Consider the following 72,089-nt stretch of genomic DNA (forward strand, 5'->3'; position numbering starts at 1 on the left):
TTACTCTCTGAGTCATGTCATTTTCTGACTGATATGCTTTGGTCAGAATGAGAAGATGGAGACAAGACTGGACTTTAAATTTTCAAAACAAATAGCAAAAAACAGTGGTAAAAATATAACAGCAGAATGTGGAATCTGAAAAAAAAAGAGGAAGGTTTATAGGCATTATGCTGAAAGTGGGGCAAAATGAAGAGACTGAGTGTAGGGCCAAATATGAAATCTGTTGATCAGAATATACCTGGGTTGCAGTATCTGCGAATGGGAATATTAAAGAAAAATAGAGGTTGTGGCAATCAAGAAGTCAAATGGAACAAGCACTGTAGGAATTCTCTGAGGTTGGCTCTAAGATTTAATCTACACCAGATGGCAATTTACCCATTAAATATTTTTTTGTGACTAACTTCTTTTGACATTAGTTGAGTGAATTGTATAATTGGTTTGCGAAGCAGTGTTCTTTTCCATTTCAACAATAATTCATCTGTTTTCCCCTACTCTCCTATTAAATGAGATAATAATTTCAAGGTATATACAAACTTTTGAGGCAGTGAATACTTTTTTTCCTAGATTTATTTATTTCATAAATGAATATTTCTTTAAGTTATAAGATCACTTTTATAGATAATAGTGAATAGACCCCATGTAAATACTATGCAGTTTCTTAAAGAAGTGTTTGATTAAAGTGACAGATAAAGTCATAGGAAGTTCTTTTAAAGCAGGAGACCTTCTTTGGAATATCATTAATTTGAGATCCTGGAGCTTGGCCAGTGTGTGAGTGACGTGAGTTCAGCCTTGTGGTATAGAATTTGAAAGTCAGTTATGAATTATGAGAATTGTCACTCGAGTCTGTGTGAAGAGACCACCAAACAGGCTTTGTGTGAGCAGCAAGGCTGTTAATTTCACCTGGGTGCAGGCGGGCTGAGTCCAAAAAGAGACTCAGCAAAGGGAGATAAGGGTGGGGCCGTTGTATAAGATTTGGGTAGGTAAAGGAAAATTACAGTCAAAGGGGGGTTCTCTGGCGGGCAGGGGTGGGGGTCACAAGGTGCTCAGTTGGGGAGCTTTTGAGCCAGGATGAGCCAGCAGAAGGAATTTCACAAGGTAATGTCATCAGTTAAGGCAGGGACCGGCCATTTTCACTTCTTTTGTGGTGGAATGTCATCAGTTAAGGCAGGAGCCAGTCATTTTCACTTCTTTTGTGATTCTTCACTTGCTTTGGGCCATCTGGGCGTATATGTGCAGGTCACAGGGGATACGATGGCTTAGCTTGGGCTCAGAGGCCTGACAAGAATGATGATGGGTATTGGCATGGGAGGTAAAAGGCCAGGAAAAGGCTTGTTTTGAATGAATGTACTGATGGACTTGTGTAAGTTGAATGCAGATGGAAAGCTAGTTTCACTTTGTCATTGAATCATACGTTGTTCTCAGAAACTAGTGGCTCATTCTCTAATTGACTAAACCAGGTACCCAGAGGAAACATGGATTGTTGAAAATATACAAGTGTTATCTTGAGACCTTGTAAACAGCCCAGGGAGTATTGGTAAGTCCAATAAGTTAAACAACAATGGTGTTTTCAGTACCATCCTGAGGTCCTTCTTGCTACATTAAAAACCCGGATTTGAAGAGGGTCTTTGCTGCCACCAAAACAAGTCCTTTTAAAAAAGTAATGAAATATCACAGGCCTTAATTCTAGGATTGTCAATCAGAATGCTAAGCATTCTGATTTCCATGGACAGTTCATGGCACAAGAGTAGAATATACGTTTTAATGAAATTGTCCACACTGTGGTGTGCCTGTTGAAGATAAACAAAACCAGATGTTAGTTACAATGGTGAAAACAGACGTTATTCATAACTACTGAGAGGGAAAGAGCAGAGTTGCATTCCGATTTGCGTAGAAGTGATGGTGCATTTTCATGAGAGAATGAGGGAGCGGAGGGGGAGCAAGCAGGCACTCAAGCAGTGTCAGGGAAGTGAAAAATTACAAAGGTTGGTCAGTGTAAATGTAATTAGTCTAGCTGTGTCTGTTAGCTGGCAATGATCACAGTTAAGATTCTATCCTCCCACAGGGACTGGGAGGTAGAGACCCTATCCTTCCTTGGAAATGTAATCATTATTACATTTTAAAGTAATGGCTTTCAGGTCCTTGGGAAAGACACTTCTGAGTTGTGGGAGAGGCATATGCATCTCAAAAGGACAGAGACGTATTCACAGTGTTAAGCTATGTTTAGCAAAGGATCTAAATAAGCAGGTCAGGTGCCTATTCATCCAGGGTTCCCTAAAACAAACAGTAAATTCTTTTGACAGCCCTGAGCTTTTCGAGGCAGGAATTTAAAAGAAAGCTGGGTGGTTACAGAGACACAACGAATGATCTTACGGTGATAGAAGCCCTGCTAAAGTTTAGTCAATTCTCTTAGAGCAGAGTTTTAGATGAAGTTATTATGAGCTGACAGTTCTTGCAGTTCTCAACCCAGGGTCAATTTACATCCTGCAAATCAAGGAAGTTTCTTGGAGGCCCCAGAATCTGAGGCCTCCTTAGAGTGTTACCTCAAAACTGGGCATTATAAAAAAAAATGTATGTAATTGTTCTATGTATTGTATCATCTGAGTTGAAGATTCTACTTGGTGTGGGCATGGAGGACCACAGGTGGTAAGATACTGGACATGGAATACTCATTTTTCCAAGTGGAACATTAAGGTCCTCATCTTTATCAGAAGCCATGGTTCTCATCTAGTTGCATGTTTTATGTAATTATATCCTGTGGAAAGAGAGGAATTTAGTGTTCAGAATATTTCTGCTAGATCATGGACTCTTGGAAATATATGCCCAGAGTAACAGAGGACACGCAGGAAATGACACTAACAATTATAGGGAGCCAGACTGTCCATGCATTGTGCCTAGAGCCTCTGGACTTTCACTGGAGTAATTTGGCATTTTATCTATTAATCAAGGAGGATATTTAAAGTTTCTGGAGATGCCAGAATCTACCAAGATACATTAAACAATTTGAACAAGTATTTTCCATAGTTATGTACAAGATTTAGTTTTTTTTGGTTTTTTGTTTGTTTGTTTTTTATACTTTAAGTTTTAAGGCACATGTGCACGATGTGCAGGTTTGTTACATATGTATACATGTGCCATGTTGGTGTGCTGCACCTATTAAGTCGTCATTTACACAAGATTTAGTTTAGAAATGAACATGACATTTAAAAAATGGACATCATAGTAAAGCTACTTTGTATTTCCATCACAAAGGAACCAGCTCATTTTTTCTTCTTATAATATTTCTGGCCTTACAGTCTAGTAATTTGCTTTAGAATTTTCTAGAAAACTGACAGAGCTAGCTAAATTATAGACACTGAATTTTTTTTTTCCTTCTCTTGAGGTAGCAAAGTTGAACTTGCTTGGTTGTATTAAATCTTTGTTGGATAGGAAACTAGTTACCAGCCGGGCACGGTGGCTCATGCCTGTAATCCCAACCCTTTGGGAGGCTGAGGTGGGCGGATCACAAAGTCAGGAGTTCGATACCAGCCTGGCCAACATGGCAAAACTCCATCTCTACTAAAAATACAAAGATTAGCCAGGCGTGGTGGTGGGCACCTGTAATCCCAGCTCCTCAGGAGGCTGAGGCAAGAGAATCACTTGAACCCGGAAGGTGGAGGTTGCAGTGAGCTGAGATTGTGCCGTTGCACTCCAGGCTGGGCAACAAGAACAAGACTCCAACTCAAAACAAAAACAAAAACAAAAAACCAGCTATCACAGCAATTATGTAAGGCGTACTTCTTTTAGTATGTCTCTTGTTGATGCTTCATGGCCCTTCAAGCCTTCTTCCATCATAGCACTTACCACAGTAAATTATAATAATAATACACTACCCCGTCTCCCTCCCTAAACTGTAAGCAACTTGAAGACACAAGTTGATCACCTTTACCTAGCACCCAGAATAGTGCCTATTGGTTATATTAAATCTTTGTTGGATAGAAAATTAGTTACTGGATGGGCGCGGTGGCTCACACCTGTAATCCCAGCACTTTGGGTGGCCGAGGTGGGCAGATCACGATGTCAGGAGTTTGAGACCAGCTTGGCCAACATGGCAAAACCTCGACTCTACTAAAAATACAAAAATTAGCCAGCCATGGTGACAGGCACCTGTAATCCCAGTCACAGGGGAGGCTGAGGAACACACTGGAAACACACTGGGCCCGTACAAAAACAGCCTTTTAAGTAAATGTCCTGGTTGAGTAAAAGGAAATGAATAAGCTACTATTTCTCCATAGGCAACCATATGTTATCCATTTATTTCTGAAACTATATGTGAGGATTGTCTTGCATGAACCTAGGTTCTATGCAAAATCTCAAAAGTGATATTATAAACTGTTAACTGAATCTCAGCCCAGATGAGGCAGATGGCTCCGTTGCTTGGCCGTTTTTATGTTTTTCAGAGTCTTCCGAAGAGCTTGCCAAAAATTCTGCAAGGAATTATTCCAATGGCCTTTAGATAATTTTTTTTCTTCACCAAGACCCTTGTGCCATCATATATATCTCATAAGACAAATAATAAAGAGTAGTACCTGTGACTATTAAAAAATTTAATTCCTTATTTTTTTTTGAAGTATAGTGGGGACTGGGCCATAAGATATTCTATCAACTTACTCTCAATAACTTACAACAACCCAAGGATTTTCTAGTGTAGGTATGTAAGGGCGGGGGTAGAGAAGTGTTGATAAATGTAAGAAGGAAAGAATCATAGTGGAAGTTTTTGATATTTGAAGTCCTAAATATCTACTGTGAAGTGTTTATAAGTTTTACCAGGTTAGCAGCCATATTGTGTGAGTAGCATTCTCAATGAAATGTAGTCCTCTCAGAGCAAAGGATGTTGGACTCTCCTCAAAATCACCTATTTTTTTTTTCTGAATAATGTTTGGTCTGGAAAAGACACAGTATATATAGCTATATGTCAAAACGAGTTTTCTTTTGCCCAACAGAGCTGAGAACATGTCATATTTAAGATATCCTAAAGTAAGGTGCAGCCCTCCCATGCAAGCCGGAGTGAAGGGATGTCTAGCAGATTCTGGTTCCAATATACCTTTTCTAAAGATTTAACCACCTTACTGTGACCTGCAACTTTGCCTTTTTATTGTCTCAAGAGATGTTGCTTGATAACTTTGTAAAATCCTATGTGGACTTCCAGACCTAGCTCCAATTCTGTCTCCTTCGTAAACCCTTCTCTAGCAGCTTAGACTTTCCATCGCTGTTACAATTCAATCCTAAATCATCCTTTAATATGTCAGTGTCGATTGAATGTAATATTGTGCACAAGCAGGCTTTACACCTCGTACAATTCAAGGTGAATTTTATTAATAGAATATATACAGTCTACTCTTCAGCAAGTTGGTGAGCTTGTACTCCTCAATATCTGCTACTTGAAAATTCCTCCAAGTAATATTAAGTGTTTTACAGGGGTCAAAAACCCACTCCATAAGTTCAACAGACTTGTTTTTATCACAAGATTTATCAGATTCTTTAATATGCCCCTGAACATTATGAATATATAAGATGCGGGCCTGATAAATCTACATCTAGATTTGTCTATCTACTGCCATCTAATTCATAAACCTCCTTGGCCACATAATGCTTTTTAATGTGTTTTTTTTTCCTTTGGCAGAACACTTGAAGACATTATTTTTCTATGGAGCATATTTGGTAAATATTAAGGACTTTTTGAGTACATTGAACATATTAACTATCATTTCACTTGATGTAAATCAAGTACACAATTAAGTTCAAGGTTAATTTGGGTACTAAAGAGACAGAGATAACATTTACTGAGTCCTGAATATGGACAGTGTACTATATTAAGGACTGCATACATGTTGTCCTGGTTAATCTGTACAAGATTCCTCTGTTATTTTGGGGATTTACTCATTACACGGTTGAGGAACTAAATTCAAAGTGTAATGTTTCTGAGGTCAAACAACTGAGAGTTGTCAAAGTTTGCGTATAATCTTGGGTTACTCTACAGTTTATGAAATGTGCAGTGAACCCCCTATTTATTTCTGTTGCACAACCATACATATTTTGTATATTTTATATGACTAACATGAGAAAGGCTTGTTAGTTAACCCACTTAAGAAAGTTAACATGAGAAACCCTCCAACAGGAATTTGATAATTACTGTGTTTTTTTTTTTTTTTTTTTTTTTTTTTTTGAGACGGAGTCTCGCTCTGTCGCCCAGGCTGGAGTGTAGGGGCACGATCTCGGCTCACTGCAAGCTCCGCCTCCCAGCTTCATGCCATTCTCCTGCCTCAGCCTCCCGAGTAGCTGGGACTACAGGCACCCGCCACCACGATCGGCTAATTTTTTGTATTTTTAGTAGAGACAGGGTTTCACCATGTTAGCCAGGATGGTCTCGATCTCCTGACCTCGTGATCCACCCACCTCGGCTTCCCGAAGTGCTGGGATTACAGGTGTGAGCCACCACTCCCGGCGATAATTACTGTTAAAACTATCAATTTTGCTGTAAAAGAACTCATATCACTGCATTATTTCTCCATTTCAATATTTAGAGGCAATAAAAAAACAATTCCAAGGGATTAATGATCATATGAAGTTAACTGTCCTCAACTCTACCTTAGTCGATCAATTCCTTATATGTGTCATTAATTCCTTTGTAATACTACATGATTGAATTGCTATATCTTGAACAACCCTTTGATTTTGTTGCACAGTTACAGTAGAATGTGTCATTATTATATCATTTTTGGTGTCCACATTTGTTGTAGAATTAGAAGATGCTAACTCATGAGCTCAATTAGTCTTAATAACAGTAGATATTTAAAGAACAAGTTACGGTTCATATTTGGGGTATCACATCATTCTAAGATTTTTTTTCTAAGCCTTTCTAACACAGAAAAAAATATCTTAGGGATCTATTGGAATGGTCAGGTGACATTAATGTTTTCCTTATAAACTATAAAACTCTTTTCTTACGTGAATAGTAAAGAGGCTTATTCCTATCCCCAAATGGTAGTGTGACAGAATACTGTGGTAAACTTTAATATAAATTTATGTTTACCTATCCAAAATCTTTTTCAGCAAAGGAGAGATGCCCTTTGAGACTTGGTCCTATGGCTAACCATATCTGATTTGTGGTCATTTATCTTTCTGCAAATTATCTGAAGGTGTCAGAAAAGGTTTATGGTATTTTATATACTCAGCAGATAAGGTAGCAGGGAAAATATCAAGTTCATCCATTCCTGGAAGCTGATGAGCTGAGGAACAAACATACTAATCCTGTAAAAATTAAAGTCTGATGAACACTTTCTTGCTTATCTTTGAGAAAATCAATAAATAAAGCAGTGTGTTAAGTGAATGTCTTATTTGACCTAGACAGTTGATTATCTTTTTTCATTCTAAATTGTCAGCTTAACTTTTTCATCACAACAAATATCACAAAGCATAGAATCACTATGATGTCTTTTCTAATTTCCCATGGGTGAGGTATATTTTTATTAAGAAATATTTTAATGTTAATATAACCCAGTTCATTGATGTTTGTTAAAAAGCACTAAGTGATACTATCTTCCATTTGCTTTCTGTTTCATTGTTTATATAACCTTTAACATTTAATATGAGAAGGCTGGTAGAAAAACATCTATTCTGTTAGGTCTTTAATTTCATTTTGCAATCTGCCACTTACTGTTCCCTTTGATACTGTTCTTTCTTATGTAAAATGTATTCTATTGCTTATCTAACAATAGGACTGTCACTCTTAATGTGACTTGCCTTCTTGCTTGCTTTGCAGTTTGTGGTGGACAAATAGGCTGATTTTGAGGTACTTAGATTGAAGGATGACTTCAATGTAAAGATAAGAAAGTTAAAAAAAAAGAATTCTAACAAAACTGGTGCAAATGAGACACTCGTTTAAAATATGCTATTTAATTAAAATAATTAAAACCAGTATGATTTGAGAGTTTTTGGTCCGTGGTGCCCTATCCCTGTCAAAGGTGTGGCCAGCAGTCTATAATGTGGTCTGTCATTATCACAGTTTTTCAATCCACTAGTCAGATTGAGGCAGTGGAGATTTCAGGCAGTGAATATTGTCGTTCTTCCTAATGATCCTAAAGATCCTAAAGGTTGTGCTTAGGCACATCCATACTCAGAATTTCAACTGAATGTAGAATAAAGGTAAACCCTGGGGATAGAATACTGGCATAAACTATGCAGGCAAAATGTAGTGTCATTTAGGGCGTGCACAGGTTAATCTTGCCCAAAAGGTAGAAGTGATACACTAGGAAACTGAGGCAAACTTTTTATAATTGGTATCTCATGACAGAGGAAGGGATAGTTTTTGGTGATTACCCCAGAGTGCAAGACTAATTCTGACTGATGAAGAAGAGGCTTCTTCATCACCTCTTATTAGATACATGTGATGAAAACCCATGCTGATGCTAAATGGAGTTTGCATGCCTGTTCAGATGAGAGATCTACTACTTTTAACTGTGCAACTTCAGGCAAGTTACATAACTTCTCCATTTTTCATTAGCAAATTAGTAGATCTAATCTACTTCACCAGGTATAGTGAAATATAATTGGATGAGTACATGTAAAACTCTTTGAATGTGCTGAAAGTAGATACATCTTTTTTTCTTTTATTATTACATTATTATTCCATTCATTTCGGACTCTTGCTGGAAGGAGAAGACAGCACAACAAAGACTTTTTGTCGGTATAAATTAGTGCTAAACAAAAGAAGTAATAGATAAACAGCTTTTTCTGTGAGGAACAGAATAAAAAAGGTGTTTCTGTTTGATTCTGAACTCAAAAATTGGTAGATTAATTTGACTAACTTGAGCCATGACTTAATTCTGTTCATGGTAGCAGTAAAGCTTCTGCTCTATCTGCTCCCATACTTCATAAACCCCTTTACAGAATCTTACTAGTAGCCTTTCTCTTGACTCCAAGGTGTTACAATCTGGGGTGATTTCAAATTTTCGAGTATGTTTTAGTTTACCTTTCTGACCTCCTTAGCTCCAATTACTGACATTTTAACATTTGAGCTCCACTTTAGCATTTGTCTTAGGTTTCTCTAGAGGGATGGAACTAATAGGAGGTACATCCATGGATATTTACGAATATTAAAGGGAGTTCATTAGAGAGAATTGGCTCACATGATTACCAAGGTGAAGCCCCTCGAGAGGCTGCCGGCAAGCTAGAGAATACTGTTAATATGGCTCCCAGGTAGGGTGGTGGCATGACTCAGTCCAAGTCTGAAAGCCTCAAAACCAGGGAAGCTGATAGTGTGGCTCCAGTCTGGGGCCAAAGGCCTGAGAACTCCCGGGATATGTGTATGTGGGGGCGGGGTGGTGATGGTGTTCCTTTGGTGAAAGTCCCAGTCCAATGGCCACAGAACCTGGTGTCTGATGTCTGATGTCCAAAAGCAGGAGGAGGAAACGGTGTACTGCTCCAGGAAAGGGAGAGAGAGAGAGAGAGAGAGAAGGGAGCAAGCAAACTGAATGCCTCTTTTTTCCATCTAGTTTTTTTCTAGTGACACCATCAGCTGACTGGATGGTGCCTGCCCACATTGCAGGCAGATCTTCCTCTCCCATTTCACTGACTCACGTGTAAATCTCTTCTGGAAACACCCTCACAGACACACCCAGAAACAATACTTCACCAGCCATCTCAACATCCCTCAATCCAGTCAGGTTGACATCTCATATTAACCATCATTGTCACATCTTTGTTCTTGTCATCATGAACTTCCCCCAAACTGAAATCTTACGTTAAATATCTGAGTTGAGATGTCTCATATTCTCCCAGTTTTCCTTCGCTTTTACCAGTTTACCTTGTCCTTGACCTCAGTGAGAACCGTCCTTTCTTCCATTCTGCAAAGTCACTGTTTTGAAAATTAAATTTGTAATTGACAACATTGTATATATTTATTTAGTAAAACACGTTACTTTTAAATAGGTACGCATTGTGGAATGGCTGAATCAAGCTAATTAGCATATACATTATTAACTCACCTACCTAGTTTTCTCTGTGATAACACTCAAAATCTACTCTCTTCACAATTTTCATGAATACAATGCATTGTTGTTAACTATAGTCACCATGTTATACAATAGATCTCTTGAACTTATTCCTTGGAGTCTTTTTTTAATTTTGTATCATATGGCCGTAACTCTTTTTGCCTCAGCCTCTGGTAACTAACCACTATTCAACTCTCTTCTTCTATTAGTTCAGCCTTTTGTACACACTGCATATAAGTGAGATCAATCTGTATTTATCCTTCTGTGCCTTGATCATTCCACTTAATATAATTTTCTTTAGGTTCATTCATGTTACAAATGACAGGATTTTTTCTTTTCTTTTCTTTTTAGGCTGAATAGTATTCCACCGTGTTTATGTACCACATTTTCTTTATTCACTCATCTGATAATGAACACTTAGGTTGTATCCATATCTCAGCAATTATGAAAAATCCTGCAATGAACATGGAAGCAAACAGACATCTCTTTGACATATTTATGTAATTTCCTTTGAATATATGAATATACCCAGTAGTGGTATTGCTAGATCGTATATTAGTTCTTTTTAATTTTTTGAAGAAACTCCATACTGCTTTACAAAATGACTGTATAAATTTACATTCCTCCCAACAGTGTGCAAAGATTCTCTTTTCTCCACATCCTCTTTAGCACTTGTCATCTTTTGTCTTTTTGATAATAGCCATTTTAAAGTACATGAAGTGATATCGTATTGTGGTTTAATTTGAATTTCTTTGATCATTAGTGATGGTGTGCATTTTTAAATAGAACTGTTGACCATTTTGATGTCTTCTTTTGAGAACTATTTCATTCCTTTGCCCATTTATTAATCAGTTTATTTGTTTACTTTTAGTTCCGCATGTATCTTGGATATAAACCCCTTATAAGATATCTGGTTTGCAAATATTTTCTCCCATTCTGCAGGTTGTTTCTTTAGTCGGTATTGTTTTCTTGGATGTGCAGAAGCTTTAAGCCTGACTTAATCCCATTTTTCATTTTTGCTTTCATTGCCTGTGCATTTGGGTTTATATCCAAAAAAGAATATTGCCCAGACCAGTATAATGGAGATTTTCCTTTGTGTTTTCTTCCAGTAAGTTTACAGTTTCAGCCCCAGCGTTTAGGTCCTTAATCCATTTTGAGTTATTTCTGTACATGACATGAGATAAGGGTCCAGTTTCATTATTCTTCCTATGGATATTGAGTTGTCCCACCATCATTTATTGAAGAGACTGCCCTTTCTCCATTTTGTGTTCTTGACACCTTTGTTAAAAATCAATTGACTGTAAATGTGTTGGTTTCTTTCTGGCTCTTTATTCCGTTTCCTTGGTCTATGTGTTTGTTTGTATACCAGTACCATGCTGTTTTGATTGCTATAGCTTTGTGGTATATTTTGAAGTCAGGTAGTGTGGTGTTTCCAGCTTTGTTCTTTCAAGATTGCTTTGGCTATTCTGGATCTTTTGTGGCTCTGTAGAAATGGTAGGATTGTTTTTATATATCTGTGAAAAATGTCATTGGAATTTTGGCAGGGATTATATTGAATCTGTAGATCACTTTGAGTAATATGGATATTTTAACAATATTAACTCAATCCATGAACATGGAATATCTTTCTATTTACTTGTGTTTTCTTTCATTTATTTTACTATTGTTTGAGAGTTTTCAATGTACAGATCTTGCACCTTTTAGTTAAATTTATATCTAGATTTTTTTCTGGCTGTTCTAACAATTTTTTTTTCTAATATCTTTTTTGGTTAATTCCTTGTTAGTATATAGAAATGCTACTGATTTTTGTATATTGATTTTATATCATTCAACTTTATTGCATTTTCTTATCAGTTCTAAGAATTTTTGGTGGAGTCTTTAAGGTTTTCTATACATAAAATCATGTCATCAGCAACCAGGGACAATTTAACATCTTCCTTTATAATGTGGATGTCTTTCATAACACTTCTGGCTTTATTTCCTTTTGCCTTCTAATTCTTCTGTCATATCTGCCTGGAAAACTCCAACATGAGATGGTGCTCACATTCAGTCTTTTTTTCTTTTTCACACAGGAGCTCCAGGGGAAGGCCAAATAAAATCTTCTAATCAGTGAAGTTCATGCCCTTACATATTCCTGTTGCCCACTTCCATCTGTGCACTTAATACTTTCTGGTAATTTTCTGTAGTAATTATTTCAAATTGTCTCTTGTCTTTCTACTCCCTATCCCATAATGTACCTCCACCCTATTACACCTTTACATGTAAACAATGTAATTCTGAAGAGATAATTTTTATACAGAAAATTAGTGTTGTGTGTGTACATATATAGAGTTAATATATAAAATATATATCATATATTTATAAATTGTAAATATATAAAATATATATAAAATTATTCAGAAACATGGAAGGTACATACGTGTCATATAAATATTCAATATTTTTATTATTGTACTCATCAGCAGGTGAAACCACCTCAACGTTTTATCACTCTGTCTCCATCTAACATCACGTTTCCTGTCTTTTCCTACTCACAAAAGGAAATGTAGAATAAAACGTTTGTCTAAGATGATCTCTTTTGTATTCTGGACACACTTCTATCTCTTCACGTAAATTAATTGATTTTTCATTTTGTTTCCAATCTTGCCTTTGCAATCGCTCTTCCCCATCAGTATTTCAACATATTTTGATCTCTCATAATCCTCTCTTCAAACGTAAGCCTTTGGTCATATGGTGAGTTTTCTTCCATTTCAAAGGCTCTAAAGGAGACAAGATTTGTTAAGACCTTTTTGACATTTGTGTTTCTACTTTCTCTTTCCCCATAAATATTTTCAATCTCTGTAATCTGGTTTGTGCTCTAACACCTGACAAAACTGCTGGGGCAAATATTATCCATGTTCATTTTCTTATAAAATTCTATGGGTACCTTTTATTTTTCCAACTTCTGACAATTTTATCCTTCAGAAAATTCATTTTCTAAAGGCATCACAATCTCCTTTTTTTGCACACGGCTCCTCAGCAGCACATTGATGATGTCATTTATTGGTGCCACTTACTCTGTTTCTCCCAGATGTTGATGATCCCCTTAATTTTCATCTCCATATGTGTAGTTTTATTCACATCTGTTTGTAAGAACTATTTATGTATTCTTTTTGCTCTGTTATTTCTTTCTTTGAGTTTGTTCTAGACTGGTATAGGTAACTATAACTGCATGTATATCACATTCAAAATATGAACCCTGAACTCAAAATGTCTTATCATGTCTTACTCTCCCATCTAAAATGTATCTACTTCTGTAATTACTATATTAGGAGCATGACCAACTTTAGACAAGTCCAAAATTTACTAGTCTACCTTGACTACTCCTCCTTTCCTACCTCCCCAAATCCAGTCAATTTATTCAATGAATTTTTTAACAAAGCCTCAAAAATCTCTATCATATTTACCTCATTCTCCATTACTATGGCCAATACACTCTCCAAGACTTCAGTCTTTATTTGCCACACACCATTACTCTACAATACTCTTTTTGAAATACAAACATGACAATAGCTTAAGCTTATGTCAAGCCTCTGTGTGAAACACCAGTACGTGGTAAGAATTCAAGTAGTTTATTTGAATTGCATTTATTTGCACTAAGTTTTTCTTACCTCATGTTTAAATCTTCAAATATATTGGTGGAAATAAAATAGCCAAGCATACAAAGTAATTGAATTGTTAGTAAATTGCCATTACTTATAAAATTACATTTTTGAGCTCGAATGGACTTATAATACAATGACATATGTTCCCAGAAGCTAAAACTAAATCATCTCATTTATTAAACACAATAAAATCATTGTACACGTTGGTCTAATGTTATATTCTAGATGGTAAATTTGATAATTTATAATAAAAAAAGGAAATTTTAGTTATCTAATTTGGCAATTTTCTTATTGTCAATACTTATTTAAAATATTGGGATTTGTAGAACTGATACACTAAAATTTGACAATTTGAAAATAACTTTTCCAAGTTTACTGGAAAATGTGAAGACTTGATTATATATAACAGCCTCTTCCAAGAGAAATAAGGCATTTCTTACTAGAGCATTATTTTTATTCTTTCTTTAGTTGGAATTGTAGCTAACCAATATATACTATTTAATAAATGATAGTTGAATGAATATTTGGCTCCTAAAGCTTTGCTGTGGGCTGCACTAAAATAAATATATATATATATATATATATTAAGATGGCTGTCTAAATGTCCCTGAATTATTTCTTGCCTACTTCTACCACACTTTTGTGTATGACCATGTATTGTAGTTAATCCATGCATGCAATTTATTTGTTGATGTTGTACTGAAAAGTTTTTTGAGATAGACTAAAACATTTGAACATTATGTTCTAATAAATTTATTTGCACAAACATCAGTTTGGGGGAGGGCATAATTTTTTAAAAAAACACAATGCTGTGCTTAGCAGTATTTAAGCTTATTTGCTGTTGCCTTTTGTGATGACAAAATATACTGCCTAAGAACTGTATTTCAAGACGGACATAGTGCAGATCAGAACTTTTTCATACCATTTGAAGTGAATTGGTTTTTCTTTAGTACACTTATGAAGACTAATTTATATAAAGCTGACTAGTGTAAAGGAGATCTGGAGATAGTTAAATTTTTATAGCTCAGAAATGGCAACTACTTCTTTATATAGACAGCACAAATGTATTTAACTTGATTAATTCTTTTATTTATTACTTTTTAAACTTTTATTTTAGATTCAGGGGTACATATGCAGGTTTCCTATACAGGTAAATTGGGTGTTAAAGGGGTTTGGGGTTCATTACCTAGGTAATAAGCATAAGACCTAACAGGTAGTTTTTCCAGTCTTAACCATCTTCCACCCTCCAACCTCAAGTAGATCCCAGTGTCTGTTGTTCCCTTTTTGTGTTCCTATGTTTACTCAATGTTTAGCTTCTATTGTAAGTGAGAACATGCACTACTTGGTTTTCTGTTCCTGCATTAGTTTGCTTAGGATCACGGTTTCCAGCTCCATCCACATTGCTGCAAGGGTCACAGTCTCATTCTTTTTTATGGCTGCATAATATTCCATGGTATATATGTATCTCATTTTCTTTATTCAGTCTACCATTGATGTGCATTTAAGTGAATTCCATGTCTTTGCTATTGTGAATAGTGCTGCAGTGAACATATGTGTGCATGTTTCTACCATAAGTGGTAGAATAATTTATATTCCTTTGGGTATATACCCAATAATGGGATTGCTGGGTCAAATGGTAATTCTATTTTAAGTTCTTGCAGAAATTTCCAAATTGCTTTCCACAGTGGTTGAACTAGTTTACATTTCCACCAGCAGTGCATAGGCATTTCCTTCTCTCCACAACCTTGCAGCATCTGTAATTTTTTTGACTTTTTAATAGTGGCCATTCTGACTGGTATGAGGTGGCATCTCATTGTGGTTTTGGTTTGCATTTCTCTAATGATAGCGATGTTGAGCATTTTTTCATATGCTTGTTGGCTATGTGTATGTCTTCTTTTGAAAAATGTCTGTTCATGTAATTTTCCCATCTTTAATGAAGTTGTTTTTACTTGAAAATTTGTTTCTTATAGATGCTAGATATTAGACCTTTGTCAAATGCATAGTTTGCAAATACTTTCTCACATTCTATAGGTTGTCAATATAATTTCTTTATGGTTTCTTTGTGCAGAAGCTTTTTAGCTTAATTAGGTCTCATTTGTTAATTTTTGCTAGTAGAAGTGTTGCACTGTGACTGTCATGAGACCTAGGCACTATTAACCAGGTAGTCTCCTTTTTCTTAAAACATTATAAACTAATATTTTGCAATTGTATTGGTAAAGAAATGAAAATAATCTGGGCTCTAATTATTATTATATCTTCATTAGTATTGTACTATTCATTTTCCCTTCTGATCTTAAATTAAAATTAAGTCATTTCTGTGGGCCCCATATAATTATCGTAGGCTCTAGTCACTATGCCTATAGTACATAATATACCAGCCCAGGTCAGAATTAACAACTTTTGTTTTGAACTTCCTTATTGCCACTGCAGGGGCCAAGGGAAAACTTTCCTTTTACCTTCTAAAGGTTCACAGAAAAAACAATTGATAAAAGGCAGATTAATAGGAGAAATGCCATGTACATTTATTAATGTGCACAGGAGAGAACTGATACTGGTAGGCTAGGGGAGGTCCCGGAATGCCAGTGGGACCTCGACCCCAGCCAGTGTCCAGTATGTTGACACTGTCACAAGAAGAAATTTAAGGATGAGTTGGAAAATAGTGAAACTATTGAGATTTATTCCAAAGCGAAAGTACACACTCAAAAAAGGGGAGAGCAGGCATACTCAAGAGAAGGAGCCTCAAGGGCTCTGGGGCTTCTACCTTTATGGGTTTATTTAACCAAAGGGTGGCATATTCATGAAGATTCCTGGAAAAAGATGGAGATTTCTCAGAACTGTGGTGTGTCTCGCTTTTACACCAAATGTGGGTATTCTTGAACTGTCATGGTGCTGAAGGGTGTATAATATTTTAAGGAGCATATAATGAGGTCCTAGGCGAAATCTGGATCAAATCTAGGATCTCTCATCATGTTGGGTCCAGTTGGTCTTAGCCAGCTTGGCCCAGACCCTGGTTTTCAGGACCTTAGTGGCCCCTAGCTTATGCAGCTACTTCAATAATTTCCTTTTTGCTAGTCATGAAAATTTGCTGTCTTGAATTTTCTATTCTCCTGTGACCACCCTGTCACAGGGTAATTATTCCTGTAGTATTCCTGTCTCGTCCCTTACCACCCCACAAAGGTTTCCATTTCTTATTCTTAAGGGTTGGTTGATGAGGGAGGAGGTCAGTCTTCTGTATCTATTTTCTGCTGATTAGGAGTGAGGGCCCTGCCTAGCAAGAGCATAGAAATCTCTGGCTGCCTATTCTAAGGGTCAAAAGGGTGGGTCATTGGAAGAATCTGAACCCAAGGCAAGGATTGGTTGGAATCCTTGCATTGCCATCATTTTGACATGGAACCATTGAAACCTCAAAGATAAAAACTTTACGTGGAGGTTAAACAAGCCAAGACTAAAGATTAGGAGTAATAAGGTAGCCATTAAATGTCCCAGGAAAGGTAGATCAAACCATCTGGGATTCTTTCAAAGGATACCTACTAAGTATGACCTGGGAAGTATCCTTTGATAGAATCCCAGATGGTTTGAACAGTGGTGTTATTGAAATTATGTAGCCAGGTAGCTTGCTGATAAATCCTTTGAACTTCCAGTTCAACTAATCCTGAATTGTTAATATAAGAACAGCTGTTGTTTGTTACTGTGCAAACCCCTCCATGTTCAGCTAGACAATAAAGACTCATGTTGTTTCCCTGACCATTCAAGCATTTCATTCTCTGGTTCTGTTAGGGCATCATACAATGGCTCAGCCAAATACTGAGACCCAAATCCTGCAAAATCCAGGAAAGTTCTGAGTTGCTTTGTGGAGGTAGCCACCTTTCATTCAATGGAGGAAGGCTGGTTTCCTGGGCTTAGCATGTACTCCTTTTTTTTTTTTTTTTTTTTTTTTTTTGTTTGAGATTGAGTCTTGGTCTGTCGTCTCCGCAGTGATTCTCCTGCCTCAGTCTCCCGAGTAGCCGGGATTACAGGCATGTGCCATCACGCCCAGCTAATTTTTGTATTTTTAGTAGAGATAGGGTTTCACCATGTTGTCCAGGATGGCCTCTATCTCCTGATCTCATGATCTGGCTGCCTCGGCCTCCCAAAGTGCTAGGATTACAGGTGTGAGCCACCAGGCCCAGCCTAGATATCTTACTTCTGGTTTAGAAATCTGGTCCTTGGATGGAGAGACTTGATACACTCTTTCTCTCAGAAAGTTTAGGAGTTGAATGGAATTCTTATCTGAGTACCCGTTAGAGGAACTGCATAGAAGGATGTCATCCATGTATTGGACTATGACTCCCCTTTCTAGCTCTAGCTCCCTTAATTCTCATGACAATGTTTTTCTGTACAATCGAGGGCTATCCCTAAAGCCCAGAGTCAGTACTGTCCAGGTGTACTGCTGGGTAATATTAGTTCCACTATTAGTCCACTAAAAGCAAACAAATACTAAGAGTCAAGGTACAAAAGGACACAAAAAAGCATCATTAACATCTAACACCTTAAACCAATTGGTGTCTCACCGTATTTGGGTTAAGTATTGCATAAGGATTTGGCACTATAGGATGTAAAGTCATTACGGCCTCATTAATAGCTCATAAGTCTTAAACTATTAGGCTAGTGCAAAAGTAATTGCAGTTTTTACCATGACTTTTATAGCAGAAACTACAATTACTTTTGTACCAACTTAATAGTTTATATTCTCCATTTGATTTTTGGATAGGGGGGACAGGAGTATTACCAAGAGACTGACACAGAATCAGAAATCCATGTTTTAAAAACTTTTCAATTAGAGGTTGGAGTCCTCACCTGGCTTCTGGTTTGAGGGAATATTGATGCTTGTGTGGGAAAGTATTTTTGTCTTTTAAAGAGATGACCACTGGCTTAGCATGTATTGCTTTGCCAGGGATTTCTTGATCCCACACTTGTGGGTCTGCTTGACACCTTATTTTGGGAGGCTCTCTTGTTTTTCTGAGGCTGGGTTAGAATAAAACAAGGATTGCCAATAAAGAGGTTTCCCCAGGGCCTGATAAATATCGAAGGGTGGCTAGGAGGTCCTGTTGTAAAAGGGAGCGGGACACCCAGTAAAACTAGAAGCTCATGAGTTACCACATAGTTTTCTAGCCTTCAGCACAGAGGCAAAATGAAGTTTTTGGTTTTGGGGTGCCATTAATACCAATGACAGTACAGCTTCTGGAGAATAAGGGCCCAGAGTGTCCTTTAGGACACAGTAACTAGCTCTTGTATAGATTTAAGAAATTAATATTCTTACCTGCCACGTCAGGAGTCACCCAGGGCTCCTCAGTTGTGATGACTATGTCTTTAGTGGGAGCCACCAGGAACCTTAGACTTCATCAGTCCTCAGTTATGGCCATTGTGGCTTGCAGTGTCCTCTTCCCCCTTTGGGACTGAGGGCAATACCTTTTCTAATGGTCCCCTTGCTTGCAGTGAGGAGAGTGGGTGAGCTCCCCTGGCGGGGAGAGTTCTTGCTCCAATGTCCTGGCTTTCCACATTTGAAGCAGCAATTATTACCTGCAGGTTTGCTGTTACGCCTGTTTGGTCTGTGGGTGAGACGTCCCCCTCGGTGACCCTGAGATTGCAGGCCACTGCTTATAGTGACTGTTGTCATTTGGGCCGGCTGTTTATCCCACTGTTTGGCATGTGAGGTTCTTGCAGCCTTTTCAGCCCCATCTGTATTATTGAATACTCTGAAAACTACATCAAGCATTTTATAAATATATGTTTGGAATCACAAAGCCAATTTCTGTAATTTTCTTCTGACTTTCAGGCACTGACTGGCTAATAAAGTGTGTGCTTAGTAAAATTTGGCCAACATCAATACCGGGGTCAATATTAGTATAATCTCTTAGGGCCTCCACAAGGCACTCATGGAATAAAGCTGGGTTTTCATCCTTTCCTTGAGTTATTTACCTTATTTTATCAAAGTTCACATGCTCAGTGGAGCATTTTTTTCATCCCTACACTAAACGAGTCCATATGATTTCTTGTTCTTAGATCAGCTTGGCCCTGTTGATAGTTCCAATTAGGGTCATTGTTAGGCACAGATGTGGCCCCACACAGCCTATTGTTCAGGGTCCCCGGCTGACAAATGTCAGCAGAAGCCTGTGCCTACACCAAAATACCCTGCTTTGCTTCACAGTTGCAATACTTGTACAAGATAATATGCATATCTCCCCAAGTTAACTCAAATGAGAGTAAGAGTGCCTGAAATTTCTCCGTTTAGTCGGGTCATCTGAAAATTGGCCCAACCTCTGTCTACATTGTGCTGAGTCAGACTCTGAAAAAGGCATATGTGCTAAAATGGTCCTAGCATCCCCACTGGCCACCTCCCTAAATAGGCATAACTTAAAATGACCAGGAAGGTAGAAAATGCTGCTGCAGGTGACCCCAGCAGGGCTCTGTTCCCTTGGTAGGCAAGGGTATATAGGTTGGCACGGAAGTGGACTAGCAGGACTCTCGGCACTGGAGATGGTGGAACTAGCAAAAGAATGGGGACTTGAAGTGAAGGTGAGTAAGAGAGAGGAGCTGAGGGTGCTGGAATTAAGTCTGGGTTAAGAGGTGGGAGAAGGCTCTGGAGAGGTACATTTCCCAAGAGGGGATACTCTAGGATAACTGTTTCTTGGTTTCCCTAAAGGGGTATGAGCATAACAAAGGCAGCAATTCCCAGGAAGATCAGAATTCTGAAAAAATGCCATGAAGGCCTGTACACATGGTATTTCACTCCATTTTTTTCTGATGTATACAAAAAAGTTCTAATTGTAAGACTGTATTAAATTTTAGGGCCCTGTTCATTGGCCATTAAACCCCAGAGAGTTGCCCATGACCTTGACTTGTCTTTGGGTCAACCTGAAAAATAAGGGGGAAATAACAGGATGCTTCTCTCATGGAGGCACTGGTCCTGGCATTTTTTTGTCCAGGTGCATGAGCATGGCCCTTACAATTGGCCCACTCCATGGCCAGACCAGAGAGACATGTGTCCCTGTTTCTTTGGCTGATTGCCTTGGCATCCAGGCATTTCCTGGATCCCCAGTGTTGCCCAGGTATCCATGGCCTCTGGGGCTTTGAAAATAGGCCTTCAGGGTTGAGTGGGATGAATCGTGAGCCTATTTTGAAAGGGGCAAGCATGCCGATATGTGTCTGAATGTTTATCATCAAGTAAAACTTGAGATTAGAGATGATTCAGCATGGCCAATAAACAAGGACCTTGAAGAGACTCCTTTAGAACCATAGACTAAGTTTGGCATTCCAGAGGACAATATCTAAGTGGCCTATCTTGCTGGGTTCAAAGAGTTTACTAAGCTTTTGTGTGAAATATGAGAAAGAAGCATGAGAAGAGAAAATCACAAAAGCAGGGTTTAAAGAGAGATAGGAAAGATACAACAGTTCCCAACCAGGATCAGTGTCTTGGCAGAGTTGGTCCCTTAGGAAAATGAAAGACGTTTCCCAGGAGAAAGTGATAGTGCTCCTTGAAAGCTGTCTAGCCACTGCACGGTATGGGACTTTACCCTACCATCCTCATTAGCCTTCCCTCAGGGAGGACTCTGGCATTTCAGAAACCTTCCCACTTTTGCTTGTTGCCTGTAAGTGTAAACTGGGTTTTCCAGCTGGAAGGAGCAGAGGTGCTATGGCTGAGGGGAGTCATGCTGTAGTTTGTTTCTAGGAACAAGGAAGAAAGTAGGAGTAACTCTAGAGAGTGAGAATACTCTGACTCAGATTGGAGTGAGACTTACCAACTGCCAGTGGTTCTAAAATGGGGGTGACAATGCTCCTGGCTGGATCATGATAGAGAGATACCAGTGGGCTAGGGAGATCCCAAAATGTGATGAGACCTCAATTACAGCGGACTGGTGTCAAGGCTCTTGACACTGTAGCAGGAAGCAATTCAAGGATGAGTGGGAATATCTTGAAAGTATGGACATTTATTGCAAAGCAAAAGTACACACTTAAAAATGGAAAGTGCGGGCTTTCTCTATTGAAGGAGTCATGCACAAAGGGGTTTGGGGGCTTCTACCTATCTTCTGCCTACCATGTCACACTTGATAGGTATCCTGTGATAGAATTCCAGGGGTTTGAACAGTGGGGTTATTGAAATTATGTAACCACGTAGCATGTTAGTAAATATTTGGTTTTCTGTTCCTGCATTAGTATTTGGTTTGTGGATTTCTTTAGCCAAAGAGTAAAATATTTGTGAAGATTCCTAGAAAAAGGTATCTGTGGAACTGTGGTGCTACTAATTTCTTCACCAAATATGGATGTTCCCAGAAGTGTCATGGCACTGGTGGGTGTGCAGTTTAGCATGTTAATGAGCAAATAATGATGTCCTAGGGGAAACATAAGTCAAATCCAAATTTATTTTGGATCCAGTGGGTCTTAGCCAGTTCGGCCCAAACCCTGGTTTTCTGGGTCTTAACAGCTGCTAGCTTATGCAGCTATTTCAACACTTTCTTTTTTGCTAGTTGTGTAAAACTGCTGTCTGAAATTTTCTATTCTAATGTGACCTCCTTGTATTATTCCTGTCTCAGAACCAGTAATTACCCAGAGCAATTACCCCAAAAAACCAGAGCAATTACCCCAGACCCCAGTAAGATACAGAAGCTTACATATCATCTTGAGGTTACAGAGAGAATGCGGGCTTGGATCCTGTCAAAACAGATGATAGTAGCAAAGCAGGTTATGGGCTAGGGAGTAGAGGAGGCCTGGCTAGCAAAGGTGGTCTTGTTACATAGATGAAACCTCACAGGTAGCAGCCCTCAGAGAAAGTAGATGGTGAATGTGTCTTTCAGATCTTTAGAGATAATATAGTTTAGCTGTGTCCCCACCCAAATCTCAAATTGTATCTCCCAGAATACCCCTGTGTTGTGGGAGGGACATAATGGGAGGTAATTGAATCATGGGGCCCAGTCTTTCCCTTGCTATTCTTGTGATAGTGAATAAGTCTCATGAGATCTGAAGGGTTTATCAGGGGTTTCTGCTTTTGCTCCTTCCTCATTTTCTCTTGCCACCACCATGTGAGAAGTGCCTTTCACCTCCTGCTATGATTCTAAGGCCTCCCCAACCATGTGGAACTGTAAGTCCAATTAAACCTCTTTTTTTCTCAGTCTTGGGTATGTGTGTATCAACAGCATGTAAACAGAATAATACAGTAAACTGGTACCAGAAGTGGGGTGTTGCTGAAAAGATATCTGAAAATGTGGAAGCATCTTTGGAACTGGGTAACAGGCAGAGGTTGGAACAGTTCGGAGGGCTCGGAAGAAGACAGAAAAATGTGGGCTAGTTTGGACCTTCCTAGAGACTTGTTTAATGGCTTTGCCCAAAAGGCTGATAGCAATATGGACAACAAAATCCAGGCTAAGGTGGTCTCAGATGGAGATGAGGAACTTGTTGCGAACTGGAGCAAAGGTGATTTTTGTTATGTTTTAGCAAAGAGACTGGGGGTATTTTGCCCCGGCCCTAGAGAGTTGTGGAACTTTGAACTTGAGAGCGATGATTTAGGGTATCTGGAGGAAGAGATTTCTAAGCAGCAAAGCATTCAAGAGGTGACTTGGGTTCCATTAAAGGCACTCAGTTTTATAAAGGAAACAGAGCATAAAAGTTTGGAAAATTTGCAGCCTGACTATGTAATAGAAAAGAAAAACTCAATTTCTGGGGAAAAATTCATGCCAGCTGCAGAAATTTGCATAAGTAGCAAGGAGCCTAATGTTAATCCCCAAAACCATGAGGAAAATGCCTCCAGGCCATGTCAGAGACATTCACAGCAGCCCCTTCCATCGCAGGTCCAGAGGCCCTGGGGAAAAACTGGTCTCGTGGGCCAGGCCCAGGGTGCCTGTGCTGTGTGTAGCCTAGGGACTTCATCCCTTGTGTCCCAGCCACTCCAGCCATGGCCAAAAGGGGCCAATGTAGAGCTTGGGCTGTGGCTTCAGAGGGTGGAAGCCCCAGGCCTTGGCAGCTTCCATGTGGTGTTGAGCCTGTGGGTACACAGAATTCAAGAACTGAGGGTTGGGAACCTCTGTCTAGATTTCAGAAGATGTATGGAAATACCTGGATGCCCAGGCAAAAGATTGTGGCAGCGGGGAGGCGCTCATGGAGAACCTCTTCTAGGGCAGTGCGGAAGGGAAATGTGGGGTCAGAGCCCCCACACAGAGCCCCTACTGGGGCACTGCCTAGTGGAGCTATGAGAAGAGGCCTGCCATCCTCCAGACACCAGAATGGTAGATGCACCAACAGCTTCCACCCTGTGCCTGGAAAAGCTGCAGACACTCAACACCAGCCCATGAAAGCTGTTGGGAGGCTGTACCCTGCAAAGCCACAGGAGCAGAGCTGTCCAAGACCATGGGAACCCACCTCTTTCATCAGTGTGACCTGCATGTGAGACTTGGAGTCAAAGGAGATAATTTTGGAGCTTTTTTTTTTGAGATGGAGTTTCGCTCTTGTTGCCCAGGCTGGAGTGCAGTGGCATGATCTCGGCTCATTGCAACCTCCGCCTCACGGGTTCAAGAGATTCTCCTGCCTCAGCCTCCAGAGTAGCTGGGAATACAGGTGCATGCCACTATGCCTGGCTAATTTTTGTATTTTTAATAGAGACTGTGTTTCACCACGTTGGCCAAGATGTTCTCGATCTCCTGACCTTGAGATCTGCCTGCCTCACCTCCCAACATTTTGGAGCTTCAAAATGTGACTGCACTGCTGGATTTCAGACTTGCATGGGCCCTGCAACCCCTTTGTTTTGGCTAATCTCTTCCATTCGGAATGGCTATATTTACCCAATACCTGTACCTCCATGTATCTAGGAAGTAACTAGCTTGCTTTTGATTTGACAGGCTTATAGGTGGAGGGGACTTGCCTTGTCTTAGATGAAACTTTGGACTGTGGACTTTTGGATTAATGCTGAAATGAGTTAAGACTTTGGAGTATTCTTGGGAAGGCATGATTGGTTTTGAAAGGTGAGGACATGAGATTTGGAGGGGCCAGAGGCAGAATTATATAGTTTGGCTGTGTCCCCACCCAAATCTCAACTTGATTCATATCTCCCAGATTTCCTTGATGTTGTGGGAGGGACCCAGGGGGAGGTAATTGAATCATGGGGGCCGGTCCTTCCTGTGCTAGTCTCATCATAGTGAATATGTCTCACAAGATCTGATGGGTTTATCAGGGGTTTCTGCTTTTGCTTCTTCCCCATTTTCTCTTGCTGCCACCATGTAGGAAGTGCCTTTCACCTCCCGCCATGATTCTGAGGCCTCCACAGCCATGTATAAGTCCAACTAATCCTCTTTTTCCTCCCAGTCTCGGGTATGTCTGTCTTGCTCAACAGCATGTAAACAGAAATAGTAGAAGAGGTGTCAAACTCTCAGTTAATCTTTCCTAGGTTGGACAAGGAAATGCCTCGAGAAAGTCTGGCTGCATCAATGTAGATTCTCTAGAGATGCAAACATCCCCCCAACCAAAAAAAAACCCCTGGCTTTTTAGCTCTTCTTACATAACAAGCTATTCTAAGTAGCCATCTTAAACTATGTGAAGGAAATCTATTTTGCAAAAAAATATTTTTGTTTCCTTCACCACTTTTCATCCACCTGCCTGAAGAGTTGGTTCAGCACTGAATTTTGAATAACACAAAGCAGCAATTCATCCTTGTTTATTGGTTACTCCTTTTAAGTAATAACTATTTAAAGATTTTGAGGTCATAAAGTCAGTGAGTGGATAGAAATAAATACTACTTCTGTGGTAGTAAGTAATAGGCAAACAGTCTAGCAAAACATGCCTCTCCATTAACACTTTGGTTGAAAATTAACAGACACTATTTTTTTTTTTTTGAGACGGAGTTTTGCTCTTGTTGCCCAGGCTGGAATGCAAAGGTGCAATCTCGGCTCACTGCAACCTCCGTCTCCTAGGTTCAAGTGATTCTCCTGCCTCAGCCTCCCAAGTAGCTGGGATTACAGGCATGTGCCACGATGCCTGGCTAATTTTGTATTTTATGTAGAGACGTGGTTTAGCCATGTTGGTCAGTCTGGTCTCAAACTCCCAACCTCAGGTGATCTGCGTGTCTTGGCCTCCCAAAGTGCTGGGATTACAGGCGTGAGCCACTGCGCCCGGCCACATTCTTTATGAAGGGGTAAAGGAGTTATGTCTTAGTAAAAATATTTTAATCTGTTTTTTATAATAAATATCCTATCAAGCATTCAAATGCCACTGGTTGATTTGGTGTTATAATACTACGAACAATCCCAATGTGTTATTGAAATTATGATACAAAGGAATTATAGAAGTTAACATTATTAGATTTGTTGGCCCAAAATATATAGCTTAAAGATCTGTTAGCTCTTTCCTCATTAATTCATTGGTATTGATAATCTTTGGATATCATAGAAAAATATAAAATATACCAGAAAAATATGAAATATATTGATCTTTCCATACTTCAGATGCTTGCTGTCAGATAATTTACAACCGAACGGAAAAAAAGATGCTAAATTTTCATTAATACAAAATGACAGTTTTTAAAGATATAACATAAAGTTTGATTGAAATTTTCAGTGGACATATCAGTGCATATATAGATGTACATGTTCATGTAAATATTTAGAAACCACCAAAATAGTCTGTACTTTCCAAAGGAAAAACATTATGTTTCAGAAAAATTTGCACTGATATAATTGCAAATGTACTATTGAATTCCACAGTGAGAATCAACAACTGACTGATTCATTCAGCTATGCATTTGCAACAGCTTTGAGATGAAAATGTGATGAATTTTAACAGTAAATTGTGAAGCCTAAAGTGTTTATAGCAGTCCTACAGCTAAGTAGCATCATATTTCAGCTGATTTTATTTGTAATACCCACTGAGCCTGAGCAACATTAAAAAGTCTAGTTTTTTCAGGAGACATTGCTATTTATAATTGGTTTCTCACATTGTCCCTCTGCTGAAGAAATGAGTATTTACTTTACCTTCAAGTATTCCTGTAAGTCTACTGACAAGAATTTTATATATGAAAGGAGAAGCATTGTAGAAAGAGGGTGAGTCTTGAGTTTAGACAATACTGAGCTTGCATGCTGTCTCAGCCAGGATTCAACTATAGGTAGACTGTTTTCAAAACGCATGCTCTCAGCAGCTATGCTATGTGGTGTCTTAGAAACTGAGTCCATCTTCCCCTCCCTGTACCCTGCAAAGAATAAATGGAGAGAGAAGGAACTTCTGGGCACATTTAAGTTATTGTTGCTAGAGTTTGGTAATGTGTCTCACGTTTTCCCTATGTATACCTCATTAATTCTCATGTACATGCACATACATACACTGACACACAAGGTAGAGGAAAAGAGTATCTGTTTTTGGCAAAGGGACTTCCGTACACCACATGCAGGAATGTATTGATCAAGGTTGAAATTATTAGCTTCTGTAACAGTTTTCAAATCTCAGTGGCTTGATGTAAGAAATGTTTATTTCTCACTCACTTAAAAAAAGTCACTGGGAGTTAGGTTTTCCTGGTTTCCCTTTAACCTTTAAAGGAATGTCATGGTCATTCTGTCTTTAACTTCTTATAGCTAGAGGCACTGAAAGCTGTATTCTTCCTATACCTGAAGCAAAGCATGACAAATTAGAAAATATAAAGAGTTTTAGTCCTGATTTTCCAAAACGTTTGGGATTTTAAATGTTTCTGCCTATAGGTCCAGGATCTACTGTCTACTATGGTATGCCTTCTAGGTACCCAGGGACCATGCAGTGTACAAAGGTGGTGAGTAGGGGGAGTTGGCAATAGGAGCTGTCAGCCCACCCAAGGAGGAGTATTAACTGATATTGCTAATGTATGGTGATCATAAAATCAGATTGAATTTCAGTTTTGTTATTCTTTTTATTTAATAAAATAATTTATGAAATTATATACCTTTTTGTTGTCTGTACCCAGAGCAGATACCTCCCCAGTCGTCCTCTTGGTATGCACTGGAGACACTCTAAACCCAGTATGTACTATTTGTACAATGGAAACCACATTTGAAGAACTGGATGTTAGATTTGGATTCTCCATCTAGTACTCAAGTTTACTACTAGGCTTGAAGATCCATCCCTAATCCTAGCTTGCTGTGCAGGGGCGGAAGGGTCCTGAGTGGTTTCAATTTGATTCCCAGTTAGTATTTAGCAAAAGCTTTTTTAAATCATTTTTTGTTTGTTTGTTTCTAAAACTAAACTAAAAGCAAAGCAAAACAAAAAGTTCTGTAGGTTATATCTGCCTTTCTTTCTTGAGCTCTACGTTTATCCACGTTAACAAGAGCTAACGCTTTGATATACTTGACCAGGTTATCTGGAAGCTTGATGTTTGTCCTGTTTAATTTAGAATATGTTCAATTCCAGGATGTCATAAACTGCTGTGTTTTGTCTAAAAGATTAATATGTTATCTCCCACCACCATTACCTCCTGTTGAACGGAACCACAACTAAATGCACCTTACTTTTAAAAATGAGTTCTACATATCCTGGTTTTCTTTCCTGTTTTTGACTTTCTGAAGTTGCTTCAGTTTTCCAGACTCTACTTGCAGCCAACCTCATGTCTAGTCCTCCTCAGTAATAAATGAGATGCAGATATTTCTAATTAAGACATAAACATAAGATAAATATTCTCTTTATGCCATACATAAAGCTATCAAGAAAAGTAACTCAGCCATATCTAGATTTGAAAACTGTAACCTGGCCTACCTAGCACAGGGCCTCACAACTGTAATCCTAGAACTTTGGGAGGCTGAGTTGGGGGAGGATCGCTTGAGGCCAGGAGTTTGATATCAGCCTGAGCAACATAGGGAGGGCTTGTCTCTACAGAAGAAAATAGAAAGATTAGCTAAATGTGGTGACACACACCTGACCATCTTCTGGGAGGCTGAGGCAGTAGGATCACTTGATTCCAGCAGTTCAGGGTTATAGTGAGCTGTGATCACACCACTGTACTCCAGCCTAGGCAACAAAGAGAGGACCGTGTCTCTAAGAAAAAACATAAATGAAATTTAAAAAAAAATCCTCTGAGTTCTTTAAAAGCATTTTTCTTAGGATATTATCTCTTTCAAGGAACAAGTTAGAATAATGAAAAATTTTAAGATCATGTCTAATATGGCAGGAAAAATACATACATGGATATTATGTACTACCTATCTTGTATCAGCCTTTTTGAAAAGTTTCTTTTTGATGTAGGAAAGGAATGATTATCTGTATTGGTGAGAAATATTATTCTTTGAAAAATAAAATTTTCAGAGAATCTAGACATTGGCTTCTCCCAGTAGTTGAAATTTCATTCCTCATGAAACATTCCACTAACGCTTTTAATTTTCCTTTTACGTCTTGAGACATAGAAGTAGAAATTCTCAAAAGTCTGTTTTCTCGAGAAAACAAAAGGAGAACAAGGACTGCTTTTAATCATCCAAAGGTAAAACAAATTCCAATGTAACACTGATCAACTGTACTTTGTGATGACTCAAACCTTTAGTAAGAATTGGAAAAATAGAGAATCTGACAGTGTTCAAATGACAACAAAATTGCTGGTCAAAGAGTAAAAAACTGTGATCAGATAGCAACTATTCAAGTTGACTACATATTAGACAGTATAGTTAGAATGACGGGGAATAGATAGAAGACCCCTATGCCTTTAGGCTAAACAAATGTTATGGGAGAATTCTGCTTGAATTATTTTTATTATGAAGTTATGTTACTCTTTTCCCGCCCTGTTCTCACAATCCAAAGAACCATCTGATTATTTTGCTGTTCTAAAAAGCAAAATACCTTTGCTTACATAATAACAGTATGGCCAGCAGGGAAGCATGAGAGTTAACAATTCATTTTGTTTTAAGGGATCAAATAAAACAACTATTTTATTTATTTATTTTAAGTTCAGGGGTACAAGTCCAGGTTTATTACATAGGGAAACTTATATCATGAGGGTTTGTAGTACGGATTATTTCATGACCCAGGTATTAAGCCCAGAACTCACTGGTTATTTTTCTTGATCCTCTCCCTCCTCCCAACCTCCACCCTCCAATAAGCCCCAGTGTGTGTTGTTCCCCTCTGTGTGTCCATGTGTTCTCATCCTTTAGCTCCTACTTGTCAGTGAGAACATTTGGTATTTGGTTTTTTATTCCTGTATTAGTTTGCTTAGGATAATGGCCTCCAGATCCATCCATGTCCCTGCAGAGGATAAGATCTCATTCTTTTTTATGGCTGCATAGTATTCCATGGTGTATATGTAACATATTTTCTTTATCAGAGTTAGATCCCTTGACTCTCAAGATACCTTATTTCTATTCAAACTAATTTTTCAATAATTCACAACAGAGAGACTGAATACACATGTAAACACTGGCCAGGCCATTCATGGCACTAGAACTCTGACTCACATAAGAAACTCAGCAAGTCAAATCATAGCCTCTGCAGCAGTCAAGAACCATCACCTTCCCAGTTTTTATCCCACAGTGCAACTAAGGACTAACCAGAAAGAAAACAAGTATGCTCCCCAAATAAACATAAGGTGTTCTGTTTATCTCTAGTCCACCTCCAGTTTCCATATGCTGACAATCTCCCATCAGATGTTAACTGAAACCTACCCTTTTTAAATTATAACACTTCCATTTTCCTTGATAGCATTTAAATTCTGCCAAACACAAGTGTTATAACTAGCCTGAATAACTGGCTTCTGTGTGTTCCCACTTAGGTGGACTTTATTTCCTCACACCGTATATTCTTCCTTTTGGCCAGGTTGGTCTCTTTACCATGCCGCAGATTGAGAAGCTTGCACCACAGGCTCGGACTCCTTATTTACTCTCTTCCTACAATGTCAAGTGCCCTCCAGTCCTTTCTGCTTAGCCCAATTCTATCCACCCATCAAGCTCTTCCTCATGTTCCAACTCTGCTTTGAACATATTTTTCATAATCCAGTAACTCCAAGATCTACACTTCTTATCTGACCTTTTGTGGCCCTAAATGTCTGCATTAAACTCACCAAATATTTGGTGTCTATTTTTCTTTAACCAGCAGAGTCACATTTATGTGCTCTCTGATAATGTAAACCACCAATTCAGAGAGGTACCATATAGGACTGCATTGGGAAGTGAGTGATACAGTTCAAATGCCATATTGAAAAAAACATGAGAATAACAGTGTCTTTGGAGCTCATGATAGTTTTATTCTTGCTTATAGGAATTTGCTACATGTAGAAAAGTTTGCCTTTTCTAACTCTCCACAAGGGTCTATGATGTTGAGAGCGAAGAACAGAAACCCTTGAGAAGAAATGTTTATAATGTGTTATGAATACGTGGGAGATATATACGTGTGTCTCGTGTGTGTGTGTGTGCATGTGGGTGTGTGGTGTTTGCCTTCAGAGTGAATATAAATAATGAGAAAATCAATCCTTAACACACACACACACACACACACACACACACACACTTTTCCTTTCATTTATTCTAAAAGTTAAAAATTGCGATTAGCACAAAGATCTTGGTTTTACTTTTCTGGGCTAACATTTGGTCCTTAGATGGTTCAGTTTATCATTAGGAAGTCTCCAATTCTCATTCAGCTGAGGAACTCAAGGTATATAATATTTTCCTTCTTTTTATGTGGAAAAACTATAAATTTGATAAGTATTAAAAATATACCTTAAAGGCCTTAAGACCCCATGGAATTTTTCATTACTTTATGTAGGATGATTTATCCTGTTAAAAATACATGTGTTAATTATGGGTTCATGGATTTTCAGATTGCATACATGTTAATTAGCTATAGACATTGCTGTATATTTTATGTTCAAATCATCTCAGTTTTGGTCAGTGGAAGTTTGCTTTAGATTTCTTCTTATGTCCTTTTGCCATGACTTGAATAGTCTTTGAAAGTTTCTTGGTTTCTGGAGCAACAGGTTGTACCAAGCTCTCCTTCATGTTCTTCTGCCTCAAATATGAAATAAGGAGAATAAATATTATCTGAAGAACTCTGGAGATTCTTGGTAAAATATTTGAGAAAAAAATGGCATCTAGGCTCTGGGGAATACTGTGGAATAACAGTATTTGAGACATTTCAGTGGAAAAAAAAACTAGAGGAAACGTGTTATTATTTTGACTCTTGTAAAGTCATATTGATCATTTCTATTTAGTATCAACAAAATAAGTTTTTCTATTTAAATGTTAGATAATATAATTGTTTCTCTTTCCATTTTTTATTCTGAAAGCAGTGGTTGCTAACAAACTGTATAATTATATTTCTTCTTCAATTAAAATGCCAACATTAGTTTCAAAACAAGGCATTTATACCAAAATATAACTACAGAATAGAATTTATCCCTTTCTGTGTACTTCCTTGTTTTTAAATAGTGTTTAACACATTGGATGTTTATTCAAATTATTTTATTCTATATTAGAGGCTAGATAAGTGTCTGGTGGATAGTTTGGTTTACTTTCACTTGATTCCAGTTATTTCTCTTCTGAGGCATTGACCTTCCACAGCTCTGATCCTAGAAACTAGAGTCTCTCAGTCCCTCATTTTTTCTTAGTGGAGATAGCCCCTGGGTTAGAGAAGAAGGTTCACTCTACCTGTCCACTGTAAGACTTGGATAACTCTCATTTTCCCACATCTAACAATCTTCAATGAGATCTCTGTCTCTTTCTTTGTACATATATATGTGTGTGCAAGAGAAAGAGTGTGAGAGAGAGATTTATGAATGAATTAATATATTCTGCTTCCTATTATTTTTAGTAATATAAATATTTTTGCTATTTATTAATTTTATCTCTAACAGATCATATCTTAATATTACAGCCTTAAAATATGTATTGTTCTTTTGTGAGCTAAAATTCTTTATTATATACAACAATCCTTTTTCAGTTTAAAAAATTATCCCGTCCGTTATTATAACAACGATTATAATATACAAATCTAATTAATTTCAATAACATTCTTGACCTAATACCAGTTATAGCTTTACCTTTCTGCAGGGAATCAAGCTGGTATCCAGTATCTTAGAATTCCATATTATTAATAAAGAGCATATTAATGAAGGCTCTTTAAATTTTGCCTGAACTAATTTTTTTCTCTCATGGGTCAAAATTCAGTTTTTCATCCTTATTATTGGTATTTCCACATAAATTATGGGCAAGTCTGCTGTAAAAATTGAGTTTCTCAGACATCATTTACTAAGTATAGACATCTATAACCTTATTAATTCATGGGTTTAAAAATGATTCAAGCAAATAAAAACCGTTGTAAAATACAACCATAACATAAATTAGGTTCGACTAATTTTGAAATATATTAACAGAGAAATACTAAACCAAACCAGAAAAAAAAGGTGGAAACTCTTGTAGAGTCATGTGATTTTTGGATTATGCCCTGTAAAACCATTTTCCACATGATGCCCGTGTTTGCAGTTATAACATATTGAAATTGCAATTCTGTGTTTTTCATCACATTTACATGTAGCTTTAGAAATTTAGTATTAGTGAAGAAAATAAAATTTGTATATGGAATTCAATATTTCACATTTTGCAATAAACTCATAACTACAGATCAAAAACAAACAGAATATTGGCATAAGGTAAAGTGATAAAATGTCTATTATCATAGAATTATTTAGTTAAACCATTATTTAAATATGAAGGACATTGATTAAGATAACTCCAGGCCGGGCGTAGTGGCTCACACCTGTAATCCCAGCACATTGGGAGGCTGATGTGGGTGGATCATTTGATGCCAGGAGTTCATAACCAGTCTGGCCAACGTGGTGAAACCCCAACTCAACTAAAAATACAAAAATTAGCTGGGTATGATGGTGCACGCCTGTAATCCCAGCTACTCAGGAGGCTGAGGCAGGAGTTTTACTTGAACCTGCTAGGCAGAGGTAGCAGTGAGCTGATATCATGACACTGCAGTCCAGCCTGGGCAACAGTGAGACTCTGTTTCCCACCTGCACTCAAAAGAAGATAACTCCAAATTAGAATTAATGTTTAGGAAAAAAGTGGTTAAGAACTTGTTTTTATTAATGGGGACAGAGGTTCTAAACTCAACCCCTCATTATTTCAGAATCAGAGAGCTGCCACTTTGTTTTTCTAAGAACCTAGACTCAGGCCTAAATCTCTTATTATTTCTTTGACCTGTAGCTTCTTTCTGTCAAATCAAATGTTATTTTTAAAATTTAACTTAAAATCTATTAGAAAAACATTTTTTGAACATAATTTAATTCATGTGTATTTTTCTTTTATATACAGAAATGTAGTGTCATTATTTTTGGCTACAAATCAAACAACATTCAATTAACATCTTCAAATTTATCACATTTTAAACTCTGTATTATATATGAATCAATGTATACATAATTTGGAGTTCAGCTTTCCAAACAGACAGTTCTTACAAAAATTTATAATACTTCTAGCTTTGTGTTTGTGTGTATATAAGGGAGTGGAAATTCTTTATTTGCAAAACTCACTTGTTTATTGTTATTTATATTTAAATTTGAGGTTGTACTCCATATTCCTGCTAGGTTAACATTCTTTATTAAAATAAAAACTAAAATGCAAATAACTTATCTATGTCTCGGTACTTTGTAGTCTATTTTTACTGTGAAAAGGATAGTCTATTGCTATGTATTACCAATTACCTAAGTCAAAACCTGGTAATTAATGTAGAAGTTATATTCACAAAAATATACTTCTGCTCGGAGAGAATTTTTGTTTTTTTATGATGTGAGAGAGTCTTTACTAGAGTATAAAACTTATTTTGTTAAATACTCTGGGGTAATATTTAATCTATTACTTCTAGGCTGTGTCTTCTCAAAACTTCAGAAACGTTGCTGATACATTTTGGGGGTTTAACATTTCATTGAGGTAATTTGATACAAGACTTTCAGTTATTTTTTAAATTAAGGTTTCTATATTTAAGAAATATATAGGTTACCTCATTAAGTTGAAATTTCAGATAAATAACTATAAATTTTGTACAAGAATATTCAAAGTATTATTTCATCCTTAAATTATAGGTATATAATTTAAAATCTATAAATAGACATATATTACTGTGATATGTCCCATATAATCTTTGGAACATACTTATGTAAATAAAAAAATCAATTGTTGTTTATCTGAAATTCAAATTTAACTGGTTGTCCTGTATTTTATCTAGCAAAGTCTTGGTGCAAGTTTGGTCTTAAGTCTATAAGCAAATCCAAATGTGTTTTTTGGTTGTTTGTTTTATCTTGCTTTGTTTCATCTTGCTAATAAGATTTTTAAGTTTTACCAAATATTGTGTTTGTGAGAATGGCAACTGACAATTTGTGTGTGTGTGTGTGTGTGTGTGTGCACGCATGTGTGTGTAAATCTTATCTTTCCTCAGATATCATGACACAATCTGGCCAGGATTTTAATTTTTTGGATTATTCTTTTACGTATATCAGAACATCTGTTCCCATGGGAAAAAAGAAAAATTGCCCATTTGGGATCATCTATGGAATGCCAATTCCAAATTAATTTGAATGGAGAATATAATCATTGAAAATGAATCAGCAGGGCAGGGACTTCTTAAAAACTTAACTAGAGAGTTACAAAAGAGAGGTTTATTTGTTGTATTGTTGGTTGGTTTTTTAATACAGATATCTATAAAAAGTGTAGTCATTGCAAAGAAAACAACAAAACACGTGGTTTTTGGTTTGTTTTTTGTCTTCTTTGTGAACCACAGGTGAAAATTGCTAGAGCCTCCAGGGGCAACAAGCAAACAGACAGACATCCTCAGTTTATGATTTCTATCTTAAGACACAAATCTTTCTGAACTGAAAGCAGGTCATATATAAAGCATAAGTTTGGATCCCTTGGAAGCAGAAAAAATGTATATTTGGTCTTTGTTCTTTCGTCCAAATCACTATTTTGAAAGCTCCAGTATTATTCCACAATTTTGACAGATCCATATTATTCCATATCCTGACATTACTACACATAAATGCTGTGAACAAAAGATGACAAATTTGGCATGTTAAAATAATACTTTATGCTTCTGGAATCCACTCAGGAAATTATAGAAATACAAATTACACTGTTTTCAAAATTACAATGAAAGCAAAATTTGGACAAATAACAACTCCGTGACTTTTTTTCCAACACGCGTTAGTGACAAGGTCACTAGACAACAACTGGCGCCAAAGCTAAGTAGACACTAACAGCTACCAGGGAGATCAGTGGGCAGACAGGAGCACTGTTTTAACTAGAAAAATAAAGGCAGCAGGACACGGTTTAGAACATTTGAGTTTGGGAGACTGTTGAATTGGTGGAAAGGGAGTGAAACTGCTGGGGTCCAAAAATATAGGGGGAGCCTATGTACTGTTGTTACCTTTTGTTCAGTAAAGCTCACTGGGTACTCAGTGACAATCTTGGGAGAGTCTTGAGATAATTTTCCTTGGGATGCAAAAATCACAAAGAAAAAGAACTGCCATTGCAGGAAAGGCAAAATTCCAGTGAAATTCTTCCCCCCATCTCTCTTACAGAATAAAAGCCAGAATCTTTGAGAAGAAGGCCATTAGCATACTGGAGAAAGCCCATTGCAGCTAGAGGAGTAAACTGAAAAATCCCCTCTACTACAAAAAAAAAAGGGTAGAAATATATGTTGGTCAAAGAACTATAGTTAGGGCAGGGGCAGGAGTACTGACAAAACTATACCCCTAATATCCTGAGAAATGGTGCCTTCCTATGTTCGAAGCATAATCGGGGCATCACATAACTGTCTCCTTTTTACCCTGCCCATGTCCAGGCTTACAAGCAGTAAATCAAACAACTAACTGCAAAAGGCAGACTCTCCTGAAGTATAGAGCAAGAATCAGAAACAGATGCAGATATGACAAAGAAACAGATGCAGATATGACAAAGATGTTGAACTATGTGAAATGGGATCAAAATAATCGTGATTATTAAGTTAAAGGTTCTAATGGGAAGATGGACAACATTAAAAATTAGGTGGAATTCTAGAAAAAAAAGAGGAAACAGAAAGAATCAACTAGGGGGAAATAACAGGAAAAATGCCTTAGTTGTACTCATCAGTAGACTTGATGTAGAAAGGAAATAAATATGTGAATTTGAAGATAGGTTTATAGAAATTATTGAAAGTCAAACTTCAAAAGTATAAAAAAGTTATCAAAAGAAAAACACAACCACAATTTTCTAGGCCATTGTTAAACAGTAACAAATATGTGATAGAATCCGTGAAGGAGAAGCTAGAAGGAGGAGGAAGAAATATCTAAAGAAATGATAGCTAAGAATTTTTCAAAATTAAAAACAAATGCAAAAACAATGTTCTAAGAATCTCAGAGGACACCAAGCAGGATAAAATAAAAATGACAAACCAAACACCACCACCAAAATATATGAAAGCAGAAAAAGGGAAAAAGTTCTAACAGAAGAATATAGATGACAATTATAAAAGAATTTCTCTTCAGAAATCACGCCAGCTGTAAAAATAAAATATCATTTTTAAAGTATTAAAACATTTGAAAACCTAACTGCCAACCTATCATTCTATAAAAGCAAAAATATTTTTCAAAGAATAAAAATTAATACTTTTCCTGGACAAATTAAACCTGGGAGAATTTCTTGTCAGAAGACTAACAATAAATGTTTAAACCTGCAAGAAATTTTAGAAATTCTTCAGGCAAAAGGAATATAACACTGTAACTTGGATCTATATGAAGAATTTTTTTTAAAGATAAACTAAGAGAAAAATATTAGCAATATATAGTACATGACACAGTAATGCAAAAGATGAATAGATTTGGGAATGCACTGTTATGTTGCTCTACTATTCATGAAGCAGCATGGTATTATTTGGAGGCATAATTTAAACATTTATTAAGGAGGCATAATTTAAACATTTTAGCAATCACTATAAATATTTTAAAAGATAGACTTAATAAACCAATAAAGTAGATTTTTAAAATCCTAAAAATTTCCTCAATTAGCCATGAAAGACAGGAAAACAGAGGATGAAGAATAAATAATAGGTAGAAAAATAGAAGGAGACAATGGTAGATTTTAATTCAATGAATTAATAAGCACTCTAAGTATGAATGGCATAAAAATTACTGATAAGACAGAGATTGTAAAATTGCATTACAAATCGAGATCCAATATGTTATCCCTACAAAATCTCACTTTAAACACAAGGACACAGGCAAGCTAAAGATAAACAGCTGTAAAATATTATTAAAACAATAACCAAAATAAATAAAGCGAAAGCAGCAATATTAGTTTCACTGGTGTCCGTGTGAAGAGACCACCAAACAGGCTTTGTGTGAGCAATAAAGCTTTTTAATCACCTGGGTGCAGGCAGGCTGAGTCCGAAGAGAGAGTCAGAGAAGGGAGATATAGGGTTGGGGCCGTTTTATAAGATTGGGGTAGGTAAAGGAATATTACAGTCAAAGGGGGGTTGTTCTCTGGTGGGCAGGAGTGGGGGGTCACAAGGTGCTCAGTGGGGGAGCTTTTTTGAGCCACGATGAGCCAGGAAAAGGAATTTCACAGCTTTTTTGAGCCAGGATGAGCCAGGAAAAGGAAAGGTAATGTCAACATTTAAGGCAAGGACCGCCCATTTTCACTTCTGTTGTGGTGGAATGTCATCACCTAAGGCAGGAAGAGGCCATTTTCACTTCTTTTGTGATTCTTCAGTTACTTCAGGCCATCTGGGCATATACGTGCAGGTCACAGGGGATGCGACGGCTTAGTTTGGGCTCAGAGGCCTGACAATTAGTATCAGAAAAGTAAGTTTCCAAAAACAAATAAGAATAAAAAGAAACATCATTTAATTATAAAAGGGCTATTTTTCTAAGACAAAAATTCTAAATGCACATGCACTTAATAATTGAGTATCAAAATACATAGACTAAAAGAAGAAATGGAGAAATCCACAATCATAAATGCAGACTTCAACACTCCTTTGCAGTAATTGATAGAAAAAGTAGGCAGAAAAATAGTAAGGATATTGAATATATGACCCAAATTGCCACTCAATTTGACCTAATTTAAAATTTGTTAAACACTTCACCCCAAAGTATTAGAACACATATTTTGTCAAGAATTCTTAGACCATAATAAAACCAAAAAAAAAAATAACATATGAATTAAAAATTAAGTCCAAATGGAACTTAAGTGGAATGAAAATGAACCATGTCAAAATTTGTGAATACAGTGAAAAGCAATGCTCACAGAGAAATTCATAGCATTACATACTTATATTGAGAAAATAAAAATGTTCTCAAAACAGTGTTCTAAGCTTCCACCCTCAAGAAACTAGTAAAGGGAGAACAAATAAAACTCAAATGTAGCAAGAGAAAGAAAGTAATAAATACCAGAAATTAATAAAATTGAAAAGAAAAATAACTGAGAAAAGGTAATGAAACCAAAGCTGTTCGGTTGTTAAAAATGAAGAAAAAAAAGCACTGGCAACAAAAGAAAATACAATTTTGGCTTCATCACCGTTAAAAATTTCTATGCATTGAATAGCACTATTAAGTGAATGAAAAGACAACCTGCTAAATAGGAAAAAAGAATTTGCAAATTACTTATCTAACAGGAGGTTAATTTCCAGAATATACAACGAAGTCCTACAACTCAACAACAAAAACCAAACAAGCCAATACAAAAAAAAAAGGACTTGAATAGTTCATTGCTCCAAAGAAGATATGCAGATGGCTAATAAGCACATGAAAAGATGCTCGACCTCACTAGTCATTTGGGAAATGCCAATCTAAACTTCAATGAGATGCCTCCCCACACAAAATAGGTTGGCTATTATTAACAAGAGAAAACAACAGGTGTTGGTGAAGACGTGGAGAAATTAGAACTTTTGTGTTTTGTTCTTGGGAACATAAAATGATGCAATTGCTATAGAAAATAATTTACATGTTTCTCAAAAAGTTAAACATAGAATTATCTATGATCCAGTCATTTCATTTCTAGGTGTATATATTTGTGCACTAACATTCATGGCAATATTATTCACAGCAGCCAAAAGATGGAAACAACGCAAATATCCTTCAAAAGTTAGATAAACAAAATGTGGTATATATACAATGGAACATTTAGCCTTAAAAAGAATAAAATTCTGATACATGCTACGACATGAGTAAAGTTAAAGGCATTAGGCTAAGTTAGATAAACCGCACGCAAAGGATAAATATTGTATTATTATGCTTATATGAGGTACTCACAATAGCCAAGCTTTTAGAGACAGAAAATAGAACCAATGTTACCCTAGGCTTGGTATAGTGGGAATGAGGAATTAATTGCTTAATAGGTAGAGAGTTTCTGTTTGCTGTAATAAAATGTTCTGGAAATGACTAGTGAATAGTTGTAAAACATTGTGGATGTATTTGATGCCACTGAATTGTATACTTAAAAAATCAAAAAGTAAGTTTTTTTGTTATTTATATCTTACCCCAATAAAAAATATCATTTAGCAAAAATGTTCTGTTTTCCCAGTTTGACAAAATGGTATGTTTTTTTGAGCTGTGAAATATCTTTGAAATACATTGTTATTGAAAGATTACTTAAATGTACACATATTTATAATTTCTGTTATATTACATTTATATATCTATTTGGTTTAATTTATAGGCAGTAAAATATATGTCTTAACTGTACAGTCCAAACATATTTGAACAAAATGCATGCATCCATGTAACTCACATCATAAAACATTTCTATCATCCCACAAAGTTGTGTGTTATGCTCACTCAACCCATACACTTTGAAATCACTATTTCATCATTGATGAATTTTGTTCTTCTAAAACTTCATATAAATGGAATAATACAGTGTATTATTTAGTATCTTGCTTCTTTCACTTAACATGTTTTGAGGTTCATCCATGTCATTATGCAAATCAGTAGTATGCATATACATAGTATTTCATTATATGGTTATATTTATCCATTCTTTAAAAAAATTAGATTTTAAAATTTTTGTGGATACATAGTAGGTATATATATTTATGGGGTACCTGAGATGTTTTGATACAGGCATACAATGTTAAATAACCACATCTTAAAGAATGGGATATCCTTGCCCTCAAGCATTTGTCTTTTAAGTTATAAACAATCCAATTACATTCTTTAGTTATTTTAAAATATACAATTATTTTTGACTTCAGTCACCATAAGGTGCTCTCAAATAGTAGGTGTTATTCATTCTTTCTGTTTTTTCTTTTTTACCCATTAATCATCCCTACCTTCTACCCCCAACCCTCACTACCCTTCCTAGCCTCTGGTAACTGTGCTTCTACTTTTTATGTCCATGAGTTCAACTGATTTTTATTTTTAGATTCCACAAATAAGTGAGAGTATGCAATGTTTTTGTTTCTGTCTCTGGCTTATTTCGCTTAACATAGTGATCTCCAGTTCCATCCATGTTATTGCGGATGACTGAATCTCATTCTTTTTTATGGCTGCATGGTGTTCCACTGTGTATATGTATCACATTTTCTTTATCCATTCATCTGTTGATGGACACTTAGGTTTCTTCCAAATCTTAGCTATTGTAAACAGTGCTGCAACAAATGTAGGAGTACAGATATCTCTTTGATATATTGAGTTCCTTTCTTTTGGGTACATTACCCAGCAGTGAGATTGCTGGATCATATGGTAGCTCTATTTTTAGTTTTTTGAGGAACCTCCAAACTGCTTTCTATAGTGGTTGTACTAATTAAATTCCCACCAACAGTTTACAAGGGTTCCCTTTTCTCCGCATCCTTGCCAGCACTTCGTATTACCTGTCTTTTGGATATAAGCCATTTTAACTGGGGTGAGATGATATCTAATTATAGTTTTGATGTGCATTTATCTGATGATCAATGATGTTGGGCACCTTTTCATATGCCCACTTGCCATTTGTATGTCTTCTTTTGAAAAATATCTGTTCAAATATTTGCTTACTTTATTGGATTATTAGATTTTTTTTTTTCCTAGAGAGTTGTTTGTGCTCCTTACATATACTGGTGATTCCTCCCTTATCAGAGTGATAGTTTGCAAATATTTTCTCCCATTGTGTGGGTTGTCTGTTCACTTTTTGATTGTATACTTTACTGTTTAGAAACTTTTTAACTTGGTGTGATCCTGTTTGTCCATGTTTGCTTTGGTTGCCTGTGTTTGTTTGTGGAGTATTGATCAAGAAATCTTTGCCCACACCAATGTTGTGGACATTTTCCCCAATGTTTTCTTGTAGTAGATTCATGGTTTGATGTCTTGGATTTAAGCCTTTAATTCATTTTGATAGAATTTTTATTTGCTGAGAGATAAGGGTCAAGTCTCTTCTGCTTATGGACATCCAGTTTTCCAAGCACCATTTATTGAAGAGACTCATTTTTTCCCCAGGGTATGTTATGGCACCTTTGTCCAAATGAGCTCACTGTAAGTGTGTGGATTTGTTTCTGGGTTCTCTATTCTGTTTTATCATTCTATGTGTCTGTTTTTATGCCACTACAATGCTATTTTGGTTACTATAGCTCTGTAGTATAAGAAGAAGTCTGGTAATGTAATTTATCTAGATTTTTTTTTTTTTTTTAGCTTTGACTATTCTTGGTTTTTCTGTAGTTCCATACAAATTTTAGGAATGCTTTTTCCATTTCTGTGAAGACCATCATTGGTATTTTGATAAGGATTGCATTGAATCTATAGATTATGCTTTGGGTATTATGAACATTTTAACAATATTGAGTCTCCCAATTAATGAACATAACTTTTTTTTTCATTTTTTGATGTCCTCTTCAATTTTTTTCATCAGTGTTTTAAAGTTTTCATTACAGAGATCTTTCACTTCTTTAATTTCTAAGTATTTAATTTTATGTGTGGCGATTCTAAGTTAGATTTTTTTATTCCTTTCTTTTCAGAATGTTCACTATTGACATAGAGAAATGCTACAGATTTTTGTATGTTGATTTTGTATTTTCCCACTTTATTTTTTTTAATCAGTTCTAATAGTTTTCCTGTGGATTCTTTAGGTTTTTCCAAATATAAGATTATATAATCTGCAAAACAGGATATTTTGACTTGTTCCATTCCAATTTGTATGCCCTTAATATCTTTCTCTTGTCTGACTGCTCTAGCTAGGACTTTCAGTACTGTGTTGAGTAACAGTGGTGACAGTGCCATTCTTGTGGTGTACCAGATCTTAAGAGGAAAGGCTTTCAGGTGTTCCCCATTCCATATGACACTTTTCATACAAGTCCGTGTGAAGAGACCACTAAACAGGCTTTGTGTGAGCAGCAAGGCTGTTTATTTCACCTGGGTGCAGGTGGGCTGAGTCCAAAAAGAGAGTCAGCAAAGGGAGATAGGCGTGGGGCCGTTGTATAAGATTTGGGTAGGTAAAGGATAATTACAGTCAAAGGGTGGTTGCTCTCTGGCGGGCAGGGGTGGGGGTCACAAGGTGCTCAGTAGGGGAGCTTTTGAGCCAGGATGAGCCAGGAGAAGGAATTTCACAAGATAATGTCATCAGTTAAGGCAGGAACAGGCCATTTTCACTTCTTTTGTGGTGGAATGTCATCAGTTAAGGCAGGAACTGGCCATCTGGATGTGTACGTGCAGGTCGCAGGGGATATGGTAGCTTAGCTTGGGCTCAGGGGCCTGACATTCCTGTCTTCTTATATTAATAAGAAAAATAAAATGAAATAGTGGTAAAACGTTGGGACGGCGAAAATTTTGGGGGGTGGTATGGAGAGAGAATGGGCAATGTTTCTCAGGGCTGCTTCGAGCAGGATTAGGGGCGGCATGGAAACCTAGAGTGGGAGAGATTAAGCTGAAGGAAGATTTTGTGGTAAGGGGTGACATTGTGGGGTTGTTAGAAGAAACATTTGTCACTTAGAATTATTGGTGATGGCCTGGATATGGTTTTGTATGAATTGAAAAACTAAACGGAATAAGAGAAGGAGAAAAACAGGTATTAAATGTCTAAGAATTGGGAGGACCTAGGACATTTAATTAGAGAGTGCCTAAGGAGATTCAGCATAGTCCTGCCAGCAAAGATTATTCATTTACTCTAAGAGTTAAGAGTGGCAGTTGGGGATAGCACCAGGAGATATCAGCTGTCATGGGTTGGAGAAACGGTGTAACCTGGCAGTGTAAACAAGAGCAGGGAATGTATGAGTAGTTGAGAACGGTGAATAGGAGTACGACTACACAGAAGATAGTAGGGATGACAAGTTTTTTGGGGCACAGTTTAAGTTGGTCTGGTGTCTGGAATGAGACTTGGGGCCTAATTAAAAGGAGTGTCCATACAGGAGCTCAAATGGGCTGTACCTTGTAGCATTCCAAGGACAGGCCTGAATTCTGAGAAGGGAAAGTGGTAAAAGTATTGTCTAGTCCCGTTTAAGTTGGTGGCTGAGCTTGGTGAGGTGTGTTTTTAAAAGACTATTAGTGTGTTCTACTTTTCCTGAAGACTGAGGATGTAAGGGATATAAAGATTTCACTGAATACTAAGAGCCTGAAAAAATGCTTGGCTGATTTGGCTAATAAAGGCCGGTCTGCTATCGGACTACATAGAGGTGGGAAGGCCAAACTGAGGAATGATGTCTGACAGAAGGGAAGAAATGACCGTGGTGGCCTTCTCAGACCCTGTAGGAAAGGCCTCTACTTATCCAGTGAAAGTGTCTACCTAGATTAAGAGGTATTTTACTTACCTGACTCGGGGCACATGAGTAAAGTCAATTTGCCAGTTCTGGGCAGGGGCAAATGCTCGAGCTTGATGTGTAGGAAAGGGAGGAGGCCTGAACAATCCTTGAGGGTTAGTAGAATAGCAGATGGAACACTGAGAAGTGATTTCTTTGAGGACAGATTTCCAGGATGGAAAGGAAATGAGAGGTTCTAAGAGACGGGCTAGTGGCTTATAATCTACATGGAAGAGGTTATGAAATGACGACACAATAGAATGGGCCTGTGGGGCTGGAAGGAGATATTTTCCTTTGTCTAAGAACTATTTGCCTTGTGTGGGAAGAGATTGATAGGTGGGAGTGACCGATGTGAAGGAGAAAAACTGGCCATGAGGGACAGAAGTTGGAAATCTAGCTGCTTGTCTAGCCACCTTATCAGCATAAGTGTTGCCTAGAGCAATGGGATCTGACGCCTTTTGATGGCCTTCGCAGTGAATGACTCCAGCTTCTTTTGGAAGTAAAGCGACCTTGAGCAGAGTTTTTATTAAAGAGGCATTAATGATGGAGGATCTTTGCATAGTCAGGAAACTTCTTTCAGCCTCTATAACAGCATGGTGGTGCAGAATGTGAAAGGCATATTTAGAGTCAGTATAAATACTGATGAGTAGTCCTTTTGCAAGAGTGAGGGCTTGAGTTAAGGCAAGTAGTTCGGCTTGCTGAGAGGTAGTGGAGGTGGGCAGAGCAGTAGCCTCAATGATAGATGTGGAAGATACTATAGCATAGCCTGCCTTTGCTGGTGAGTGGCGATTAGGCCTGGTGGAACTGCCATCAATAAACTAAATGTGATCAGGGTGAGGAACAGGAAAGAAGGAAATATGGGGAAATGGGGTTAATGTCAGGTGGATCAGAGAGATACAGTCATGGGGGTCAGGTGTGGTATCCAGAATAATGTGGGAGGCCGGAATGAAGTCCGTGCCAGGAACAATGGTAATTGTGGGAGACTCAACAAAGAGTGAGTATAGCTGAAGGAGCCTGGAAGCAGAAAGTATATGCATCAGGTATGAGGAAGAAAATAGATTTTGGAAGTTATGAGAACTGCAGAGAGTGAGTTGAGCATAGTTTGTGATTTTTAGGGCCTCTAAAAGTATTAAGGCAGTGGCAGCCGCTGCACGCAGGCATGAGGGCTAGGCTAAAACAGTAAGGTCAAGTTGTTTGGACAGGAAGGTTACAGGGTGCGGTCCTGCCTCTTGTGTAAGAATTCTGACCACACTAACCATGCCTAGGAAGGAAAGGAGTTGTTGTTTTGTAGAAGGGATTGAGGTTTGGGAGATTAGTCGAACACGATCAGCAGGGAGAGCACGTGTGTTTTTATGAGAATTATGCCGAAATAGGTAACAGATGAGGATGAAATTTGGGCTTGACTGAAGTAATGGGGGCTATCTGTGAAGCCTTGTGGCAGTACAGCATAGGTAATTTGCTGAGCCTGATGGGTGTCGGGGTCAGTCTAAGTGAAAGCGAAGAGAGGCTGGGATGAAGGGTGCAAAGGAATAGTAAAGAAAGCATGTTTGAGATACAGAACAGAATAATGGATTGTGGAGGGAGGTATTGAGGATAGGAGAGTATATGGGTTTGGCACTATGGGGTGGATAGGCAAAACAATTTGCTTGATAAGGCACAGATCCTGAACTAACTTGTAAGGCTTGTCTGGTTTTAGGACAGGTAAAAGGGGGGAATTGTAAGGAGAGTCTATAGGCTTTAAAAGGCCATGCTGTAGCAGGTGAGTGATAAGAGGCTTTAATCTTTTTAAAGCGCCCTGCGGGTTGGGACATTGGCTTTGAGCGGGGTAAGGGTGGTTAGGCTTTAACAAGATGGTAAGGAGTGCATGATGGGTCACCAAGGAGGGAGTAGAGGTATCTTATACTTGTGGGTTAAGGTGGGGGGATACAAGAGGAGGACGCAAAGGAGGCTTTGGATTGGGAAGAAGGGCAGCAATGAGATGTGGCTGTGGTCCAGGAATAGTCAGGGAAGCAGATAATTTAGTTAAAGTGTCTCGGCCTAATAAGGGAACTGGGCAGGTGGGGATAACTAAAAGAGTGCTTAAAAAAGTATTGTCTAAGTTGGCACTAGGGTTGGGGAGTGTTAAGAGGTTTAGTAGCCTGGCTGTCAATACCTACAACAGTTATGGAGGCAAGGGAAACAGGCCCTTGAAAAGAAGGTAATATGGAGTGGGTAGCCTCCATATTGATTAAGAAGGGGACGGACTTACATTCTACTGTGAGAGTTACCTGATGCTTGGCATCCGTGATGGTTTAGGGGGCTTCTGAGGCGATCGGGCAGTGTCAGTCTTCAGCTGCTAAGCCAAGAAGATCTGGGAAGGAGTCAGTCGGAGAGACTTGGGCCAGAGTTCCAGGGGCTCTGGGAGTGGCTGCCAGGTGAGTTGAACAGTCTGGTTTTCAGTGGGGTCCCACACAGATGGGATGCGGCTTAGGAGGAATCCCAGGCTGCGGGCATTCCTTGGCCTGGTGGCCAGATTTCCGGCACTTGTAGCAAGCTCCTGGGGGAGGAGGTTCTGGAGGAATCCCTGGCCACTGTGGTTCAGGCGTTTGGAAGTTCTTGTGTGCTGGAGATGTGGTTGGGGTTTCTCTCACAGTGGAAGCAAGGAATTGCAACTTTTTTCTATTATCGTACATCTTGAAGGCGAGATTAAGTCCCGTTGTGGTGTTTGAGGACCGGAATTTAATTTTTGGAGCTTTATTTAAAGTCGGGAGTGGATTGGATAATAAAATGTATATTGAGAATAAAACGGCCTTTTGACCTTTTAGGGTCTAGGGCTGTAGAGAGTCTCAGGGTTGCTGCCAAACAAGCCGTGAACTGGGCTGGGTTTTTATATTTGATGAAAAAGAGCCTAAACGCTATCTGATTTGGGATAAAGAAAAAGGAGCATTAACTTTGAGTATGCCTTTAGCTCCAGCCACCTTTTTAAGAGGAAATTGCTGGGCAGGTGGGGGAGGGCCAGTCACGGAACGAAACTGTAAGCTGGACAGGGTGTGAGGAGGGGAAGGGATAAAAGGATTATAGGGTGGAGGAACAGAGGCTGACGAAGAATTGGGACCTAGCTCAGCCTGGCGAGGAGGGGAGAGGTCAGATAGGTCTATATAAAAGGAAGATTAGAAAGACTCAGCAATGCTTGGGGTTGGGACTGAGGGGACAGGTGGGAGGGAAGGAAGATTTGGGACGAGTTGCATTGGGAACAGACTAGGGAGGGACCGATGTGTAAAAGAATGCCTGGACATCAGGCATCTCAGACCGTTTGCCTATTTTACGACAAGAATTATTTAGATCTTGTAGGATGGAAAAATTGAAAGTGCCATTTTCTGGCTATTTGGAACCACTGTCGAGTTTGTATTGGGGTCAAGCGGCATTGTAGAAGAAAATAAGATGTTTAGGTTTTAGGTCAGGTGAGAGTTGAAGGGGTTTTATGTTCTTGAGAACACAGTCTAAGGGAGAAGAAGGAGGAATGGAGGGTGGACGCTTGCCTATAGCGAAGGAGGCAAGTTTAAAGAGTAGGGTAGAGACACGGAGAAGGAGGTGGTGAGCAGCCCTGGGCTGCAATGTGGGTGAGCAGTCAAAGCAGGCGTCCCTGCAGTTGACTTGCCACAAAGGGTACATGGGTGAATGATCAAGGCAGGTGTCCCCGTGGAGATCAGACACAAATGGAACATGGCTGAATAATCAGAGAGCCGTCCCTGCAATGATTAAACACCAAGGGAAGGCTGCCTCCCCAAGTCCGTGACTGGCACCAGAGTTTTGGGTCCACAGATAAAATGTGTCTCCTTTGTCTCTACCAGAAAATGAAAGGAATTGAAATTAAGAGAAGGGAGAGATTGAAGTGTGGCACCAAGATTGAAAGGAGAAAGAGGTTGAGGGATAGTGGGGGAGGTTGGAGAAGAGAGTAAAAAGAGGCCGCTTACTGGATTTGAAATTGGTGAGATGTTCCTTGGGCTGGTTGGTCTGAGGATCTGAGGTCATAGGTGGATCTTTCTCATGGAGCAAAGAGCAGGAGGACAGGGGATTGATCTCCCAAGGGAGGTCCCCCGATCTGAGTCACGGCACCAAATTTCATGCATGTCCTTTTGAAGAGACCACCAAACAGGCTTGGCGTGAGCAACAAGGCTGTTTGTTTCACCTGGGTGCAGGCGGGCTGAGTCCAAAAAGAGAGTCAGCAAAGGGAGATGGGAGTAGGGCCATTTTATAAGATTTGGGTAGGTAAAGGAAAATTACACTCAAAGGGGGGTTGTTCTCTGGTGGGCAGGAGTAGGGGTCACAAGGTGCTCAGTAGGGGAGCTTTTGAGCCAGGATGAGCCAGGAGAAGGAATTTCACAAGATAATGTCATCAGTTAAGGCAGGAACAGGCCATTTTCACTTCTTTTGTGGTGGAATGTCATCAGTTAAGGCAGGAACTGGCCATCTGGATGTGTACATGCAGGTCACCGGGGATATGATGGCTTAGCTTTGGCTCAGAGGCCTGACAGTCTGGCTAAAGGTTTGTCAATTTTGTTTAACTTTTCACAAAACTCATTTTTTGTTTCATTGATCTTTTTAGTGTCTTTAAAATTCAATTTCATTTATTTATGCTCTGGTCTTTATTATTTATTTGGGTGTTGAAGTCTCCAGCTCTTATTATATTGGGGTCTCTCTTTTTAACTCTAATAATATTTTCTTTATATATCTGGGTGTTCCTGTGTTTGCTGCATATATATTTAAAATTATTATCCTTTTGCTGAACTGACCCCTTTATCATTTTATAACAACCTTCTTTGTCTCTTATAGTTTTTCTCTTGAAATCTCTTTTGTCTGACATGTATATAGTGACTTCTGCTTGTTTTTGGTTTCCATTGACATGAAATTCTTTTTCTATCCCTTTATTTTTAGTCTATGTGTGTCTTTATAGGTGAGGTGTGTTACTTGTAAGAAACAGATAAATGAGTCTTGTTTTTTCATTCATTCAGCCATTCTACACCTTTTGATTGGAGAGTTTCATCCATTTACATTCAACATATTATGAATAAGTAAGGACTTACTCCTGACATTTTGTTGCTTGTTTTCTGGTTGTTTTGTGGCCTTCTCTTTCTTTCATTCTTGTCTTTCTCTGGTGAAGAAGATTTGCTGTGGTGATATGATTTAGTTTCTTTCTTTGTATTTTTTCTGTATCCATTGTATGTTTTCTAGTTTGAGGTCACCATGAGGCTTGCAAATACTGTACTTATTATTTTAACCTAATAACAATATTCTCTGTATAAACAAGCAAGCAAAATAAAAACTAATAAAAATTCACCTTAACTTTGTCCTCGAACTTTTAAACTTTTTATTGTTTCCATTTATATATTTTTGTACTATGTCCTACAAAGTTTTTGTAGTTATTATTTCTTATTGGTTCATTGTTTAGTCTTTCTACTCAGGATAAGAGTAGTTTACACACCATAGTTACATTGTTATAGTATTCTGTGTTTTTCTGTGTGCTTACTATTACCAGTAAGTTTTATACCTTCAGGTAATTATTTATTGCTTATTAATATTCTTTTCCTTCTGATTGAAGTAGTAAAGGTCTGGCATTTCCATATAGGAAAGGTTGTAGCATTTCTTGTAGGAAAGGTCTGGTACTGATAAAATTCCCCAGCTTTTGCTTATTTCTCCTTCATGCTTGAATGACATTTTTGCCAGATATACTATTCTAGGGCAAAAGTTATTTTCCTTCAGCACTTTAAATATGTCATGCCATTCTCTCTTGGCCTGTAAGGTTTCCACTAAAAGGTGTTCTGAAAGACATATTGTAGCTCCATTTTATGTTATTTGCTTGTTTTCTCTTCCTGCTTTTAGAATCCTTTCTTTATCCTTGACTTTTAGGAGTCTGATTATTAAATTCCTTGAGGCAATCTTCTTTGGGTTAAATCTGCTTGGTGTTCTATAACCTTCTTGTACTTGGATATTGAAATCTTTCTCTAGAATTGGGAAATTCTCTGTTATTTTACCTTTGAAAAAGCTTTCTATCCATATCACTCTACGTCCTCGTTAAGACCAATAACTCTTAGATTTGCCCATTTGAGGATATTTTCTACATCCTCTAAGCCTGTTTATTTTATTTATTTATTTATTTTTGCCTCCTCTGATTATGTATTTTAAAATAGCTTGCCTTTAAGATCACTAATTATGTCTTCTCCTTGATCCATTCTGCTATGAAAGGACTCTGATGCATTCTTCAGTATGCCAGTTGTATTATTCAGTTCCAGTATTTCTGCTTATTTTTAATTATTTCCATCTCTTTGTTAAGCTTTTCTATTTCTGAGTTACTTCTCTGTGTTATTTTGAATTTATTTGAGTAGTTTCCTTAAAACAACTATTGTGAATTCTGTGTCTGAAGGATCACATATCTGATTCACCAGGATTGCTCCTTGGTGCCTTATTTAGTTCATTTGGTAAGTTCATGTTTTCCTGGCTGACGTTGATGCTAGTAGATGTTCTTTTGTGTCTGAGCATTGAATAATTAGGTATTTATTGTAATCTTCACTGTCTGGGCTTACTTGTAGTTTTCCTTTTGGGATAGTCTTTCCAGATATTTGAAAGGACTTGAGTGTTGTGATCTAAACTGTTTCTACTTTGGGAGGCACCCTAGCCAAGTAATTCTGTGGTTCTTGCAGACTCATAGATGGACTGTCTTGATTATGTTGGACATGTTCTGGGAGAATTCTCTCATTTACCAGGCATAGACTCTTGTTCCCTTCCCTTACCTTGTCCCAAACATACAGGGTCTCTGTCTCTGTTCTGAGCCAGCTAAAGCTGGAGGTGGTGTGTATTAGTCCATTTTCACCCTGCTATAAAGAAATACCTGGGACTGTGTAATTTATAAAGGAAGGAGGTTTAATGGATTCACAGTTCCTTGGGAGGCCTTATAAAACTTAGTATCATGGTGGAAGGTGAAAGAGAAGCAAAGGCACTTCTTACATGGTGGAAGGCAAGAAAAGCATGTGTGAAAAGCAAAGGGGTAGGAGCCCCTTATAAAACCATCAGATCTTGTGAGAACTCCCTCACTGTCACAAGAAAAGCATGGGGGAAATTGCCCCCATGATCCAATCACCTCCCTCAAGGTCTCTCTTTCAACACCTTGGGATTACAATTCAAGATGACATCTGAGTGGGGACACAGAGCCTAACCATATTTCTCTGCCTGTAGTCCCTCCCAAAATCTCCTATTCTCACATTTCAAAACACAATCATGCCTTCCCAACAGTTCACAAAATTCTTAACTCATTTTAGCATTAACTCAAAAGTCCAAGTCCAAAATCCCATCTGTGACAAGTCAACTTCCTTCTGCCTAGGAGCCCATAAAATCAAAAGCAAGTTAGTTACCTCCAAGACACAATGGAATATAGGAATTGGATAAATGCTGTCATGCCAAATGGGATAAATAGGCCAAAACAAAGGGGCTATACAGGCTCCATGCAAGTCCAAAATCCAACAGGGCAGTCATTAAATCTTAAAGCTCCAAAATGATATCCTTTGACTCTGTGTCTCACATCCAGGTCACACTGATGGAAGAGGTGGGCCCTCACAGCCTTGGGCAGCTCTGCCACCATGGCTTTGCAGGGTATAGCCCCCTCACCCAGCTGCTTTCATGGCTCGCATTGTCTGTGACTTTTCCTGATGCAGGGTTCAAGCTGTCAGTGGATCTACCATTCTGGGGTCTGGAGGATGGTGGTCCTCTTACAGCTCCACTAGGCAGCGTCCTAGTCGGGACTCTGTGGGGGGGCTCCAACCCCACATTTCTTCTTTGCATTACCCTAGCAGATTCTCCATGAGAGCTTCGCCCCTGCAGCAGAGTTCTACCTGAACAACCATCTGTTTCCATACATCCTCTGAGGTCTAGGCAGAGGTTTCCAAAGCTCAATTCTTGACTTCGGTGCATCTGCAGCCGCAACACCACATGGAAGCTGCCAAGTGCCTTGGGGCTTGCACCCTGTGAAGCAATGGCCTGAGCTGTACATTGGCCCCTTTTAGCCATGGCTAGGACTTAAGGCACCAAGTACCTACACTGCACAAAGCAGTTGGCCCAGGAAACAATTTTATCCTCTGAGGCTTTGGCCCTGTGTTAGGAGGGGCTGCTGTGAAAACCTCTGACATGCCCTGGAGACATTTTCCATATCATTTTAGTAATTAACATTTGACTCCTCATTTCTTAGGGAAATTTCTGCAGTGGGTTTGAATTTCTCCCAGGAAAATGGGTTTTTCCTTTCTACTGCATCATCAAGCTGCAAATTTTCCAAACTTTGATGCTCTGCTTCCTTTTTAAACATAAGTTCCAATTTCAGATCATCTCTCTCAAGTTCCAGTTCCACAGTTCTCTAGCACAGGGGCAAAATGCCACCGGTCTCTTTGCTGAAGCATAGCAAGAGTGATCTTTGCTTCAGTTCTGAATGAGTTTCTCACCTCCATCTGAGACCACCTCAACCTAGACTTCATTTTCAACGTCACTATGTCAGCATTTTGGTCAAAACCATTAAACAAGTCTTTGGAAAGTTCCAGACTTTCCCACGTCTTCCTGTGTTCTTCTGAGCCCTCCAAACTGTTCCAACCTCTTCCTGTTGCCCAGTTCCAAAGTCACTTCCACATTTTTAAGTATCTTTGTAGCAGTGTCCCACTACCTTGGTAACAATTTACTGTATTAATTTGTTTTCACACTGCTATAAAGAAATATCCAAGACTGGGTAATTTATAAAGGAAGGAGGTTTAATCGACTCACAGTTCCGAGGGCTGGGAAGGCCTTAAGAAACTTACAATCGTGGCAGAAGGTGAAGGAGAAGCAAAGGCACATCTTACATGATGCCAGGTCAGAGAACCATGTGTCAAAAGCAAAGGGGGGCAGATTCCCTTATAAAACCATCAGATCTTGTGAGAACTCACTCTCTATCATTAGAATAGCATGGGGGAAGCGGCCCCCATGATCCAATCACCTCCGACCAGGCCTCTCCCTTAGCACCTGGGGATTACAATTCAAGAAGAGATGTTAGTGGGAACACAAAGCCTAACCATAGCATGGAGTGACACAAGCACCCCTGTGGCTACCACCACTGTGACTACACTGGTCAGACCTGAAGCCCGCACAGCATTGGGTCTCACCCACAGCCTGCTGTAACCACTCCCTGGCTACTGCCCATGTTCGCTCAAGGACCCAAGGGTCTACAATCACCAGATGGCAAAGCCAGCCAGACCAGCCCTATGTCCTTTGCCTCAGGGTGGTGAAGTCCCCCAGGCCCCACGTGGATCTAGAAGTGCCATCTGGGAGTGAGGGACTAGTGTCAAAAACCTTAGCAATCTACCTGGTATTCTATTGTATTGTAGCGGAGCTGACAATCAACACCACAAGATGCAGTCCTTCCCACTCTTCCTTCCCCTTGCCAAAAGCAGAGGAGCCACACCCCGTAGTCACCACCACCCTGGCACAAGAAGTACTGCCAGACCACTGCCAATGTTCCCTTAAGGCCCAAGGTTCTTGAGTCAGTTTATGGTGAATGCTGCGTGCCCTAGGACTCACCCTTCAGGGCAGTGGGCTTCCTTCTGGCCCAAGCAATGTCCAGAAATTCTAAGAGTCAATTCCTGGAATTGGGGACCCCAAGAACCTGCTTGGTACCCTTCCCCACTGTGGCAGTGTTGATACCTGGAGCCAGCAAGTCATCAGAGGCTCACAGGGGCCCTTGATATAATACCTGGGTATCACCGCTGGTTATCCAGAACCCAGGGGCTTTTCAGTTAGCAGGTAATAAATGCTGGCAGGACTGGGTCAATTTCTTTAAGGCAGTGGGTTTCCTCCTGGCCCAGGATGTTTCTAAAAATGTCCCCTGGGAGCTAGGGCCTAGAAAAGGGGCCTCATGACTTTGACAGGTTTCCTATCCTGCTGTGGCTGAGCTGGTAACCAAGAGGTAAGACAGTTTTCCCTACTCTTCTCTCTCTCCTCCTCAGGTGGAAGGATGGGATCTCTTTTGGGGCTGGGGGCTAGAAGAGGGGTGATGCCAGCACTCCCTTGGCTGCTTCGGCTGGTGTCTCAGTGTGTTGCCTGCCCCCCTCCCATTCCGCTGTCTCTGGGCCTAGTTCAGCCCAAGGAATTGCATAAGAGTTGTGGTCTTTATGGCCTAGACTGCCTTTCAGGTTTACACAGAGACTGAGAACACTTTGGCCCTTGGTGTCAAGGTTTGTGGGCACTGGAGTTCAGACCTCTGAGACCAGTGATTTCCCTCTGGATAGGGGAATGCTCCTTCTGTGTGTTGGTGTCAGCTGAGTTTGGTCTGATTATTTTTTCTCTGAAAGGACAGCACTGAGTTTGATGCCTCACAATTCCTGTATTTTTCTTCCCCAGTGTCCAGAGAGGCTCTCCACACCCACCCTGTGGCTGCCACTGGGGATGGGGAGGGGTGGCTTCAGTAATTCAGGACTGTTTTTTCTCCTCACTGCGTCTTTCAGCAATACAAAGTTAAAACCAGGTACTGTAAGTACTTGCCTGAGTTTTGGTTCTCATGAAGGTGTTTTCTTCTGTGTAGGTAGTTGTTAACTTGGTGTCCTTGAAAGGGGTATAATTGGCGGAGCTTTTTCTTCCACCATCTTGCTCCATCTCTTTCTTCTGTTTGTTCCTTCTTAAGTGCATGTGTATTAGAGTGTATCTTTTGGGGGTTTTATGGATAAATGTGTTATTAAACTATTATAGAAGTCTTTTCATGACTTTTTTACATCAGTTTTAAATTCACAGCAAAATTGAAAGGACATTATAGTGCATAGTCTCTACCCTTATCAACATGTGTCACCAGAGTGATACATTTGTTACAACTGGTGAACCTACATTGGTACACCATTATCACTCAAAGTCCATAGTTTACATTGGAGTTCACATTCTATGGGTTTGGAAGAAAGTATGGTGACATATATTCACCATTATAGTAACGTGCAGTGTAGTTTTACTACCCTAAAAATTGGCATTTCTCCTATTCATCCCATCTTTCCCCTAGCCTCTGAAAACCACTGATCTTTTTGATTACCTCCATAGTTTTGCCTTGGCCAGAAGGTCATACAGTTGGAATCATAGACTATGTAGTCTTTTCAGAGTGGCTTTTTTCACTTAGTAATATGCATTAAAGTTTCTTCCATGTCTTTTCATGGCTTGATAACTCAATTGTTTTTAACAACAAAAATTTTACTTTTTCTGGATGTACCAGAGTTTATTTTTCACTTACTGAAGGACAACATGGTTGCCTCCAAGATTTGGCAATTATGAATAAAGGTGCTGTAAATATGCAGATATAGTTTTTGTGTGATGGATTTTGGCCATTCTAGTAAACATTCTGTGGTATCTTATTGTTTTAATTTGCATTTTCATGATGATGTATGATGTGGAGCCTCTTTTCTTTTTTTTTTGAGATGGAGTTTTGCTTTTGTTGCCCAGGCTGGAGTGCAATGGCACAATTGCGGCTCACCGCAACCTTCGCCTCCCAGGTTCAAGTGATTCTCCTGCCTCAGCCTCCTGAGTAGTTGGGATTGCAGGCGTGAGACACCACACCTGGCTAATTTTGTATTTTTAGTAAAGACGGGGTTTCTCCTAGTTGGTCAGGCTGGTCTCGAGCTCCCGACCTCAGGTGATCTGCTCACCTCAGCCTCCCAGCCTCCCAAACCGTGCCCAGCTGAGCCTCTTTTCTTATGCGTGTTTTTCTTCTGCATATCTCTTTGGTAACGAGTCTGTTAGTCTTTGGCTCAATTTTTAATCAGGTTTAAGAATTCTTATTTTGTGTGTTGGCAAATATTTTCCTCACAGTTTGTGGCTTTCCTTCCTGTATTCCTGACGTTATCTTTCATAGAGCAACAGCAGTTTTTAATTCTAATGAAGTTCAGTTTATTAATTATTTCTTTCATTGATTGTACCTTTGATGTTGTATACACAAAGTCAGCACTGTACCCAGTATCATCTGCATTTCCTCTTATATTAGCTTCCAGGAGTTATATCATTTTGCATTTTACACTTATATCTATGATTTATTTGAGTTAATTTTTGGAAGGGTATAAGGTCTATAAATATATGTACATAAAATTTGTGTGTGTGTTGTATACTAGACATCACATGCAAATGTGTGTACACACACACACACACACACACACACATATTTACATGTGATGTCTAGTTTTCCCCACACCGTATTTTGAGTAGATTATCATTTTTCTATTGTATTGCCTTTTCTCCTTTGAAAAGATCAGTTGACTATATTTATGTAGATCTGTTTTGGGGCTCTTTATTCTGCCCCATTGATCTATTTGTCTAATCTTTCATCGATAACACCCTGTCTTTGTTATTATAGCTTTATAGGAAGGTTTAAAACCAGGTAGTATCAGTACTCCAATTTTGTTCTTTAGTGTTTTGTTGGCAATTGTGGGTCTTCTTCCCTTCTATACGATGTTTGTCAATACTGACAAAATAACTTTCTGTGATTTTGCCTGGGATTGCATTGAATCTATAGGTCAAATTGGGAAGAACTGGCAACGTGACAGTATTGATTTTTCCTATCCGTTAACATGGAATAGTTCTCCATCTGTTTATTCCTTATTTGATTTCTTTCATTCAATGTTATGGTTTTCCTTTTAGACATACATATCTTTTCAGGTAAATTCCTACGTATTTCATTTTGTGAGGTGCTAATGTAAATGCTATTATGTTTTGTGTTTTTAGTTTCAAATTCCATTTGTTCATTGCTAGTATATATGAAAGCAATTAACCTTTTGATATTACTTCAGTATTCTGAAACCTTGCTATAATCATATAACAGATCCAGAATATTTTGATAATTTTGAATTTTATATATAGATGAGCAAGTCTTCTGCAAAAAAAAAAACAGCATTTTAAAAAATTTCTTTGTTTCTAATCCATATATTTTACATTTTCTTTTATTGTCTCCCTGCATTTCCTAAGATTTCCAGGAAAATGTCAAAAATTAGTGATGAGAGGAAATATTCCTGACTTGTCCTTAGTAGACAAACTTCTAGTTTGTCACCATGAAGTGTGATGTTAGCTGTAAGTTCTTTGTAGTTATTTTTGATGAAGTTGTAGAATTTTCTTCTCTATTCCAAGTTTACTAAAATTTTTGTTATAAGCAGATTTTTGATTTTGTTAAACGGTTTTTTGTATATCTACTTATGAGATCATGTAATTTTTCTATTTCAGCCTGTTGTGGATCATATTAATTGATTTTCAAATATTGAATCAGCTTTGCATGCCTGAGTAAAATCATACTTGGTTGTGGTATACAATTATTTTTGTACATTGTTACATTGAATTTGCTAATATTTCATTGAAAATGTTTGCATCTATGTTCATAAGAGATATTGATATGTAGTTTTCTTTTTTTTGTACTGTCTTTGGTTTAGGTATTAAGACAATGATGGCTTCATAGACTGAGTTAAGTTATTCTCCCTATTTTTATGTTTGGAAAGAGCTTGTAGATAATTGGTTTAATGTCTTCCTAAATGTTTGGTAAAATTCACCAATGAACCTATATGGGCCTGGTGCTTTCTGCTTTAGGACATTATTTATAATTAATTTAATTTATTTAATAGATATAGGTCTGTTCAAAGCATCTATTTTTTATTGACTGAGTTTCAGAAGATTATGGCTTTCAAAGAATTGGTCTGTTTTATCTAGGTTATCAAATTTGTGGGCATAGGATTGTTCATAATATTTCTTTAATATCCTTTTAATATTCATAGAATCTGTAATAATATAACCTTTTATTTCTGATATGATTTATTTCTATCTGCTCTTTTTTCACCTTAGTAAGCATTATTGTAGGCTTATTAATTTTTTGGTCTTTTCAAATAAACAGCTTTAGATTTCATTAACTACTCTCTATTTCTTATTTAATTTTATTAATTTTTGTTCTAACTCTTATTGCTTTTCTTCATCGTACTTTAATTTTCCCTTCTTTTTTCTAAGGTGGCAGCTTAGGTAATTAATTTTAGATCATTCTGATTTGTATAATATATGCATTTAAATATGTTGTACAATTTTCTTCAAGTACTACGTTTACTGCATCCCACACATTTTTATAAGTTATTTTCATTTTCATGTAGTTAAAATTATTTTTAAATACTTTTGAGATTTTCTTTGACCATGTATTATTTAGAACTCTGTTTTTTTTTAAATATTCACATATATTGGGATTTTCCATTTTTTTGTTCAATTCCATTGTAATCTGATAACAGATATTACATGATTTCTATTCTTAAATTTGGCAAGGTGTATTTTTTCACCCAGAATGTGGTCCCTCTTTGTATAAGTTCCATGTGAGCTTTAGAAGAATGTGTATTCTGCTCTTATTTCTCCATTTTAGGTGGAAAAGTTTGGCTATAGTGGGCTGGAGTTGTGTATTTTTTTTTCCCCAGTTCAGCTAGGCTCTGATAAAACACCAGCAGTTAATACATTTTAAAAATAGGGTTTGTTGTTGTTTTTTGAGAGCAGAGCTTCTGAAGAAGAACAGAATGCTATGGCATATTTCAAATGGTTCCTCTTCAGCCTCATCAGAATAACAGGACAATTTCCCTGTGATATTTACTGAGAACCTATTTGTAATTTTCAAGGTAAAACTCACAAAATACAGGACTCCCATGACTGAAATGTTTAACTCCCAGACTTGTCCACACTGAGTGTCCAGAAATTTTTGAATATTAGTTCGGGTTTTTCTACCCCAATACTTGTTCCTGCAATCCTTTCCACTACTGAGCCTGCTCCAGTTAAGCCAGGACTTCCTGTATTTGCCTGTCTGTCTGTACAACTGGGGGAGGCAGCTTGCCCTGTGACCTCACTCTCCTGTGGATCTAAAAGAGTGGTTAATTTTAGTCTCTTCAGCCTTTTATTTGTTGTTTGGGTAGAATGACAACTTACAAGCTCTTTACATGTGGAGTGAAAACAGAGTTTTTACAAAGCTTTTTAAGTGAGTAGTCTACTAGTATTTATTGTTTCAAAAAAAAAAAGCAGTCATAGAATTTGATGACCTTTCTTATTGTTTTTCACATCTCCTTCAGGTAAGCTCTGATTTTGGTTATTTCTTTTCTTCTACTGGCACTGGGGTTGGTTTGCTCTTGTATCTCTAGTTCTTCTAGATGTGATATTAGATTAGTAATTTGATATCTCTCTTACTTTTAGATATAGGCATTTAGTGCTAGAATCTTTCCTCTTAATATTGTTTTATCTGTGTCCCAGAGATTCTGGTATGTTGTATCTTTGTTCTCATTAGTTTCAAAGAATTTCTTGATTTCTGCCTTAATTAATTTTTTTTGTTTATACAAATGTCATTCAGGAACAGCTTAATTTCCATGTAATTTATGGTTTTGAGCACTTTTCTTGGTACTGATTTCTATTTTTATTGTGCTATGGTCCGAGAGTGTGATTGGTACAGTTTTTTTTTTTTTTTTTTTTTGGTAATTTGCTGAGAATTGTTTTATGGCTGATTGTGTGGTCAATTTTAGAGAACGTGCATGTGTAAATGAGAAGAATGTATATTCTCTTGTTTTTCTGTGGCAACTTCTGTAGATGCCTGTTTGGACCATTTGATCAAGTGTTGAGTTTAGGTCTCAAATATCTGTGTTACTTTTCTGCCTTGATAATATGTCTAATACCAGTGAGTGTTGAATTCCACCATTATATGGTTAGCTAAGTCTCTTTTAGGATGCTAAGGACTTGTTTTATAAATATTGGTGCCCGTGTGTTGGGTGCATTTGTAATTAAAATAGTTAGGTCTTCTCGTTGAATCAAAGTGTTTATCATTATGTAATGTTCTTCTTTTTGTGTGTGTTTTTCTTAAACCATTGTTCATTTAAAGTCAGATTAGTATGAAATTAGAATAGCAATAGCTGCTTTTTTCAGTTTTCCATTTGATTTGCTATTTTTTTTCATCACTTTACATTGAACCAATGGATGTCCTTGCCTTTGAGATGTGTCTATTGAAGACAGCACACAGTACATCTTGCTTCTTTATCAGGCTTGCCACTCTGTGCCTCTTAATTGGAGCATTTAGCTCATTTAAATTCAAAGTTAATATTGATATGTGTGAATTTGATCTTGTCATGGAAATGTTAGCTGGTTATTATACAGACTCGATTGTGTAGTTAGTTGCTTTATAGTGTCAATGGTCTATGTACTTAAGTGTGTTTTTGATGGTGTCTAGAAATGGTCTTTCCTTTCCATATTTAGCACTCCCTTAAGGACCTCTTGTAAGACACATCTGGCGGTAATGAATTCCCTTAGCATTTGCTTGTCTGAAAATGATCTCATTTTTCCTTTGCTAATGAAGCTTAGTTTGGCTGGATATAAAATTCATCATTGGCATTTCTTTTCTTTAAGAATATCAATCATAGGCCCCCAATCTCCTCTGGCTTGCAGGGTTTCTGGTGACAGGTCTGCTATTAGCCCAGTGGGGTTCCCTTTCTAGGTGACCTGCACCTTCTATTTGCCTTTAACATTTCTCTTTCATTTCAATCTGAGAGAATCTGATGACTATGTGTCTCGTCTTAGAGATGATCATCTTGCATAGCATCTCACAGAGGTTCTCTACATTTCCTGAATTTGAATGTTTACATCTCTAGTGAGGTTGGGGTCGTTTTCATGGATAATATCCTCAAATATGTGTTCTAAGTTGCTTGCTTTCTCTCCCTTTTTCAGGGATGCCAGTGAGTCATATTTTTAATCTTTTTACATAATCTCATATTCCTCATAAGTTCTATTTATTCATTGTTTAAAAAATTTTTCTGAGTTATTTTTGAGAACCAGTTTTTGAGCTCTGAGATTCTTTCCTCAGCCCAGTTGATTCTGCTGTTTAATACTTGTAATTGTATTATGGAATTCTTGAAGTAAGCTTTTCAGCTCTATTAGTAGAGTTAGGTGTTTTCTTAAAACGGACATTTTGGCTTTCAGCTCCTGAATTGTTTTACTGTATTCCATAGATTGAGTTACAACTCTCTGCTAAATCTCAATGATCTTTGTTCACATCCATATTCTGAATTATACATCTGTCATTTTAGCCTGGTTAAGAACCACTGCTAGGGAAGTAGTGTGGTTGCTTGGAGGTAAGAAGACAGTCTGGCTTTTTGAGTTGACAAGGTTTTTGTACTGTTTCTCTCATGTGTAGGACGATGTTCCTTCAATTTTTGCTATTGCTCTCCTATGAATATTGTTTTTAGTTTTTATCTTCTTTGATGCTCTGGGGGGTTTGATTGTGGTGTATATAATATGGGTTCAGTCAACTGGCTTTGTTTCTGGAAGATTTTAGGGGGGCCAAGGCTGAGCTTGGCAATTCTGGGCTGTGTGCTCCAATTCTGAGTAGCTGACACCAGAACCCTGGCTTTGTTTTCTGGCTCCTAGAGGTTAGGAACCTGCTGCACTGGAGGGGCTGAGGTGTTCCTGGTCTGCTTGCCATGAGATTCCAATGGGTGTTGCCAGGCAAAGAGTTTCACTGGGGCAATGGGATCTGTACTTGCTCACACATGCCAGCAGTTACCGAAGCATAGCAGGTTGCATGTGCATTGGCTGGGGTGGGACACTAATGGCAGTGGGGCTGCGATGTTCCTGTGTGTTCTTGCTCCAGTGGCAACTGCAGCTTGGCAGGGGTGGGGCACTGGACAGGGAAGGGCTTCCAGCATTCATGCGCATGGTGGCACTAGCAATGGCAGTGCAGCTAGGTGCCTGTCCATCAGCAGGAGGGCATGGGGACAGTGGGGTGTGCTTGTGCAGTTGTGCAGAGGGCTGTGCACACACATGCATGCCAGTAGGGAAGGGGAGGCGAGGTCCACATCTACGCACCCTAGCAAATCAGCAGAGGTGTGGCCACAGGTGAGTGCATGCAGACAAAGCGGGGCAGGGGCTGGGGGTGCTGTATTAGGGGGAGGGTGCAGGTGAACTGGTGCATATTGGTGGGTCCAGTTAGCTGGAGTTCTCTGATAATCCATTGCCGTCTGCTAGTGAGGGACCTCTGATGAGGGCCCGCAGAAAGTACCCTGCTTGGGCATCTGAGGCTGTGCTACATGGCCATGGCCATGCTGGGGCCCTTGGAGAGGCCAGCAGACAGGGTGGTACTCAGATTGGACTGACCCCATCTCATAGACAAGACCACCCTATTCTGTCTAGGTCTGATACTCATCCCAAGGCTAAAGTCTCTTAGAGGAGCATGGTAAGCCTTGGGAGATGGGCATCTCTGGCCGGCCATGCTCTACTGCAGACAGTTCTGCCCCAAACCTTCTGAGCTCTGCACAGACTGGAGTACTGCCCCTACTGCCTCTCTGAGTAGCTCTCCCTACCAGCTCAAGTTTCTGTGGTGTTCGTGGGATCTGCTGATGCCAGGATTCTAGAGGCTTCCCCATGAGTCTCTAGAGACCAGGAAGAAGTTCTTGTGCTCAGTAGTCCCATGCAGGGTTCCCTGCTACCTCTCTTTTCAGCTCAGCATCTGCATCCTTCCTCTATCCACTCTCAATTTCTGTCCTCTAAAGGTGTGCTCAAAGTGTGCCAGTCTTCTCAGTGTCCCAGTCTCTTGGTGGGAGATGTTCCTCTCTCAGTGGAAGATGTCAGCCATCTTGGGTCCTCTGCCCAGCTTTTTGTATTTTAACCATTCTGCTGAAGGTGTTGGACTATGTCATTGAGGTTTAATTTTTGTTGCAGTGATGACTAATGATGTTGAGTACTTTAACTATTTCTTCATATTCTTTTGTAAAGCATATTTGAAGTCATTTTTCTGTTTGTTTCCATTGCTAGTCTATTATTGAATTTCATGAGTTGTTTATATATTCCATTTATGAGTTCTTAGATGTGTATTTACACATATATTTTCACAAACTTTGGCTAATGTATTCATTTACTAGGTAATCACTTTGGATGAGTAAAGGGCTTTAATGACTATAAAGTCTAATTTATTATTTTTATTAGTAATCTGAGCCCCTTCTAAACATTTTTGCTTCACGTTAGCATCCCAATCTTTTGTAGGCTTTTCTTCCATAAATTTGTTTGAATTTTGAGTTTTGTGTCTGCAGTATTATTTTAAGGTAAATTTTTATGTAGAGAGTAAGTTGTTTTCGAATCATTTCTAATATGACATTCCTTTACTCATTGCATGGCTTTGGCATTCTTCATTCATTCAATATGGGTGAGACTCTTGATTCTCTTTCCACAGAACTCTTTATGTGTCGTTTAGCCAATACTATGCTCTCTCAGTTACTGTAGCTCTACAATCTGGTAATACGTCTTCAACATGTATTCTTTCTTTTCAATATATTTTGGATAACCTATATTATTTGCAGTTTTGTACAAATTTTATAATATATTTGTATATTATTATAAAAATACCTTAAAGTATTTTTATTATAATAACAATGAATTTATAAAGCAACTTGGGGAAGATCGACATCTTAATATTGGGTCATCTCTGTTATTATTTTTCAGCAATGATTTCTAGTTTGTAATGCAAATTTTTTGCTACTCTTATTTTTATGTATTTTATGTATAGGTAAACTATGGAAAATAATATTGCCCAGTACATTTGTCTCAGTTCTTTGCCTGATTCTCAGCCACCTACAAACTCCATACTCTTGAGCCTCAATTGGTGCAACTCTTTCAGGTCTTCTGACTACCGTAATAAAGTTGGCTGCTTCATTGTGTTCAGAATAAGGCCCAGTGTATACCTGTAGAGTTTCTCTAAGTTTTTTCACCATGACTTTAGACTTCAGTGGGCTCTGTATGTCTGTACTTAAAAGAGGCAGTGTTTCCCCAGTCCTTCATCCTAGCTGCAGATGGCAAAACAGTCAAAATCAGTATAAGATTTAAGTATTTGAGTTCTCTTCAGTTCTTTCCTACTTTCAGCTGGCTTGCTGTGCCTATGCAGAAGAAATCTCTCTCAGCTTCTCTACGCTGCCCACAGTCTGTCTCATAAGCACACAGTGTAGGTCCAAGAAAAAGAGCTGGCAGGGAATACTGACTCCTTTTGTTTGGGGCTCCTGGGAATTCTAAGCCATTGTGCCAACACCTAAGTTAGACTTAAAAGGGTATTTACAATTTATTGGATTTCTTTTTACCTACCTATCTCTGGCTGGTTCTTCATCTTCCTATCTTCTGCTGAGGAGGAAATCAGCCATAGATCTCATATCATCTCCTGAGAAAAATTTGTCATTTTATGGATTTTATTTCATTATCTTTTCTTGCCACCTCAGCTCTTTGATGGACATTAAAACACAAACAGACCAAAAAAAAAAAAAAAAAAAAAAGACTATAATTTGTCAGTTTCCTATGCTGCTCTTTTTAGGATATAATTTACGTTTTCTTACAACTTTCTCCACCCTAAGCACAAGCTAAAATTCTATTTTATTTTTATTTTTAGCTGTGTCCACATCTACTTAACCTAGAATTCAATTTCAGAGGTTGTCATGATAACCTCCTTCTTTAATCTAACTTTTTCTTGATTTGTTTATGACATTTTCTGGCATTTAATGCGTGCAAAACTCAGTTAAATTTTTTAAAAGTAGTTATTTACACATGAATACCAATGAAACCTACAGTTTACAGAGTATAGTAGACTGAGTTTCTCAGGAGAAAAATGGAAAGAACACTGGACACAGAGGCAGAGAGAAGTGGATTTAAATCTGTTTTTGACATTTATCATCTCTGTGACCTTGAGCACATCTCTTAACTTTGCTGTTTCTCAAAATTTCACCTACAAAGTAGAAAGTAAAACACTTAGCCAAGGAATTGATGAAATCAATTAAGGTAACGTATTTAAGTAAGGAAGAGTGTATGGCATACAGGTGACTAATATCTTTCCTTGAATGTGAATACAAACGCAAATATGCATCACAGAGGAAATTATAACTCATATAAAACTGAAAAATGGCATATCTTAGTCATGCCCGTGGACTGCATTGTGGCTATTTTTAGTGTATTTAGTAAACGGGTTTTACATAGCAATTATCTACGAAACCTGACTGCAGAAAACTTTCATTACAAAAAAGAAAATCTTTTTCTTATTTTCTTTGTCACTTTAATTAAAGTTTGTCTTGTATCTTCTTGTTCTTTTCAGGAGATACTGAGATTTTGAATTCTGTTTTATTATCTTATCTATAAAATGCTACTTTTATGGTACTAAATTCCTATTTGTTTTATATGTTATTTTTTTTGCTTTCTTGTTTTAGAGGTGACTGTTTCATTTGAAATGTTTCCTTTTCTAATTTTTCTATGCAGTAATTTTACTTATATATTCCCTGCCATTACTTAGTTTTAAATGTTTTTTTGTTTTTCTTTTTTAGACGCAGTGGCAGCTGTTTCAACATAAGAAAGGGCTAAAGATTTGACCAGATTTTGTGTTAAAGTATCTTCTCTTAGAATGCTTCTTCTTTAACTTATTGTTGTCTTAGTGGTAGAGAGGATTCATTCTGTAGTAATACTCTCCTGTTTATATAGAAAACTTAATTTTGATCAGTCACTTCTTTCTTTCTCATCACCACCAAGGCTCCTAGGGAAGCCTGTTCCTTCCAAACTACCTCTTCCTCCTGCGGAAGTTAAACCCCTTCCTTTCCATTTTCCTGTGGCCCGTCCAATCACCCTGGCCTCAGGCTTTCCTCCTCCTCAGAAATCTTCATGAAACCTTACTTCTGCGTTGCCCATGCACCTGTCTCTGTTGGTTTGAGATGTTCGTTTCATTACACATATGTCACTCAGAGCTGTAATATCATTTTTATCTTACTAATGCTGGGCAACAGTTATGAGTGGTTTTATTTGTGCTGTTTGTTGATCTGGATGGTTTCTGGATGATATGTAGGGGTATGCAGGTTTAAGAAGCTACTAGTATTTCAAAAATAATGGCACATCATAAGAGGTATAAATTTATGTGAAAGAAATTTGTCTTCAAAGGTATAGCTAATTTGATACTTATTCATCAGAAGGTAAGAAAAACAATGTCTGTAGTTGTATTTTAGTATAAGTCACATACAATAAACTAAAACTATATATATTTGAGGCCACCTCTCTTTGTAGGATATGGTGATAGTGGAGAGTAGTACATATTGGAACAGCTTCCTTCCTTTGTCACTGTGCAAAGTGAAAATGTTGTGCTTTGTTACCATGGAACCTTGACATGCAAGGATTCAGTCCTGATATGCAGAAGTTTTCCTACCACGCCAAGCAAGGACTGCCTGCACTGATGAGAACTTCTGCACAATCAAAATAATGAACATATTTGAGCATCCCTCAAAGTTTTCTCATATGCCTGTGTCAATCCTCTTTTTTTTTTTTGAGACAGAGTTTCGCTCTGTCTCCCAGGCTGGAGTGCAATGGTGCGATCTTGGCTCACTGCAACCTCTGCATCCTGAGTTCAAGCAATTCTCCTGCCTCAGCCTCCCGAGTAGCTGGGATTACAGGTATGCACCACCATACCCGGCTAATTTTTTTTTGTATTTTCAGTAGAGACGGGGTTTCACCTTGTTAGCCAGGCTGGTCTCGAACTTCTGATGACCTCATGATCTGCCCGCCTCAGCCTCCCAATGTACTGGGATTACAGGCGTGAGCCAATGTGCCTGGCCCATCCTCCCTCAGGCAGTCCCCGATCTGCTTCACTTCATGTAGGTTAGTTTTCATTTTCTAGAAGGTTATGTAAATGGTGTTTACAGTGCATATACTTTTGGATCTGGCTTCACATAGCATAGCTATTTTGAGATTCATCCAACTTGCTGCATGTATCAATAATTCAATTAATAATTCAATTAGGTAAAACAAGAATAAACCCTCCAAATTTTTTATTTTTCAAGGTAGTTTTTCCCAGACTCTGCCTTTTGAAATTCCATGTAAATTTTATAATCATCTTGACAATTTCTATACAAAAGTCTGATGAAATACTAATTAAAATTGCATTGAATCTGTAGATATTTTGGGGACAAGTAACATAGTGCCACTTTTTTTCATTTATCAATCAGCTTGGTATAGTTCTATATTCTTAGAAATCTTAACAATCTTGTTTTTATCAGTTTAGGGGCCTTTTACATCTTTTGTTCAATTTATTGCCAAATATTATGTCTTTTAATGCTATTATTACAATTTCTAATTATTTGTTGCTAGTATATACAAATACTCTATATTCCAAACTTGCTAGACACAGGTACTAGTTACAATTTTTTTTGTAGATTCCTAAGATTTCCTGCATAGACAATCATGCTACTTCTAAATACAGATTTAATCTTTGCTTTCTAATTTGCGATTAGTTTTTTCCTACTTTATTGCATAACTAAATTCTCCAATGTAATGTTTAATAGATGAGGTAAGAATAGACATCCTTTCTGCATTTCTGCTCTTAGAGGAAAAGCATTCAGTTTTAATCATTAAATGTTTTATCATATATGCCCTTTATCAGGTTGAGAAATTTTGTTAGTTTGCTGAGAGTTTTACCATAAATGGAGATTCAGTTCTGTTAAATGCTTGAGACTACTGTTATGCGTTTTTCTTCATTAATTTAATGGTATGATTATTTAAATATCCTTGCATTCTTGCACTTAATTATGATGCATTATCTATCATTGGATTTAAACTGTTAACAAATTTTTGTATTTATTTTTATGAAACTTGCTGTGTACTTTTCTTATATCTATCTTTGGTTTAAGTATCAGGATAATGTTGGCCTCATATAATGAGTTTGAAAATGTTTTCTGCAACTCTGTTTATAATGAGTTTGAAAATGTTTTCTGCAACTCTGTTTTCTGAAAAAGTTGTAAAATTGGAAATGTTTCTTCCTTCAATGTTTGTTTGGTGGAATTTACCAGGGATATCATCTGAAACTGGAGTTTTCTTTGTATGAATGTTTTACCTAAAATTCCAGTTTCTTCCATCACATGTCACTGTTTACTTTGATAAACAGCTATTTAGGTTATATATTACCTTTTAAGTGAGTTGGTATTTTCTGTCATTTATTTGTCATTTCATCTAAAATTTGGAATTTATTGACAGACATCTTTGAACTGTTAACGCTAATAAGAACTGCAGCGATGCCATGTTCCTTTCTCCTGATATTTGTAATTTGTGGTTTTTCCTCACATTTTTTAATCAGCTTGGCTTGAGGCTTATCATCTTTACTGATCTTCCCATTCTTCCTTCTGTTTTTTATTTCATTGTTTTCTGCACTTAATGTTTGTTATTTATTTATTTTCTACGGTTTAATTGTAATTTAATAGTTTTCTAAATAACATGGGCTCTATTTCTTTAAAAGTGTTCAAATCTATAATTTGTTTCTCAAAGCACTGCTTTAGTTGAAGATTATAATTTCTGATTGAATCCCACTGAAGGCAGGTAATAAACGTTGTATTATATAAGTAAGTTTAAAATACTGAGACATGTTTTATGGCTCAGAAAGCAATCTATCATGTTACATGTTCACTGTTTTCTTGAAGAATGTATATTCTGCTGTTCTTGGGGTATGTGTGACTGAATATTACTTAGTTTCCTGTGGTTTTACAATTATTTTTATTCTGAATTTTTAAAGATGATGAAATCTCTCCCCAACTTATTCAGCATTAGTCAGATAAGTCTTTGATTTACGTGAAAATTAGAATGAATTGTCTTTTAGTGGCTTCTCTAAGTTAGTTAGTAGTTTTTTGAGATTTCTTGGATTAACACAACTGTGTGTGAGGAAAAATATTGAATCAAGAAAAATGCTTCTCAAATTTTAGCCATATATTTATGTTGTAAATCTACCCTAAACACTAGCAGAAAGTCTCAGCTCACAGTGATGGAGTATTAAGAATAAGGATTATATGATGATAAGTTTTAAAAATTATCTATAATAAAAGTTATAACCGATAAATGTTGGTGACATTTGACAAAATATCGAAACAGCTGGTGGTCCAGTCAAGTTGACACATAGTATTAACCATCATACAGACCCTGAAGAAGAATAAAATAATTATGTGCTATTCATTTAAGACACACTTTGCATTTAAAGGATCCTCATCTGATGTCATCTGATGCTGTGTCACAAATGAAGTACATTAAGTTGGTAAAGCACGTAGTTCTAGTCAGACCCTTTCAAGTCTTTAACTCTGTGCAGTTATATGGAGAAGATTTTATAGTAGACACACTGCCTTGATATTTAAATTATAGTCGTAAGGCTATGCATATGGTAATAGTGTAGTACATAGAAATAGGATGCCATTATAAAACTTGAGTTTAGATATATATGCATTTGTATAAAATTGAATCTTAGGATTACAGTATAATGAGGTACAGACCAACAGGGGAGACCTGAGTTTTATTAAAGATGCTTATCTGAGATTCTTTTGTAGACAAATTGCCTCAAATGCCCATCACTGCCATGGAAGCCGTAATTTTATACATCTGATTCACAAAGTGAGTAGTGAATATCATTTCTTGGTGCACAGATATCTGCCTCTTGTCAGGCAGTTTTCACATTTCATCTCTTCGTCCTTGACAAGTTGGAATTAGAGTCCTCAAAGTGTGATTGGTGTGAAATGCTGTTATGATAAAAGTGCTGTGATACCACAAAAAGCAAAATCATAAAATAAATAATCCATAACTGCACAAACTCGCAATACAGAAATGTTTTCAAAACACACACATACACACAGTAAAAAAAAAAAAAATCGTCATTTACACTGCAAGAGAAAGATAGATAGATAGTAATTTTTTTTTTTTTTTTGGCCAACAGCTGCTGAACATTCTCCCAAACGTATGTATGTTTCTTTTTCAATTTTTATTACAAGTCAGTCAAAATGTTCATACTGACTATGAAGAGATTTGTCAAGTGTGTTGAGGACCAATCTTTCTTTCACTAAAACAGAGGCTCTTTATTAATTTAGGAAACTCAAAATTGAGGCGAGTGTCTCACAATGCACCGGAGCCAGGGCTGCCTCCAACTTTTCTGATATCACCCAGAGGATGCCTTCATTTTCTTCACTTTTCTCCAGAATATCATGAATACATGGCTGGATCTCATTCTCACGCACATAACACCCACAGCCAGATGAGTGAGTATAGAGGCTCCTGACTGGGAAGGAAACCCAGTGGAATCAATCCACATAGCTTAAAAGAAGGCAAAGACAAGGATGTGGTTTTAAGAATCAATTCAGATGAATGAATTGCTGCCAGGAATAGAAATGAAGATTTCATTTTCAACAACTAATTACATCAAATGCAGTGTTCTGAATGCGTTTCTATTGTTATATTTAAAAGTTATTGGAAAATTCTGATAGGTAAACACTTTTCTTCTATCATTTTTAGTGCAAGTCACCTTGTTAGGGCAGGGCTCTATGAGATAGATAATTAGTAAATATGTTGATACATATAAGAATGAATATGAATGCACATAAAATGAAAATTAATCTATGAATGTATTAATCTAGTTGACTCTTACACAATACAGTTTGAACTGTGTGGGTCCACTACCTGCATATTTTATTCTGTATCTGCCACCCATGAAACAGCAAGACCAACACTGCCTTCTCAATGTGAATATGGCAAGGATGAAGACCTTTATGATAATCAACTTCCATTTAATGATAAATATATTTTCTCTAGCTGACTTTACTATAACTATAGTATACAATATATAACATACAAAATGTGTTTGTTTATTCACTGTTTATGTTATTGGCAAGATTTCTGGTTGCTGGAGAGTCAATAGTTACATGTAGATTTTCAACTGTGCAGGGCGTGAGCCTCTAACCCTTTGATTGTTTAAGGGTCAACTGTATAAGCATTTAAAAATCTAACTTCTTAGCTTTTTCAGACTTTTTAAAAACGTGATCTAGAAAATGTGATCTATAAAAGGTAAGTCTTTGTTTTTGATGACAGGTGATATCTTATGTTCACAAAATTTAATCTATGAAGTAGATGATGTAAAAAAAAAAACTCAAAAATGAGACAAAAAAATGTAGTGAAATAATGAATGTTAAGATCTACTTCACCTGCTTGGTGAATATATTAATAGGTATAATTTTTTCAGATGCTATGTATAGTTTTGATGCATCCCTTCCTCCTCAGAGGGAACACCGATTATTTGTGTTGTGTACCACATGCATATTTTCCATGACATGTGCATACTTATGCATTTTTTATTATACATTTAAAATGATATATTTAATAAGAGATAACAATGCACTGTGCTGCTGATTTTGTGTTTTACATTATATTTTGAAATTTATCCATGTTAACAGATGTAGCCTGGTTGATTCACCTTATATCATATCACTGAATCCATGTTATATAAACTGTTTCCAGTTTTTTGGACAGCACAACAATAACTAACTATTCTTGTAATTGTGCACAGCCTAGTTACTAGAATATGCCTTAGTGAAATTTCTGATATGTTGCCAAATTATTCTCCCCATTAGATTTTCCAATTTATATATTCATCAACAGCTTGATATTCTTGCTAAGAACATGACTATATTGTACAATATTTGTTGATATTCTTGCCAATTTTCTGTATTGATGATTTTTGTATTTTAAATACCCAAATATGCCATCTTTTAGTTGGAACCAAATATCGAATGTGCTGAAAAAGGCAGGTGAGTAACCTCAAACCTCAACCTAAGTAACAAAGCATTTTCCATGTACTTTCTTGTGGCTGATGTTGCTAACCCTGCTCAGAGACCCATCCCACCAGTAATATGTGTTTTTAGTATTTTTCTAATGGTTTGCA

At 37.7% G+C, this 72,089-nt stretch overlaps 2 long non-coding RNA genes across 2 annotated transcripts in view; one reads left to right on the forward strand and one right to left on the reverse strand.

Annotated features, from left to right (window-relative positions):
* Positions 1 to 12,455: 12,455 nt before the first annotated feature.
* On the reverse strand, positions 12,456 to 38,090 carry LOC134808080 (uncharacterized). Its single transcript, XR_010150276.1, has 3 exons — positions 38,022 to 38,090; positions 28,562 to 28,681; positions 12,456 to 12,787 (listed from the first exon to the last, which is right to left on the reverse strand). It is a non-coding gene; the product is annotated as an uncharacterized LOC134808080 (long non-coding RNA).
* A 33,809-nt stretch (positions 38,091 to 71,899) lies between these two features.
* The window catches only part of LOC104005150 (uncharacterized), a 2,850-nt gene continuing 2,660 nt past the window's right edge, over positions 71,900 to 72,089 (forward strand). The window contains exon 1 of the long non-coding RNA XR_001716077.1: positions 71,900 to 71,955. This is a non-coding gene — a long non-coding RNA (uncharacterized LOC104005150). The remainder of the gene's footprint in view (positions 71,956 to 72,089) is intronic.

The sequence above is a fragment of the Pan troglodytes genome, chromosome 13, assembly GCF_028858775.2.
Source record: "Pan troglodytes isolate AG18354 chromosome 13, NHGRI_mPanTro3-v2.0_pri, whole genome shotgun sequence".
Lineage (NCBI taxonomy): Eukaryota > Metazoa > Chordata > Mammalia > Primates > Hominidae > Pan > Pan troglodytes.